Source organism: Cottoperca gobio, chromosome 4 (assembly GCF_900634415.1).
Source record: "Cottoperca gobio chromosome 4, fCotGob3.1, whole genome shotgun sequence".
NCBI classification, from domain to species: domain Eukaryota; kingdom Metazoa; phylum Chordata; class Actinopteri; order Perciformes; family Bovichtidae; genus Cottoperca; species Cottoperca gobio.
The window spans coordinates 20,711-92,799 of NC_041358.1; the positions used below are offsets into that span (position 1 = coordinate 20,711).

General features: G+C 43.5%; 2 protein-coding genes across 2 annotated transcripts; both read left to right on the plus strand.

The window, feature by feature from the left end:
* The first annotated feature begins 1,835 nt into the window (after positions 1–1,835).
* On the plus strand, positions 1,836–30,135 carry LOC115007432 (calcium homeostasis endoplasmic reticulum protein-like). Its single transcript, XM_029430298.1, is given in 23 exon segments — positions 1,836–2,017; positions 2,880–3,053; positions 3,931–3,969; positions 7,222–7,391; positions 12,967–13,104; positions 13,200–13,351; positions 15,595–15,706; positions 16,311–16,400; positions 21,934–22,141; positions 22,628–22,806; positions 23,409–23,429; positions 23,431–23,667; positions 23,846–24,041; positions 24,919–25,011; positions 25,014–25,159; positions 25,521–25,654; positions 25,976–26,062; positions 28,120–28,225; positions 28,228–28,271; positions 28,463–28,582; positions 28,678–28,772; positions 28,959–29,144; positions 29,481–30,135. Coding segments are annotated over 23 exon segments (2,790 nt in total). The 5' UTR covers positions 1,836–1,992; the 3' UTR covers positions 29,519–30,135.
* A 13,426-nt stretch (positions 30,136–43,561) lies between these two features.
* On the plus strand, positions 43,562–58,231 carry LOC115007474 (calcium homeostasis endoplasmic reticulum protein-like). Its single transcript, XM_029430366.1, is given in 16 exon segments — positions 43,562–43,791; positions 44,391–44,406; positions 44,409–44,432; positions 44,435–44,478; positions 50,008–50,215; positions 50,720–50,880; positions 51,498–51,755; positions 51,934–52,129; positions 53,006–53,247; positions 53,609–53,742; positions 54,062–54,148; positions 56,211–56,363; positions 56,559–56,678; positions 56,773–56,867; positions 57,055–57,240; positions 57,577–58,231. Coding segments are annotated over 16 exon segments (2,085 nt in total). The 5' UTR covers positions 43,562–43,668; the 3' UTR covers positions 57,615–58,231.
* The last annotated feature ends 13,858 nt before the right edge of the window (positions 58,232–72,089 follow it).

Below are 72,089 nucleotides of genomic sequence, written 5' to 3' on the forward strand. Positions count from 1 at the left end.
GCTTATAAATGTAAAATACACATGCTTATAAATGTGTAATACACGTGCTTATAAATGTGTAATACACGTGCTTATAAATGTGTAATACAGGTGCTTATAATGTATAATACACGTGCACATATAAATGTGTAATACACGTGCGCTTATAAATGTGTAATACACGTGTGCTTATAAATGTGTAATACACGTGCTTACAAATGTGTAATTCACGTGCTTAGAAATGTGTAATACACGTGCGCTTATAAATGTAAGTAAAATACACATGCTTATAAATGTGTAATACACGTGCTCTTATAAATGTGTAATACACGTGCTTATAAATATGTAATACACACCCTCATAAATGTGTAATACACGTGCTTATAAATGTGTAATACACGTGCTTATAAATGTGTAATACACGTGCTTATAAATGTGTAATACACGTGCTTATAAATGTGTAATACAGGTGCTTATAAATGTATAATACACGTGCACATATAAATGTGTAATACACGTGCGCTTATAAATGTGTAATACACGTGCTTACAAATGTGTAATACACGTGCTTACAAATGTGTAATTCACGTGCTTATAAATGTGTAATACACGTGCGCTTATAAATGTAAAATACACATGCTTATAAATGTGTAATACACGTGCTCTTATAAATGTGTAATACACGTGCTTATAAATGTGTAATACACACCCTCATAAATGTGTAATACACGTGCTTATAAATGTGTAATACACGTGCTTATAAATGTGTAATACACATGCGCTTATAAATGTGTAATATGTGTGTGCTTATAAATGTGTATCACAAGTGCTTATAAATGTGTAATACACGTGCTCATAAATGTGTAATTCACTTGCGCTTATAAATGTGTAATACACGTGCTTATAAATGTGTATGTCACTTGAGCTTATAAATGTGTAATACACGTGCTTATAAATGTGTAATACACATGCGCTTATAAATGTGTAATATGTGTGTGCTTATAAATGTGTATCACAAGTGCTTATAAATGTGTAATACACGTGCTCATAAATGTGTAATTCACTTGCGCTTATAAATGTGTAATACACGTGCTTATAAATGTGTAATACACATGCGCTTATAAATGTGTAATATGTGTGTGCTTATAAATGTGTATCACAAGTGCTTATAAATGTGTAATACACGTGCTCATAAATGTGTAATTCACTTGCGCTTATAAATGTGTAATACACGTGCTTATAAATGTGTAATACACATGCGCTTATAAATGTGTAATATGTGTGTGCTTATAAATGTGTATCACAAGTGCTTATAAATGTGTAATACACGTGCTCATAAATGTGTAATTCACTTGCGCTTATAAATGTGTAATACACGTGCTTATAAATGTGTATGTCACTTGAGCTTATAAATGTGTAATACACGTGCTTATAAATGTGTAATACACATGCGCTTATAAATGTGTAATATGTGTGTGCTTATAAATGTGTATCACAAGTGCTTATAAATGTGTAATACACGTGCTCATAAATGTGTAATTCACTTGCGCTTATAAATGTGTAATACACGTGCTTATAAATGTGTATGTCACTTGAGCTTATAAATGTGTAATACACGTGCACTTATAAATGTGTAATATACGTGCTTATAAAGTTGAGCCATGTGCCACTGAGCAACTTCCATAGTATTTAACAGGCCCTGCCCAACGACATTGTATCCAGTTTTCTTTATACATCCACACTTGGGCGCCGTCTCCTTTCTAAACTGTTCAGAAAAAGCATCTTTGCTATTGTTTCCAGCTCCACCACACCCCACGTGGCGCTGTAGACAAATCAGACGGCTATGTTTCGTGGCGCTGTTTTTGTGTAATAATACTTCCGGTGTACTTACAGGGGCAATGCGTGTTTTTGTTTTTGACAATTCTATAAACCTTTCAGTGAAACATTACAGAGTTGACTGATCTCTGGACTACCTGTTAAGGTTCAGCGGGTTAGCTGTAACTGAAGCCAGACATGGATATCCCCAACCCCCCTGAAGGTGAGCAGTTATGTTACGCTGCAACGTTGTATGATTGTCTTTGAACGTAAACTAGCACCCATGCTATCTAAAGCTACGTTACTGCTATTTAACACAATACATTACCGCTTCATTTAGCATTTCGGCCAACGTTAATAACGTCCGTAGTTTAGCGTAGCCTATCTAACACAGTTTAATGTGTGTGTCTTTAGCAGGAATTTCGGCGTTTAAGATTAAATCATAAGAGTAGCTGAGATGTATATCACTTGTTAAGACGTTGGTCAGAATTGGTTTGCTCTTCGGATTTTCTGAAAGATTAATATCAAGTAAGAAATCTTTGAAAACGATCGTTTAACTACACTTACTTTATTGAGTGTATGTCCAGGATTATCAACTCTTTTAACCTTCTGGATGAACAAATATTCAATCTGCTGAATAGTAACAGTTTCCCAAATTGCAACGTGTTTCCTAATCCAAACATAGATGATACTGTAACATCAAATTAGATATTACAAAGAAGCAAGGCGATGTTCCACTATTCCACTAAGGTGACTATTCAGGAGCCTTCTTCCCTTGTTAATATATTGCTGTAGATGGGTTGCTTCTTTCGTTCAGATTTGTAATAATGTTGTTAAACCAGCTCCTGTTTTCTTCAAAGATCACTGCATATTTATCTTTAAGAAAAAAATGCCTAGTTCTGGAATACAATGATAACAAGGCACAGACTGGCCAAGTTAGGTTAAATGCCAAAATGTGGAAAGCACAAGTTATGGTCACTTTCTTCCTATCTTTTCTGAGGCTATTTGTTTGTTAACACTTTTAGACAGATCATCAGCTGCCCCAGCTCTGACTGTTTCCTCCTTTTTCTTTTTTTCTGGTGCAGATCAAGAACTGAAGAATGTTATAGACAAGCTGGCCCAGTTTGTCGCTCGGAATGGGCCAGAGTTTGAAAAGATGACAATGGAGAAACAGAAGGACAACCCTAAGTTCTCCTTCCTCTTTGGGGGAGAATACTTCAGCTACTACAAGTGCAAGCTTGCTATGGAGCAACAGCAGCGTATGTAGTTTAAGGGAAAGTCAACAATATAACCAGAATTTGCACATAAATATTTGTATGATGTTGGAATGTTCAGTTAATTTGGTATTCAAGATAATATATTTCATATATTTTATATAAGATAAAGTCTTTCCCAGTACTATTGAGTCCTTAATGAAAATAATAGGCAGAATTTAATTGAAATGGAGCTTGTACAAGTCTAAAGGCAGATTCAAGGATAGTTTATTGTCATTCTGAAAACACAGGATTGCAGAACAAAATGTAGTTCTTTTTTTAGTCCATTTATGCAATACAGGAAAAACAACAAATCAAAACGTACATTCCTGTAATTCATTTGTTGAATTTGCATCAGTAGGAATGTACAATAGCAACGAAAACAATGATGAATTTACTGGACAGATAATATGGCTGGCATCTTTAACATTAACAGCTGGGTTAGCTTACCTCCCATCTTGGCCAGTCACTCCGCCCTCTGTGGCATTTGGTCCAGCAGGTCTGGCTGGAGGGTCTGAATATCGTCTCACGGTCACCTGCACTTAATCCAATTCCCGCGACAAAAAGACAACAAATTTAGCAAAGTTCATGGGAGCTACTGGCCACTGCCTCTACATGCGCCGCCATAGCCAATAAGTGATAAACATGAATTTGATTTGATCAAATTAACGCATGTCAACTTGTTTTTATGGGACATAACCCAATTGGAACACGTTGTGCATCTATACACACAAAGAAGAGAAACTGTTGATTGAATTCTCCAACATCATATTAATCAACAGTCTGGTAATAACAGCACAGTATTTTGTAGTGTTGCATGGAGTTCTTTTGTCAGTAATGTAATACCACTGAAATGCATTAAAGTTTGCTTTTCTCCACTTAGATCCCTCTACCCACGATGGGGAGGAGTATAAAGCTGAAGGTATTTATTTGGAACCAGATTTGTCACGCATTTCATTTGGGAAGTTCCATTTTGTTTTTGGCATATTATCATAATTATGGTTGAAAGCTTTTTGGTTTGTTTTCAGTTCCAATTTTGTTATGTTTTTATTCATTTTTGAGTTTGTGCTGTTGTTTTGTAGTTTGACTGGATATATCTTCAGTATATTTTCTTGATGGTGCTCATCAAAATTGGCTTAATCCTTAATTTTGAAGCTGTCAGGTTTGATTAGACAAACAGAAGGAGGTGACCTGGGCCCTGTATACAAAGCAGTATTTGGAGTTGGCCAGGTAACTTCAGGGTCATGCCTGGGTTTTCAGTCCTACAGCGGTGGTTCACTTCTAACCGGGTGAGAGAGAGAATCCTGCTCACACACAAAAATGGCTGAAGGAGAGGTTTGGTAAAAACAAATTTGGTTTGGTTTAATGGTCACGGTTTTAGCCTTTTCAGGCAAACAAAAACAATAAACTCCAAACGTTCTTTCTCACTGTCAGAACCAGGTTACCACCATGCTTATATTATGTGACCTGTTACCTAATTCTGTCCAGCTGTCTGATCTCCAGCTGAAACACTCACATCTCTCCACCAGCAGTCTGCCCTGTAACCACACCCTACTGCTATACTAGTTTAGATTGCCATGGTAATTTATGCTGCATGCCTCCAGAGTAGGTAATGTATGAAATAGGAGATTAACGTTTTTAAAAGCACATAAATTAACAGGTTTATATATATCACTGCCCCATCGGGCACGAGTAGATCTGACCATAATTACATTTGTGTATTCTGTTAAGTTAATGTGTTGTTTAGATGTACTCTTATCTAATAAGAATATAAGATACTAGAGTGGTGATGGCCTAGTGGTATAGGTCCAAATACAATACCAGATGGTTGTGGGTTCAATACCAGCGTGACCACCATTGAGTCCCTGAGCAAGGTACTTAACACTGAGTTGCTCCAGCGAGACTATCCCTGTTCCTGTAGTTAGTTACTGTAAGTCGCTCATGATAAGAGCGTCTGCTAAATTACATGTAATGTACTTGATTCATCCCCTTCAGGAACACATTTCCTGACACATTTTTTTGCCTTGTTCTTTCAGCTGCAACCACAGCGGTGTGAAATGGATTTGAGAGCAAATTAAAATAATATATACTTATACCATAAGTGTACATCTAATAAAAACCTTAATTTAATAGAATACACAAATGTAATCATAGATTGCTAAAGCATGGTAATTTACACATTCACACAGTAGGCGCTTTATTTTGCCAGCTGTCCTTCCTGCATTTGGCAGCTGCAACAGTGTTGCTTTTAGCCTGGATTATGGATCATGGTTATATGGATATATTATGGATAACTTCTTAGTATTTATCTAATATCATAGTTTACCCTTCATTTGTAAAATATGCTGCTCTGCTGACAGTGGACTTGTCCAAGTCGGCTTTGGGATTTGCTATATGCTGCAAACACCGCACATTTTATGTGAACGCTCATAGCCAGATTGAGTAACCCTTAATTTAATGAGTTGATAACCACCGTCGTAGGACCGTTTAGCATAATTCAAGTTGTTAGGGTTAGTGAGGCCTAGAATGCTTCTTCTCAGAATTCAGGGAAAAGTGTAGAACAAGTGTTGGGTTCACAGATTACTATCTGAATAATTATCTCAGTTCTTGGTAAAATTGTTTCCCGTTAAAGTTTTCACTACCACAGTGATGACATTTCAGGAATGACAACAGTGTTAATGCTGATTAAAATGTTGTTCACTCTTCTGCTTTTTACTTGAAATGTTTCATCTACTTGCTGTATGTACGGGTAAATCTCAATACATTTGAATATCGTGGAAAAGTTCATTTATTTCATTAATTCAATTCAAAAAGTGAAACTCACATATTATATGGATTCATTACACACAAAGTGAAATATTTCAAGTCTTTATTTGTTTTAATCTTGATGATTACGGCTTATAGCTAATGAAAACCTAAAAATCAGTATCTCAGAAAATTAGAATATTGTGAAAAAGTTCAATATTGTAGACTCATGGTGTCACATTCTAATCGGCTAATGAACTCAAAACACCTAGAAAGGTTTCCTGAGCCTTGATTGAGGTCTCTCAATCTGGTTCAGCAGGCTTCACAATCATGGGGAAGACTACTGACTTGATAGTTGTTCAGACGACAGTCATTGCCACTCTCCACAAGGAAGGGGAAGCCTCAAAAGGTCATTGCTAAAGAAGCTGGCTGTTCCCAGAGTGCTGTATCCAAACATATCCATAGAAAGTTGAGTGGAAGGAAAAAGTGTGGTAGGAAAAGGTGCACAAGCAACAGGATTACCGCAGCCTTGAGAGGATTGTCAAGCAAAAGCCATTTAAAAATTTGGAGGAGCTTCACAAGGACTGAGGCTGGAGTCAGTGAAGAGCCTCCACGCACAGACGTATCCAGGACATGGGCTACACCTGTCGCATTGTGTCAAGCCACTCCTGAACCAGAGACAACGTCCGAAGCGTCTTACCTGGGTTAAGGAGAAAGAGAACAGTGGTCCAAAGTCCTCTTTTCAGATGCAAGTAAATTTAGCCAAAAGTGGTCTAATGACCATGGAATCAATATGCTTGATTGGCCAGCAAACTTGCCTGACCTGAACCCTATAGAGAATCTCTGTCAAGAGGAAGACGAGCTGAAGGCCGCTATCGAAGCAACCTGGGCTTCCATAACACCTCAGCAGTGCCACAGGCTGATCGCCTCCATGCCACGCCGCATTGATGCAGTAATGCAAAAGCAGGCCCAACCAAGTACTGAGTGCAAACACATGAACATACTTTTCAGAAGGCCGACATTTCTGTATTAAAAATTGTTTATCTTATGTAATATTCTAATTTTCTGAGATACTGATTTTTGGGTTTTCATTAGCTGTAAGCCATAATCATCAAGATTAAAACAAATAAAGGCTTGAAATATTTCACTTTGTGTGTAATGAATCCATATAATATATGAGTTTCACTTTTTTGAATTGAATTAGTGAAATAAACTAACTTTTCCACGATATTCAAATTTATTGAGCTGTACCTGTAAACTGTTACATCGTATTTTACCTTTTGAGGTCACATTGATTTAAATACTTCTCTGTGGGCATCTGCATAACTTCAGCGGTCCCACAGCATCAACCCTTCCAGCCTCAGCCCCAAAAAAAGTTTAACCAAAAATGTTCTTATTCCCTGCTGTTTTCCCGCTGCTGTTATTGCAGAAATGTACAACCTGGGCGCCAAAGACGTGATTGATATCCCCCCTCCACCAATGCCGATGGTCGCTCCCCCTCCGATTCCTCCACCTACTGCGCCATGTATGGATGAGCTCATCCAACAGAGCCAATGGAATCTGCAACAGCAGGAGCAACATCTGCACACACTCAGACAGGTACAGAGCAAGAAAGAAATTAATCTGGCATTTTTCCCTCACTGATTATTTATTGATGCTTTCTTTCGTGATTTTTTTTGGCTACTAAAGAGCAATTAGTACCCAGATAAGGAGGGAACAATATGTGAGGTTAGGAAAGACTGTTGAAAAAAGGAGGAGGGTGGGGGGGGTGCTGGGTGAGTGAGGAGAACATGACTGATTACACATTATCTGATATCTGATAGTTCTTCTCACCATCTGATAGTCCTTCTCACCATCAACCTAGATTGTCAAAGTAGTATTCCAGTTCTGGCATTATCATGTTTATGATGATCTTGTCTGCTATTTGACATTTGCTTGAAGACACCCACTACCCTCAAATGTGTTTGGCTTTTATTTTTCATAGCGAACATTAACATACACTGACCAAAAATATAAACGGAACACTTTTGTTTTTACTCCCATTTTTCATGAGCTGAGATCTAAGACTTTTTCTATGTACATAAAAGGCCTATTTCTCTCAAATATTGTTCACAGATGTGTTTAAATCTGTGTTGGTGAGCACTTCTCCTTTGCCGAGATAATCCATCCACCTCACAGGTGTGGCATATCAAGATGCTGATTAGACAGCATGATTACAGCACAGATGTGCCTTAGGCTGGTCACAATAAAAGGCCACTCTAACATGTGCAGTTTTATCACACAGCACAATGCCACAGGGAGCGTGCAATTGGCATGCTGACTGCAGGAATGTCCAGCAGAGCTGTTGCCCGTGAATTCAATGTTAATTTCAACACAAGGCGTTTCTGAGAATTTGGCAACCGGCCTCACAACCGCAGACCACGTGTAACCACACCAGCCCAGGACCTGCACATCCGGCATCTTCACCTGTAAGATCGTCTGAGACTAGCCACCCGGACAGCTGATGCAACAATCGGTTTGCATAACCAAAGAATTTCTGCACAAACTGTCACAAACCGTCTCCGGGAAGCTCATCTGCATGCTCATCGTCCTCACCGTGGTCACCGTGGCCTGACTGCAGTTCGAGGTCAAGAGGTTGAGGAGAGGGTAGAGAGAGAGGTTGACTGATGGGGAGAGAGGGGGGGGGGAGAGAGAGAGAGAGAGAGGTTGACGGATGGGGGAGAGAGAGAGGTTGATGGATGGTGTGAGAGAGGTTGACGGATGGGGGAAGAGAGAGAGGTTGACGGATGGGGGGTGAGAGAGGTTGACGGATGGGGGGTGAGAGAGGTTGACGGATGGGGGTGAGAGAGGTTGACGGATGGGGGAGAGAGGTTGACGGATGGGGAGAGGGAGGTTGACGGATGGGGAGAGGGAGGTTGACGGATGGGGAGAGGGAGAGGGAGGTTGACGGATGGGGAGAGGGAGGTTGACGGATGGGGAGAGAGAGGTTGACGGATGGGGAGAGAGGGAAGAGAGAGGTTGACGGATGGGGAGGGGGAGGTTGACGGATGGGGGGTGAGAGAGGTTGACGGATGGGGGGTTGACAGAGGTTGACGGATGGGGGGGTGAGAGGTTGACGGATGGGGTGAGAGGTTGACGGATGGGGAGAGGGAGGTTGACGGATGAGGAGAGAGGGGGAGAGAGAGGTTGACGGATGGGGAGAGAGGGGAGATAGAGGTTGACGGATGGGGAGAGAGGGGAGAGAGAGGTTGACGGAGGGGGAGAGAGAGGTTGATGGATGGGGAGAGAGGTTGACGGATGGGGAGAGAGGGAAGAGAGAGGTTGACAGATGGGGAGAGAGGGAAGAGAGGTTGAAGGATGGGGAGGTTGACGGATGGGGAGAGGGAGGTTGATGGATGAGGAGAGAGGGGGAGAGAGAGGTTGACGGATGAGGAGAGAGGGAGAGAGAGGTTGACGGATGGGGAGAGAGAGGTTGACGGATGGGGAGAGAGAGGTTGACGGATGGGGAGAGAGGTTGATGGATGGGGAGAGAGGGAAGAGAGGTTGATGGATGGGGATGGGGAGGGGGGGAGGTTGACGGATGGGGAGAGGGAGGTTGACGGATGGGGAGAGAGAGGTTGACGGATGGGGAGAGGGAGGTTGACGGATGAGGAGAGAGGGGGAGAGAGAGGTTGACGGATGGGGAGAGAGGGGAGATAGAGGTTGACGGATGGGGAGAGAGGGGAGAGAGAGGTTGACGGAGGGGGAGAGAGAGGTTGATGGATGGGGAGAGAGGTTGACGGATGGGGAGAGAGGGAAGAGAGAGGTTGACAGATGGGGAGAGAGGGAAGAGAGGTTGAAGGATGGGGAGGTTGACGGATGGGGAGAGGGAGGTTGATGGATGAGGAGAGAGGGGGAGAGAGAGGTTGATGGATGAGGAGAGAGGGAGAGAGAGGTTGACGGATGGGGAGAGAGGTTGACGGAGGTTGACGGATGGGGAGAGAGGTTGATGGATGGGGAGAGAGGGAAGAGAGGTTGATGGATGGGGATGGGGAGGGGGGGAGGTTGACGAATGGGGAGAGGGAGAGGGAGGTTGACGGATGGGGAGAGGGAGGTTGACGGATGGGGAGAGGGAGGTTGACGGATGGGGAGAGAGAGGTTGACGGATGGGGAGAGAGGGAAGAGAGAGGTTGACGGATGGGGAGGGGGAGGTTGACGGATGGGGGGTGGGGGAGGTTGACGGATGGGGGGTGAGAGAGGTTGACGGATGGGGGGTTGACAGAGGTTGACGGATGGGGGGTGAGAGAGGTTGACGGATGGGGTGAGAGGTTGACGGATGGGGAGAGGGAGGTTGACGGATGAGGAGAGAGGGGGAGAGAGAGGTTGACGGATGAGGAGAGAGGGGGAGAGGAGAGAGAGGTTGACGGATGGGGAGAGAGGGGAGATAGAGGTTGACGGATGGGGAGAGAGGGGAGAGAGAGGTTGACGGAGGGGGAGAGAGAGGTTGATGGATGGGGAGAGAGGTTGACGGATGGAGAGAGAGAGAAGAGAGAGGTTGACAGATGGGGAGAGAGGGAAGAGAGGTTGAAGGATGGGGAGGTTGACGGATGGGGAGAGGGAGGTTGATGGATGAGGAGAGAGGGGGAGAGAGAGGTTGATGGATGAGGAGAGAGGGGGGAGAGAGAGGTTGACGGATGGGGAGAGAGGTTGACGGATGGGGAGAGAGAGGTTGACGGATGGGGAGAGAGGTTGATGGATGGGGAGAGAGAGGGAAGAGAGGTTGATGGATGGGGAGGGGGGGAGGTTGACGAATGGGGAGAGAGAGGTTGACGGATGGGGAGAGGGAGGTTGACGGATGGGGAGAGGGAGGTTGACGGATGGGGAGAGAGAGGTTGACGGATGGGGAGAGAGGGGAGAGAGAGGTTGACAGATGGGGGGGAGGGAGAGGTTGACAGATGGGGAGAGGGAGGTTGACGGATGGGGAGAGAGAGGTTGACGGATGGGGAGAGGGAGAGGGAGGTTGACGGATGGGGAGGAGAGGGAGGTTGACGGATGGGGAGAGAGAGGTTGACGGATGGGGAGAGGGAGAGGGAGGTTGACGGATGGGGAGAGGGAGGTTGACGGATGGGGAGAGGGAAGTTGACGGATGGGGAGAGAGAGGTTGACGGATGGGGAGAGAGGGAAGAGAGAGGTTGACGGATGGGGAGGGGGAGGTTGACGGATGGGGGGTGAGAGAGGTTGACGGATGGGGGGTTGACAGAGGTTGACGGATGGGGGGTGAGAGAGGTTGACGGATGGGGTGAGAGGTTGACGGATGGGGAGAGGGAGGTTGACGGATGAGGAGAGAGGGGGAGAGAGAGGTTGACGGATGGGGAGAGAGGGGAGATAGAGGTTGACGGATGGGGAGAGAGGGGAGAGAGAGAGGTTGATGGATGGGGAGAGAGGTTGACGGATGGGGAGAGAGGGAAGAGAGAGGTTGACAGATGGTGAGAGAGGGAAGAGAGGTTGAAGGATGGGGAGGTTGACGGATGGGGAGAGGGAGGTTGATAGATGAGGAGAGAGGGGGAGAGAGAGGTTGATGGATGAGGAGAGAGGGGGAGAGAGAGGTTGACGGATGGGGAGAGAGGTTGACGGATGGGGAGAGAGAGGTTGACGGATGGGGAGAGAGGTTGATGGATGGGGAGAGAGGGAAGAGAGGTTGATGGATGGGGATGGGGATGGGGAGGGGGGGGAGGTTGACGAATGGAGAGAGAGAGGTTGACGGATGGGGAGAGGGAGGTTGACGGATGGGGAGAGGGAGGTTGACGGATGGGGAGAGAGAGGTTGACGGATGGGGAGAGAGAGGTTGACGGATGGGGAGAGAGGGAAGAGAGAGGTTGACGGATGGGGAGGGGGAGGTTGACGGATGGGGGGTGAGAGAGGTTGACGGATGGGGAGAGAGAGGTTGACGGATGGGGAGAGAGAGGTTGACGGATGGGGAGAGAGAGGTTGACGGATGGGGAGGGGGAGGTTGACGGATGGGGGGAGAGAGAGGTTGACGGATGGGGAGAGAGAGGTTGACGGATGGGGAGAGAGAGGTTGACGGATGGGGAGAGAGAGGTTGACGGATGGGGAGAGAGAGGTTGACGGATGGGGGGTGAGAGAGGTTGACGGATGGGGAGAGAGAGGTTGACGGATGGGGGGTGAGAGAGGTTGACGGATGGGGAGAGAGAGGTTGACGAATGGAGAGAGAGAGGTTGACGGATGGGGAGAGGGAGGTTGACGGATGGGGAGAGGGAGGTTGACGGATGGGGAGAGAGAGGTTGACGGATGGGGAGAGAGAGGTTGACGGATGGGGAGAGAGGGAAGAGAGAGGTTGACGGATGGGGAGGGGGAGGTTGACGGATGGGGGGTGAGAGAGGTTGACGGATGGGGAGAGAGAGGTTGACGGATGGGGAGAGAGAGGTTGACGGATGGGGAGAGAGAGGTTGACGGATGGGGAGGGGAGAGGTTGACGGATGGGGGGAGAGAGAGGTTGACGGATGGGGAGAGAGAGGTTGACGGATGGGGAGAGAGGGAAGAGAGAGGTTGACGGATGGGGAGGGGGAGGTTGACGGATGGGGGGTGAGAGAGAGAGAGAGAGAGAGAGAGAGAGAGACTTTGAGAGGTTGACTGTTGAATGCAATGTTTCTGGAAAGTATTAATAATAATAATTTGAATGTCAATGTTTCAAATGTGTTTATGAATGAAGCTTCAAACTATTTGGCACAGCACTTGTCGACCACATTCCACGCAATGAGCCAGATAGGCTTTCACAATGCAATTCAACAACAAATGTTTTTTGTTCTTACCCATGCCCAAACCCATGAATTATATAAATGTATTTTTTACCTGCTACACATCTCTTTTGCGGGTTAACTATGGGTACCTGACCCTGTTCAGAGCTGCCTGCCCGTCGGGAGCAACTTGGGGGTTCAGTGTCACTTTAACATGCGCACAAGAGGAGCTAGGGATCAAACCGTCAACCTTGTCATTAACGGACCTGGTTCTTCCTCCCGAGCAACAGCCGCTGGTCTTCCCTGACGAGAACCGGCATCTTTTCTATTTTCTTTCCTTCCTGTTCACTCCTGTTACACTTCATAAGAGCAGTGGGAAGCTGAAGAAGAATGGTTGATAGCATTTTCTGATGCTTTTTTCTATGTCTTCTTCAATGTAGGAACAAGTGACTGCAGCCATAGCTCTGGCTATGGAGCAGCAGACCCAAAACCTGCTGCTCGAAACTCAGTTGGACATCACAGAGTTTGACAACCTGCTGCAGCCCATTATAGACACCTGCACCAAAGATGCCATCTCTGTAAGCCTGCCATAATGGAGACTTTTTTAGGGATATGCTTAAAATATTTTTTTAAATAATTTATATCTCACTCATGTATTTTGTCTTCCTGTCAGGCTGGTAAGAACTGGATGTTCAACAACGCCAAGACTCCACAGCACTGTGAACTGATGACATCACATCTTCGCAACCGCATCACTGCTGATGGAGCGCATTTTGAGCTCCGCCTACACCTCATCTATTTAACAAATGACGTTCTCCATCACTGGTACACAAACCCAAATCCATAAATGAAACGCATGTCGATTACTTTACTCCACTTCTTTCTAGGGAATGTTGTATAGCTCCGATAAGACTTTCATTAACATGAACTCTCACGATGTTACAAGTATTAAAACCACTTAATGTGTGTACAGTGGTATCATAAATTGAACAAGCATAAGTTTCGGGTACCCATTGCTGATTAATTACCTTTTGACTTTTAAATTTAATTGAATGTCCATCCCATCCATCCATCCATCGTCTACCGCTTATCCTTGGTCGGGTCGCGGGGGCAGCAGCTCCAGTAAGGAACCCCAAACTTCCCTTCTCCGGGTCACATCCGCCAGCTCCAACTGGGGCATCCCGAGGCGTTCCCAGGCCAGTGAGGAGATATAATCTCTCCACTTAGTCCTGGGTCTTCCCCGGTGTCTCTTCCCAGCTGGACGTCCCTGGAACACCTCCCTAGAGAGGCGGCCAGGTGGCATCCTTACTAGATGCCCGAACCACCTCAACTGGCTCCTTTCAACGCAAAGGAGCAACGGCTCTACTCCGAGTCTCTCACGGATGGCTGAGCTTCTCACCCTATCTCTAAGGGAGACGCCAGCCACCCGTCTGAGAAAACCCATTTCGGCCACTTGTACCCGCAATCTCGTTCTTTCGGTCATGACCCAGCCTTCATGACCATAGGTGAGGGTAGGAACGAAGATCGCCCGGAAGATCGAGAGCTTTGCCTTCTGCCTTCACGGTGCGGTAAAGCGAATGTAATACCGCCCCCGCTGCTCCGATTCTCCGGCCAATCTCTCGCTCCATCGTGCCCTCACTCGCGAACAAGACCCCGAGGTACTTGAACTCCTTCACTTGGGGTTAGGTCTCATTCCCTACTCGGCTGCGAACCGATCCAGTAACTGCTGATGGTCACAGATTGATGACGCCATCAGGACCACATCATCTGCAAAGAGCAGCGATGAGATCCTCAGGCCACCAAACTGCAACCCCTCTCCTCCACGACTATGCCTCGATATCCTGTCCATGAAAATTACAAACAGGATTGGTGATAAAGCGCAGCCCTGGCGGAGGCCAACATTCACTGGGAACGAGTCCGACTTACTGCAAGTATCCGGACACAACTCTTGCTTTGGGCCTACAGGGATTGGATGGCCCTCAGAAGTGACCCCCTCACCCCATACTCCCGCAGCACCTCCCACAGTATCACCCCGGGGACTCGGTCATACGCCTTCTCCAGATCCACAAAACGCATGTAGACTGGATGGGCGTACTCCCAGGCCCCCTCCAGGATCCTTCCGAGAGTGAAGAGTTGGTCCGTTGTTCCACGACCAGGACGGAATCCGCATTGCTCCTCTTTAATCAGAGGTTCGACTATTGGCCAAACCCTCCTTTCCAGCACCTTGGAGTAGACTTTACCAGGGAGGCTGAGAAGTGTGATACCCCTGTAGTTGGCACACACTCTCTGGTCCCCCTTTTTGAATAGGGGAACCACCACCCCGGTCTGCCACCCCCCCGGTCTGCCACCCCCTAGGCACTGTCCCAAACTTCCACGCAATATTGACGAGTGTCAACCAAGACAGCCCCTCAACACTCAAAGCCTTCAGCATTTCTGGACGGATCTCATCAACCCCTGCGGCTTTGCCACTGTGGAGTTGTTTGACTACCCCAGTGACTTCCAACAGGGAAATTGACCAAAAGTCCTTCTCCATAGCTTCTCCGAACTTCTCCCACACCCTCTGCTTTGCCTCTGCCACGGCAGAGGCTGCCGCCCTTCGAGTCCGTCGGTACCCTGCAACTGTTTCCAGAGTCCTCCCGGATAACATAACCCGGAAGGACTCCTTCTTCAGTCGAACGGCTTCCCTGACCACCGGGGTCCACCACGGTGTTCAAGGGTTACCGCCCCTTGAGGCACCTAAGACTTTGAGACCACAGCTCCTCACCGCAGCTTCAGATAGAGGTTTTGAACATCGCCCACATGTTCAATGCCTCCAACCTCCACAGGGATGTCTGAAAAGCTCCGCCAGAATTGAAATGTGTTTATTGAATGTATACAAGGTACAATAAAACTACATTGACCAAAAGATGAAAATAACCAATAGTTGCCATGGTCCAATTATGAAACGAAGCAAATCTAACGCCATGTTTAAAGAGGGTTATTAGGGCATTCAAACAGATTTGGTGAGAAGATTGTTGAGCATGGTTCAGTATATTTCTTTTTGTAACATGTGTTTGAATGTATCCTAGCCAGCGGAAGCAGCAGAAGGATTTGTTGGCAGCGCTGCAGAAAGTTGTGGTTCCCATCTACTGCACCAGCTTTCTGGCTGTGGAGGAAGAGAAGCAGCAGAAGATTACTAGGGTAAACACAAGGCTGGATTTTGTTTCCATTTTCAACATATAACTCGTAACTCTTTACAGATTGAAGGAGTATTTTATAGGCAGTAACATTAGCATTATGTGATACTATTCCTCCCTTTTTATTATAATAAAACATAATAATGTGGAATGGAATTAAGATGTAAAATGTCACAAAGATCACAAATGTAACTCAAATTAAGACGTGATCAGAATAATTTTCTTATTCTGATCACGTCTTAATTTGAGTTAGTTACATTTGTGGGCTTGCTATTGTCAGTTCATGTGGTAGTGGTATATAGTAGAATGAATACCAACATGTCAGTTGCACATACTGGAGTTTATCTAGTTTTTTTTAAAGGACTATGTCAACCACATGCTGTATATCAGCAAAGAAGTCTGCCGTCTAACTCTAATATTCATTCATAGAAATATATAAATAATTAATTATACAGCCTTGGTGAATAAAGGTTCCTCAGCACATAATTATCTTCATTTATTGAATTATTAGAAAGCTTAAAATAATCTGTACCTCTTTTTCGTTAAAAATGGTTTCCCTGAGTCCAAAGTTATTTTTCTCTGATTATTCTCATTCCCCTCCTTTCAAGTTGTTGCAACTGTGGGAGAAGAATAAGTACTTTGATGATGAGACCATTCAGCAGCTCCAGAATCCAGCACTCGGCCTCGGCCAGTACCAAGTGAGTGAAATAAGATTTAATGCTCTTCTGTCCTGCTGGTGCAAAGCCAGTCATAGGGAAAACACTGTTTTTAGTCCATGTTTAGTAACTTCCTGGCACAAAAAGAAACGTTTGCATCAAGATTGATATTTGTATCCAGTGTTTCCACTAGGTTTACTGCTTTGGGGGGGTGCTGACCGTGCGACGGGGGGGGGGGGGGGGGTGTTTTCAGTCTGTGACGGAAGGTGTGAAGACTGTCTACTGACCTGACATCAATGGCGAAGGTCGTTCCACCATTTTGGAGCCAGGATAGCAAACAGGCTACTGGTAGCTAGTGACGTGAGCGGAGAAGCGGTGTAGTGTGGGAAAACTTGGGTAGGTTGAAGACCAGTGGGGCTGCTGCATTCGGGACGAGCTCGGATGGCACATGTAGGCAGTCCAGCAAGGAGGGAGTTGCAGTAGTCAAGGAGTGAGATGATAAGAGCCTGGACAAGAACCTCTGTCGCCTTCTGAGTCAGTAGGGGACGTATCCTCCTGATGTTGTACAGAGTGTGTCTGCAGGAGCGGGTTGTTGCAGTGATCTTGGAACTGAAAAACAGTTGGTCGTCCAGTGTCGCACCCAGATTCCTTGCAGTCCGAGTCGGAGAAACAACAGTGGTGCCGATGTTGATGGTAAGGTCTTGGACGGGAGAGCCCTTCCCTGGAAGGAAAAGGAGCTTGGTCTTGTCGAATCAAATCAAATCAAATTTATCTGTATAGCCCAATATCACAAATTATACATTTGTCTCAGTGTGCTTTACAGACTGTACAGGTTACAACACCCTCTGTCCTTAGACCCTCGCATCGCACAAGGAAAAACCTCCTAAAAGAAACCCCATAATTAAAGGGGGAAAAATGGAAGAAACCTCAGGGAGAGCAACTGAGGAGGGATCCCTCTCCCAGGACGGACAGACGTGCAATAGATGTCGTGTGTACAGGATAAACAACATAGTACAAATACAACATTTGACAGAAACTATGTTGTGTTGAAAAAAGAGAAAGTTTGGATGAATCCAGGAAAATGTCAAAAAGGCTTCCCGGTATCCAGCAGGACCAGGGCAGCAGGCGCAGCCACGATTCCTGATCCTGACGTAAACTTTATCAGTGGCAACCTGCCACATGAGAGACAGAAACTCCGGGGATGATGCCCCGGATGATGAGTTAGTAACATACATTTACATAAATGCATACAGATAGAGAGGGAGAAGAAGAGAGGGAGGAGAGAGGAAGAGAAGGAAGAGAGCAGGGAGGTGTCCCCCGGCAGTCTAAGCCTATAGCAGCATAACTAGGGGCTGATCCAGGGCAAACCTGAGCCAGCCCTAACTATAAGCTTTATCAAAAAGGAAAGTTTTTAGCCTACTCTTAAATGTGGAGAGTGTGTCTGCCTCCCGAACACAAACTGGAAGCTGGTTCCACTGGAGAGGAGCTTGATAGCTGAAGGCTCTGGCTCCCATTGTACTCTTAGAGACTCTAGGAACCACAAGTAACCCTGCAGTCTGGGAGCGTAATCTAGTTTATAAGGTACTATGAGATCTTTAAGATATGCTGGAGCCTGACCATTAATTGCTTTGTAAGTCAGGAGATTTTGAATTCTATTCTGTATTTTACCGGGAGCCAGTGCAGAGCAGCTAATACAGGAGTAATATGATCCCGTTTCCTTGTTCTTGTCAATACACGTGCCGCTGCATTTTGGATCAACTGAAGAGTCTTAAGCAACTTTTTGGGACAACCTGATAACAATGAGTTGCAGTAATACAGCCTTGAAGTAACAAATGCATGGACTAGTTTTTCTGCATCATTTTGAGACAGGATGTGTCTTATTTTTGCAATGTTACGTAGATGAAAGAAGGCAGTCCTTGAGATTTGTTTTATGTGGGAGTTAAACGACAGATCTTGATCAAAGATGACGCCAAGATTCCTTACAGTGGTGCTGGAGGCCAAATTAATGCCATCCAGAGCTTCTATGTCATTAGAAAATGCGTTTCGGAGGCGTTTAGGGCCAAGTATAATAACTTCAGTTTTGTCTGTGTTTAACATCAAAAAGTTGCTAGACATCCAAGTTTTTATATCCTTAAGGCATGCTTGAAGTTTAGCCAATTGATTGGTTTCATCTGGTTTAATTGATAGATATAATTGGGTATCATCCGCATAACAATGAAAGTTTATAGAGTGGTTCCTTATAATATTGCCCAAAGGAAGCATATATAAGGTGAATAGAATCGGTCCAAGTACAGAACCCTGCGGAACTCCAAGACTGACTTTGGCTGACATGGAGGATTTATCGTTAACAAGTACAAATTGAGATCGCTCAGATAAATAGGACTTGAACCAGCTTAGTGCGGTTCCTTTTATGCCAACACAATGTTCCAGTCTCTGTAGTAGAATGTCATGATCAACAGTGTCAAAAGCAGCACTGAGGTCTAACAAGACGAGAACAGAGACAAGTCCTTTGTCTGATGCCAATAGAAGGTCATTGGTAACTTTCACCAGTGCCGTCTCTGTGCCATGATGAACTCTATATCCAGATTGAAAAACCTCAAATAGATTATTATGTAAAAAATCACATAGTCATTACCAATTGAGGTCAGGAGGAGATTAATTTTGTCTCTAATAATTATAATTTTATCGTTAAAGAAGCTCATGAAGTCGTCACTACTGAGAGATATAGGAATAGAAGGCTCTGTAGAGCTGTGACTCTCTATCAGCCTGGCTACAGTGCTGAAAAGAAACCTGGGGTTGTTCTTATTTTCTTCTATTAAGGAAGAGTAATAAGCTGCTCTGGCATTACGGAGAGCCTTCTTATACGTTTTAAGATGATCTAACCAGACTAAACGAGATTCTTCCAATTTAGTGGAACGCCATTTACTTTCAAGATCTCTCGACTTTTGTTTTAGTTTGCGGATTTGTAAATTAAGCCACGGAGCTTTCTTTTTCTGTTTTATGATCTTCTTCTTTAGAGGAGCAACAGAGTCGAGTGTTATTCTTTTGATCAATGTTTGATTTGATTTGACTTTGAGATAAACATCGAGCGTAGGATATTTTGCCTACTGGCTTGTAGTCCAGTAACAGGACTTCAAAAGTTATTAAAAAATGGTCTGATAAAAGAGGATTATGTGGACACACTGATAAACTTTCAATTCCAACACCATATCCCAGAACAAGGTCCAGAGTGTGGTTTAAACAGTGAGTTGGTTCATGTACATTTTGACTGAACCCAATTGAATCTAATATTGAGATAAATGCATTATTAAGGCTGTCACTATCAACATCCACATGAATATTAAAGTCACCTACAATAATTACTTTATCTGTTTTAAGGACTAAACTTGATAAAAATTCTGAGAATTCAGATAGAAATTCAGAATCCGGACCAGGAGTGCGGTACACAGTAACAAATAAAACTGGCTTTATTGCTTTCCATGTTGGGTTTGAGAGCGTAAGAACAAGGCTTTCAAAAGAGTTATAGTTTAGTTTAGGCTTAGGATTGATCAAGAGGTGTGAGTCAAATATGGCCGCAACTCCACCTCCTCGGCCAGTACCTGACATGCGGCTAAACATGTCATCATTCAAAAGATTTGGACCAGAGAAAACTACGGAGTCCGACATTGTTTTGGCAAATGTACACACCGACTCCACATTAACTTTAGTACACTCCGATTGACGCAATCGCGTGCCATTTCCGCCGACGTGAATAACAATCTTACTGTATTTACGTTTAGCCTTAGCCAGCAGTTTCAAATGTGCTTCTATGTCGCCCGCTCTGGCCCCCGGAATGCACGTGACTGTCGTCGCTGGTGTCTCAAAATGAACGTATCTCAAAATTGAGCTACCGATAACCAGAGTTGGCTTCTCAGCTGGTGTGTCACTGAGTGGGGAGAATCTGTTAGAAACAGCAAGCGGTTGGTGGTGAACACTTCTGATAACACTTCTTTCGGACAGTCACCCAGTCTCCCGGCTGCTCGGGTCCCGCCGGGGGACAGCTAACAGGAGATGCCACTGGTCGGCCCGCACCGGCTATAGGGGGCTTGCTAACAGCTACACTTGCTAACCGCTGACTAACCATGGTGCGGAGCCGCTCATCTAGCCCTCTAAAACTCGCCTCCAACCCTGCGTATAAACTACATTTAATACACGTACCATTATCACTAAAGAAGGCAGAGCAATAGCTAAACATGAGCACACCGAGCAGGAGAGAGCAGAAGAGGGAGATGCCATCGCTAGCTGCCGAGCTGCAGCAGCTAACGTTAGCAGAGCCGAACGGAGCATAAAGAATTGAGGATTTAGCGAGAGTCGCTAAGAGAAGGAGGATAAGGAGAGAGTTGTAAGTGCTTAGGAAGTACAAATGTAGGTTTAGATAGATGACAGGTAATTAGCCGATGTGATCAAGAATATAACAACATTAACTGGGTCAAGCTGGAGCTGCCGAAGTATGCTACCAGCGGCACAGAAACAACCGGAAATGACACGCTTACCGCATATCACAGCCTTCAGGGTAGTGAGATCTTGTCAAGGTAGAGTTTCAAGTCATATGCAGCCATCCACCGAGAGATATCAGCCAGACAGATCTGGGAAAAGACAGAATCTGTTGAGTGTCATCTGCGTAGCTGTGGTAGGAGAAGCCATGAGAGTGAATGACAGCCAATTGAGTTGGTGTACAGAGGGTCCGACAGAGCCCCTCTCCAAGTTACCCTATAGTTGAGGTCCTTTAGGTAGGATTTGATTAGGGAGAGAGCAGAGCCTGAGACTCCCAGTTCTTGGAGGGTGTAGAGGAGGATCAGAACGGTCCAGAAGGATGACAACAGAGAAGAAGGAGGTGGGGGACTGGGAGGAGGGTGGAGAAGATGGAGAAGAGTTTTCTGGGGTTGGAGAAAGAGGATTACATTTTTTGTTGGAGGAAAGTGCTTTCTGCCTCTGAAATAGAGAAAGAGGAGAGACGAGTTTGAAAGGCAAGGAGGTTGTCAGTGTGTTTTGATTTCAGTCATTTACTTTCAGCTCCCCGTAGGATGGTTCTGTTAGCACGCACAGAGTCATCCAACCAGGGAGCTGGAGGGGACTGGCGAACCTGTTGTAAGGTGAGAGGACAGAGAGAATCCATATTGGAACTCTTTTATGACATTCATTTTAGTGATGATTGGATCTTCAAGGCTTTAAAAGTGTCTATGAATGTCAACTGGGTTATGCAGAATGCAAAATGTTTCCTCAGAAAAAAAAGTGCCAGAGTTTCATTCCGTTGCGCTCCAACAGCAATACACCTATTAAAAAAACATTGTCTGTTTGTCTCAGTCTGTGACTGTACCACTGCTGTAAACCGCTGCATTCAGTCTCTCTTCCATGTTGTGCAAGCTGTGCCTTGTTGGTGCCAACGATTACAGGTTTACCAAAATTACAAAAATGTGCTGATAATGTACATTTATGTGCACGTGGACATTTTTGCTTAAAAAAACGTAGTGGTTTTCATTCACTGATAAACCTGTAATAATTTTAGATAATCTCAATCCCTTGCCATCTCTCTCAGGCGTCTCTGATAACAGAGTATGCTGCGGTGGTGCAACCGATCCAACTGGCCTTCCAACAGCAGATCCAGGCTTTGAAGGGCCAGCACGAAGAGTTTGTTGCCAGCCTAAAGCAGCAGCAGCAGCAGCACCAGCCACAACCTGCCTCTGTAGCACAGCTAGCTACCCCTGCTGAGCCTGAAAAGGCCCTACCTATGACTACAAAAGCAGGTAAGAAGACACAAACTTAACACAACCAAAGGCCCAGCCTGATCCATGAAGCCAGATTTATTGTTCACACGACAGAAAAACCAGAATACTGTCACATAAGCATGGAAGATTATTAAAAACGGGATTAAGAACTATCTGACCACTAATTGCACATGTCCTGTTACTGAAAACAGTTAGTTTCATTGTTTTATGTAAGTCGCTGTTTGTTTTATTGCTGTTTGTTTAATGTGAAATGTGTATGCTGTTTCTTTCAACTTCTTACTGTTTTGCTTGAAGTTTGTTGCTTGCTCTTTTATGCGAAACTTTTTATGCTGTTGTCTTGATCACAACTCCCTTGAAAAAAACATTCTGAATCGCAATGGGAAATACTCCTGGTTAAATAGAATAAAAAGAAAGCATTCTTCTTCAATAAAACTTCTGCTGTGTAAGTTTATGATCTGCTCCACAATGGGCAAGTACATGTATGTTTCTGCTGTAATGTGTCAGTGTGTGTGTTGTGTGAAGGGGATGTGAAGCCGCCCATGACGGGCCCTCCACCAGGGGAGTTTGATGGTGCTTCTTCCAGGCCACAGGACCCCAGCAACCCCAGTGCACCCTCAGATATCCCCTCTAACAAGGCTGCGTGGTATGACCAGCACATGGGCCCCTGGAACCCCAACCAGCCGGTAAAGGCGTGTGTGTGTGTGTGTGTGTGTGTGTGTGTGTGTGCGTGTGCGTGTGCGCGTGTGTGCGGCGCGTGCGTGCGCGTGTTAGTTATACTGTAAGAGCAAAGAATGATGGACATCCCAACATAAATAAACATTGCAAAGATAGTGATCCAGTTCTTATTAGATAGCCTAGAAGTTTCAAATCAGCCAGGTCGAGAGCCAGTATACCATGTGCCCTGCCCCCTGTGTTTACAGCATGCTCTAGCTACCCCCCTACCCTTGAAGAATGGGGTAGACATATTTGCTCCCGGATAGAAGTCGACTGGGGGGTTTCTTGACTGATGATTCAAATCATCAGCATTTAGGGAGCCGCCCCAATCCCTGTCCCCTTTGTGAGCAGCGGACTCCCCATCAGTGGTGAGTCCAGGCCCCAGCAGTGGTTCTGTCCCCGCTACTTGTATTTGCAGCAGGCTCGAGCCACAGCTGCATCCCAGTCCCACCCCCTTGTCTAAGGTCGTGCCCAGCCTTCACAATTCCCACTTTCCAGGTTTGTGCAGTGTATGTGTGACCTCAGGCTACATGGAATGCTCAGACTCTTTCTTACTCTTGTCCGTCTCCAGCCTCCTTTTGACCCAAACCAGCCCCCCCCCCCCCTGCCCTCCCTGGAACAGCCATGAGGGGATGTGGAACGAGCAGAGGGACCCAGGAAACTGGAGCGGAGGTCCACCCAGAGAAGGAGGCCCCTGGAGTGGTCCAGGTGGGTCTGACCCAGGCCCTCCATCTTGGAACTCATATGAGCAGCAGCCGCCGCCATGGGGGAACCAGCCTGAACAGCCTCCATGGGGCCAGAGGGAATCCCCATTTCCTCCACGCATGCAGGCATGTAGAAGATGATCATTGTGGTTGAAATGCCTTTGCTGTTATTTCTTTTACCAGTTCTTTTGCATTGTATTCTCTACATTTTCAATCTGTAATTACACTATATCCTAGTCTGATGGTTAAGATTTTGCTGCTCATTTACATGAATCACTGTATCCACTGTGTCCAAATTTTACAGAGACCTCCCCATTTCAGAGGGCCCTTCCCTCCGCACCAGCAACCACCTCCTTTCAACCAGCCCCCACCACCACCACACAGTTTCGGACGCTTTCCGCCACGCTTTATGCAGGACGACTTTCCTCCCAGACACCACTATGACAGGCCGCCGTACACCCCACACCGCTTTGACTACGCTCAAGGAGATTATCCCGGGGGTGAGTGTAGAGGAATGAAGCCAAACAAGAAACCCAGCCTAATGTTGCCAACTCTTTTCCAATGAAAGTAGCTAGCAGCACCAGTTCCAAAAGGTGCTAAATCTAGCGAGAAAGTTGGCAAATTTGCAACACTGACAACTCTTCTGGCCTCCCTCCAAAGCCACTTCACCAAAACTATTATTAATAATGTAAACGTATCAAAACAAACGCACACATTGACCACTGTTAGTACTTTATTACAGTTCTGCGACAGCTTTAAAAGCATCTGTAAAGTCCCCTGTTTTTTAACCTGTAATAAGGGATATCACAACAACTAATACTTAGGTATCAAGTCGATAATACATTGTGAATTACTGTGTTAAAATCTGCTGGAGGAGAGCCAGTTAACATTGGAACAACAAACAATGGAGCGAAAAGCTAAAATTAACAGAGCAAGGTTCCATTGAGTTGAATTGTGATGTGTTTATGTACTATTCCATAAAAATGAATATTGGGCAACGGTAAATTATGTGTCATAATGTGTTCAAATGTAATCTTGTGAAATGTAGTTTTTGGCAAGAAACTTGAATAAATATAGTTGTTTGAAGGAACGTTTAAAGAGCAATATAAAATAGATATTAGAGTGGGACTTATTACCTGTTTAACTTCCTAACAAAAAACAGTAAGCAAATGGTAATAAAGCAGTTTATGTTGAAGTAAATGGGACTGATTAATAATGTTTTATTTTTTACTGTTTTACCGAATTGGTATCCAGAATCGTGGAATTTCACTGTTGTTGGTATCGACTTCTCAATTTCTGGTATTAGGACATTCCTACCTGTAATTGTATTTATTTGCTTTTCTTGGTGTATTTTAACAATATCCACCCCTCTTGTAGACATGCCAGGTCCTCCTCCCCACCACCACCCCAATCAGAGGCTCCCTCCTCCAGGTATGGGGGCCGAACATCCTCCCTGGGGTGGAGGCCAGCACCGGATTTTGGCCCACCCCCACATGGCTTCAATGGCCATTCACCCCACATGCGTCATCGGCAGCATCCAGTGCAAGATGACCCCAGTCTGGTGCCTAACGTACCCTACTTTGACCTGCCAGCTGGTCTCATGGCTCCACTGGTCAAAGTAAGACACCTGCATCTTAATTAGGGACAAAGGCATGACATTAAATTAGAGTGTTATCAGCTGACAAATTAACTTTATGAGTTTATGAGCCATCATTGATTACTGCCAGAGAAGAATAGAAAAATAGTAGAGACTAATACAGCAATGACACAGTGGCTTATATAATAGACAGGATCCAAGACTGTGGAAGTAATTTACAGAACACTTTTTAAGACTTGGGAAACAGACGAGTAGAAATTTGCAAATAGATAATAATAATAGAAAAGACCAATATCCAATACCAGTACAGTTATGTATTGGCTCATTAGAATAATTTACCTACAAAATTCTCATGATCATCCTTGTAATGTCTATTGCTCAGCTTGAGGACAGTGATTATAAACCTCTGGACCCTAAAGACATCCGGCTGCCCCCTCCCATGCCACCTAGTGATCGCCTGCTAGCTGCTGTGGAAGCTTTCTACAGCCCTCCATCCCATGATCGGCCTAGGAACAGGTACACTCTCACTTTGACCATTGTCTCTTGTCCTCTTCAAGTATAGCAAAATTATAAGAACATTTTTTAATGACAGATTTGATCCAACATACAATGTTTTTATTAATTATGCTCAATTAGAATTAGGCTCTTTTTTTAGCTTTGTGTTTTTTTTTTTTGTTTAAGGATTTAAATATTAGTTTGAAAAATGTACAAACAACAATGTGTCAGTTGCTACATAGGGAGCACCATAACATCTTCACATTATTTTCACTGCTAGTTTCTTGTAGAAATTGCTGTAGGTCATAGTCTACAGCTGGCTGTTGTTTGTCCCTCTACTAGTGAAGGCTGGGAGCAGAACGGCCTATACGAATTCTTCAGGGCCAAGATGAGAGCCAGGAGGAAAAAGGGACATGAGAAACGTAACAGGTGAGCTTCTTCTTCATTTAGTGTTTTCTGTCTTCATGTTTCACAGACTTTAGCTTGGCACAAGTGCTTCGATATTGCTGCTTGCAGCTTTCTTGAGAACCGCTCATCCAAACAACTTTCCACTCGACACCACACTCCCTTTGGTCCTGAGCAATACACCTGCCATGACATAGTTGCCATCCCCTAGTAATGACTGCGTCATTTGGGTGAAAAAGCTAACCCGAACATCAACGGAGAGCGAGCTGTACCCAGCATGCCGTTCGGCAGTGTAACCGTTGATATTTTAGCAGGAAATTACCTTTTTTTTTTAAGAAGAACCTTACTCTGATTGGAGAATTTTTGTCCTTTATGTTGCTAGCTTCATGGTCCTGCCTAAGAAATCAAGTCGGTTAATAATTAACCTGTAAAGCAAAATTCAAAGCCTGCACAAATGTTCTTGTTGCACTGATTTCTGATGAGCTTACACAAACAGGGCAGTGAATAAATGACAGTTAAGGCTAAGTGTTCAAGTAGCGCATTTTATTTTTTGAGGAGAGAGCGTAATACGGCCCACCTAGAGAAAAAGCATTATACCTAGCGTCCTTTTTCAGAACACTCTTGACTTGCGGCGGGCTAGTTGTTGCTAAGTGCTTCTCGTTGAAAATCTCGGAACTTTTCAGAAAGGTGTTGGTCATGCGTTCCCCAGCGCTTTTCTGATGGAGTAAAACGCTATATGAAAACTCAGCCTTGATGTCTTTAGTGGTTGCTGTCTGATCAATTGATGTTGAAAATCAACATCAATTCATAAATTACATTTGAGAACTACCGTAATTTTCGGACTATAAGACGCACCTGAATATAAGCCGCAGAAGCTAAATTGACTGATGTGTACATATATAAGCAGCACTGGACTATAAGCCGCAGGTTTTTTAATATTTAATTACCATATGTAAGGGTTCGTGCACAGAGGGGATTCATTAATCCTCATCTTCGTCTTCTTCCTGCGTACTAAAACCACCAAAGTCCTCATCTTCAGTGTCGGAAACGACAGGCTCAGGGTGGCTTCGTCAGCCACTCTCCTCTCTCTTTTGATGTCCTCCTCAAAACCAACAAACTCCTCTTCGTCACTGTCGGAATCGAACAGCCTCTGAAAGCCTCAGCTGTGGCGGCGTCCTCCTCTTCATCACCCAGCATTCCAGCCTTTCGGAACCCGTTGGTGATCGTGGATGTTTTAACACTCCTCCACGCTGTCAGGATCCACTCGCAAACTTAAGCGAAAGTTGCTTTTCGCATGCGACCAGTTTTGGTGAATGAATCAAACGTTTTTTTTCCATAATGAGGTTGTCTCACAAACTGTCTCGCTCTCGTAATGTCAGTCTGTCTCTCGTACCACTCGCGGTTCCACTTTTACTTTTGCGTGCTCTTTTCCAGCATCCGGTGGACTATAACCTGTAAATCCATAGATTTAGGAATTCCCCTAGTGGCCGTTAGCTGTAAAAAATCCATAGATTAGCCGCACCGTTATATAAGCCGCAGGGTCGAAAAATGGGGAAAAAGTCACGGCTTATAGTCGGAATTACGGTAGACCAAAAACTGTGTGCAGTTGTGCAACCTGATCATATGGAGGGTGTAAGTGGAGGCTTCCTTCATCCTAATCATGACTGGTAAATTGATCAAAGTCACCTGCGGGGTCGGTGCTAATTTCCAACCTGTCGGCTGTGTAACAGTTAATAGGGATCCCCTCTGTAGTGTTACACACTGTACAATACGCACTACTAATAAATATGTCCCGTAGATTTTAAGAGCTCTCACTCAACACTGCTCTCTCTTGATCCTCAGCAAAACACCTTCCAAGGGCGAAGTCGATCGGATGAACGGTTGTCGAGAAAAGCAAAAGAAAAGCTTTCGATTGCACTGTGTGTTTATTGTGTCAAAGTTATTTTGGTTACTGATTCCAGAAGGCTTTCATATCCTTTGTGGAGAATATGTATTAAGATGTGTTGGTGAATTAAGGGCCCACCTGACCTACAAGTTTATTATGTACATTTAACCACCCGCCCTCTATCACGTCCTTCCAGTGGTCATGGAGGTAGTCGCTCCAGGAGTCACTCTCGCAGCAGAGGGCGATCTTCATCTGGCTCCAGCTCTCGCTCCTCAAAGTCCTCCAGGTCCCAGTCACGCTCATCTCGCTCCACTCCCACAGCCGCTCCCGCTCCTACTCACGATCCAGGTCTGCAAACGCACATATCACACAGACATTTGTTTGACATGCTGATGTGTAAATATATATAACTGTGTACACAAGGAGGGACTAACTATTCTTGCTGTTTGGTAGAAGGCAGTTGTTGGCCAGACAACAATATTGTTACTGACAAGTGGATATTGTATCAATTTTCTTATGGCTGTGCCTTACCTACCTAGGTCCAGGAGCAGATCCAGGTCATCTCGGAGTCGTTCTCGTTCTCGCTCCAGATCCAGATCCCGTTCACATTCACCTGCCAAGACACGCCGTGGCCCCAAATCCCAGAGCTCTTCCCCTCCGTAAGTTCCCTTTGGTGTTCTTTGAGTAGATGTTTTCATAAAAGACCCTTTTTATGCTTACTGTATTAAAGATCACCTCTCCCTGCTCTGTACAGCTCCACATCAGTGTTGGGTGCTCCTCCCTCCAAACTGTCTGCAGATAACAGGCTCGGGGAGGAGAACAAGGGCCATCAACTACTGATGAAGATGGGTAGGCTTTTTCTTTTTTCCTCAAGACATTGAGGAAATTTGTCATGATTTGAGGTGATTGTAATTGAATTCCATCCTGAAATGTACAGGCTGTTTGGGAACTTTATATCAAAGTAAAATGAAACACATGCTGCATACTGATTTCAAGCTTTTCTTCTTTGTTCTTGTTTTATCCTGTCTTCTGTAGGCTGGAGTGGTTCAGGTGGTTTGGGGGCCAAAGAACAGGGCATCCAGGACCCCATTAAAGGAGGAGACGTCAGGGATAAGTGGGACCAGTATAAAGGTGTTGGGGTGTCACTGGATGACCCTTATGAGAACTATCGCAGGAACAAGAGCTACAACTTTGTTGCACGTATGAAGGCACGAGAAGAAGGTACATACGCAGACTGTTATGTTGGGTTTGCAAAGGATTTCCATGCTGCTCACACAAGACCTTTTTTTTTCTCTGGATTAACATCTAGTTTGAGGTGATTGTAAGATGTTCAAAAACTATGCGTTTACATTTTAGCAAGAGTACACGATAAGTCAAAAATGGTGTTTTATTGTCTCGTAATTGTTAATGAAGCAACAACTGGAATATATTATTGGATTACACCTTGTGTTTATACTTTTGGAATTTATGTAATTTTTATGAAACGCAATTAGATTACCATACTCTTATAGATTGCAATAAATCTTAACTGACTTGTTTTTTTTATTATTGATTCAGTCAATCGGGAACCTCAGGAGGCCCCTTCAACTGACTGATGTCATCAAATATTGTCAAACAACTCCTCATCTTTCCCGTCGTGACCTCCATCAAGGATCTGAATTTTACTGTCAGTTTTCAATGGTTTTTGGATTCTACAATATTGTTTTCATTCTTCTCCCTGGAGTTGCTTGGTTAAAGGGTCAGTTAACCTATATCAAAAAAATAAAACAAAATCTCATTTGGTATCTCCATTATAATGCTTTCAGCTTTATTTGCATAGAATAATGAAAAGAATATATATTTTTGAAGAAATTCCTATTCATAAAAACTCAACAGCTCGTTGATGAAATGATGCCCACTCACTTATCCACATATCTTACTCCTGAATTAATAGTTCTTATGAAAACTGCTCACTGTGGGTGGTCTCATTGGTGGATACCTCAAAACTTCAAATAAAACTGTAGTATATATAGGAGTGATTGGAAACATGTTTGTGTTAACTGACCATTTAAGACAAAAAATAGATTAAGAGCATATAGCGGCTCTTTTCCATTTTGGCTTTTCACTGCTGATTATTGTCATACTTTTTCCAATAATTAGTTCTATGGAGATGTGAGTGTCATTTTGTTGTATTAAAATAAATCCCACAACCCAAAGTTATGAATATGAAATCTGTTGTATTTCTTTCTCCACAAAAACCCTGTAGAGACCTAACCTTAATAAATAGAACTATGACTCACAAATGTGTATTCTTTCATAAGAGTAAATATTAAAGAAAAGTGCGTCGATGAACAGTTCCTCTTCTGACATGCATCAGATAAAATAATTTGTCTTTTTCAGGCTGAATTTATGTTTAGCCACCATTAATGAGCCGTAATTTTGGAATGTACATTACTAGTGTCCTAGTTCATATCCACTTGTCATTTATTATCAGTAGTTTCCCACCATTTTCCTCAATTGAAAAAAAGTCAAGATGTGCATCTACTTAAGTATTTTGTGGTATAAACTAGATAGCATAGATTATTAGGTTTAGGTCACAATTTTGACTTTTAGAATGTTGATGTGGTACCTCCATAATTTGGATTCATATCTCATTTCAGAGGGCTTTCACTTTTTTTCTTCTTAAATCACTAAGGTATATGTTCATATTAGTCTTAAGAACATAAGTTTTTTTTTTTTTTTACTTGTACATTGTGAGTACGTTACATTACACTACATTTAGCTGTTGCTTTTGTCCAAAGCGACTTACAATAAGTGCAAACATTCATGAGGGTACAAACTCAGAACAGCAAGAATCTTGCAAGTACATTAGCTTCAAATAGGTAAAATCATTTAAGTGCAGAACAATAGCTTCAAATAAGCCAAACCAAGTGCAACATACAGAAACAATAGAATACAAATTCAATCATTAGCTACAAATAAGCCAAACCAATGTAAGTGCAACATACAAAGAACAATTCATTTGTATTTTATTTTTATATTCGTCGAAACAGATGAGTTTTCAATCTGCGACAGAAGGTGTGTAGATTGCTGAGGTCGTTCCACCATTTTGGAGCCAGGATAGCAGAGAGGCGGGTTTTGTTTGAGGTGAATCTGGGTCCCACTGAGGGAGTAGCAACCCGATGCAGAGCGAAGTGAACGCGCTGGGGTGTATGGTTTGACCATGGCCTGGATGTACGAAGGGGCTGATTCATTCACAGCACGGTAGGCCAGCACCAGAGTCTTGAAGCAGATTCGGGCTGCCACTGGTAGCCAGTGAATGGAGCGGTGTAGTGTGAAGTGTAGGTAGGTTGAAGACCAGTCGGGCTGCTGCATTCTGGATGAGCTGTAGCGGTTGCATGGCACCTGTAGGCAGTCCAGCAAGGAGGGAGATGACAAGAACCTGCGTTCCCTTCTGAGTCAGTAGGGGACGTATCCTGATGTTGTACAGAGTGTGTCTGCAGGAGCGGGCTGTTGCAGCGATGCTGGCACTGAAGGACAGTTGGTCGTCCAGTGTCACACCCAGATTCCTTGCAGTCCGAGTCGGAGAAACAACAGTGCCGATGTTGATGGTAAGGTCTTGGATGGGAGCCCTTTCCCGGAAGGAAAAGGAGCTCGGACCTGTTAAGGTTGAGTTTCAAGTGATGTGCAGCCATCCACTGAGATATATCAGCCAGACGAGCTGAGATCCATGTCTCCACTTGGGTTTCAGATCTGGGAAAAGACAGCGTCAGTTTAGTGTCATCTGCGTAGCTGTGGTAGGGAGCCAAGTGGCCTATAGAGCAAAACAGGGGCTGATCTCGGCCAACTGAGCAGACCTAACTATAAGCTTTATCCAAAAAGGAAAGTTTTAGCCTACTCTTAAATGTGGTATGAGTGTGTCGCCTCCCGCACAAAACGCGAAGCGGTTCCATGGAGACGGAGCTTTAGATAGTGAAGGCTCTGGCTCCCATTTTACTCTTGAGACTTATAGGAACCACAAGTGGAAACTGCACGCTTCTGGAGCGATAATCTAGTTTAAAGGTACTATGAGATCTTTAAGCATATGATGGGCCTTTGACCATTAATGATTGTGAAGTCACGGGGAGATTTGAATTTATTCTGTATTTTACCGGAGACCATTGCAGAGCAGCTAATTACAGGGGAATATGATCCCGTTCCTTGTTTGTGTGTCAATACACGTGCCGCTTGCCATTTTGGAATCAACTGAAGAGTTTAAGCAAACTTTTGGAACCTAGATAACAATGAGATTGCGTAATACGCTTTGAAAGTAACAAATGCTATGGACTAGTTTTTCTGTTTGCATCATTTGAGAAGGGTGTTCTGATTTTGAAGGTACGTAGAATGAAAGAAGCCGAAGTCCTTGAGATTGTTTTAGTGGGAGGGTTAAACGACAGATCTTGATCAAAGAGACGCGAAGATTCTACAGTGGTGCTGGAGGCCAAATTAATGCAATCCAGAGCTTCTAGTCATGTGAAAATGCGTTTTCGGAGGGTTTAGGGCCCAAGTATAATGAAACTCAGTTTGTCCTGTTTAACATCAAAAACGTTGCTAGACATCCAGTTTTTCAATCCTATAAGGCAATGCTGAGTGTAGCCATGATTGTTTCTTCTGGTTTAATTGGATTAGATATTAATTGGGTTATCATCCGCATAAACAATGAAAGGTTTATAGAGTGGGTTCTATAATATTAGCCCAAGGAAGCAATATATAGGTGAATGAATCGGTCCAAGTACAGAAACCCTGCGGCAAATCCAAGGACTGTGTGGCGACATGGAGGATTATCGAACAAGTACAAGTTGAGATCGACTACAGATAAGATCGGACTTGAACCAGCTTAGTGCGGTTCTTTTATGCCAACACAATTTCCAGTCTCTGTGTAGAAGTCATGACAACAGTGTCAAAAGCAGCACAGAGGTCTAAACAAGCGAGCAACAGAGACAAGTCATTTGTCTGATGCCAATAAGAAGTCATTGGTGTTAACTTTCACCAGTGCCGGTCTCTGTTGCAGTGATGAACTCCCATGATCCAGATTGAAACAACCTCAATAGATTATTATGTAAAAAATCAAATAGTCCTACCAATGAGTGTCAGGAGGAGATTAATTTGTTGTCTCTAATAATGTATAAATTTTATCGTAATTACCAAGAAGCTCAGAATGAAGTCGTCACGTACTGAGAGGTGATGGAATATAGAGGTCTTGTAGAGCTGTGATCTCTATCAGCTGGTAGTGCTGAAAGAAAACCTGGGGGTTGTCCTATTTCTTATTAAGGAAGAGTAATAAGCTGCTCTGGCATTAAGAGGCCTTCTTATAGTTTTAAGAGATCTAACCAGACTAACGAGATCTTATTCCAATTTAGTGGAACGACATTCTACTTTAAAGAATCTCTCGACATTTTGTTTTGTTTGAGGATTTGGCTCAAATAAGCCAAGGAGCTTTCTTTTTCTGTTTTATGATCTCTTCTTTAGAGGAGCAACAGAGTCGAGGTCTATTCGTTTGATCAATGTTTGATTGATTTGACTTGAGATAAAACCATCGAGACGTAGGAATTTTGCCTCTGCTTGTAGTCCAGTAACAGGACTTTCAAAAGTATTAAAAAATGTCTGTAAAAGAGATTATGGGACACACTGAAACTTCAATCCAAACCACCATATCCCAGAAACAAGGTCCGAGTGTGGTTTTTAAACAGTGAGTTGGTCAATGATCATTTGATGAAACCCAATTGAATCTCAATATTGAGATAAGTGCCAGTATTAAAGGCTGGTACTATCCAATTCCACATGAATTAATAAGTCACCTACAATAATTATTTAGGTTCTGTTTTAAGGACCAAACTTGCTAAAATTCTGAGAGTCAGATAGAAAATTCAGAATCCGGAAGGAGTTGCGGACACAGTAACACAATAAACTGGCCTTTATGCTTTCCAGTGGGTTGAGAGGCGTTAGAACAAGGCTCTTACAAAAGAGTTTATAGTTAGTTTAGGCCTTCAGGTTGATCAAGAACGGCTTGTGAGTCAAATATGGCGCAACTCACCTCCCGCAGTACCTGCATGACGGTCTAAAAAAATGTCATCATTCAAAAGATTTGGACCCAGAGAAAACTCCGGAGTCCGACATTGTTTGGCAAATGACACACCGACTCCACAGTAACTTAGTACACTCCGATTGACGCAAATTCGCGTGCCATTTCCGCGACGTGAATAACAATCTCTGTATTTACGTGTAGCGTAGCCAGCAGTTCAATGTGCTTCATGCGCCCCGCTCTGGCCCCGGAATGACAGTGACTGTCGTCCGCTAGGTTGTCTCAAAATGAACGATCTAAAAATTGAGATACCGAGTAACAGAGTTGGCTTCTCAGTGGTGTGTCACTGAGTGGGGAGAATTGTTGAAAACAGCAAAGCGGTGGTGGTGAACACTTCTGATACCACTTTTTCGGACAGTCACCCAGTCTCCCGGGCGCTCGGTCCCGCCGGGGGACAGCTAACAGAGAAGATGCAATGGTCGGGGCCCGCACGGTATAGGGGGCTGCTAAAGCTACACTTGCGTAACCGATGACTACCATGGTTGGGACCGACTCATCTACCTCATAAAACCGCCTCCAACCTGACGTATAAACTAATCGTAATACAAGCCTATCCATTATCAATAAAGCCCGAGAGCAAAGTAAACATGAGACACCGAGAAGGAGAGAGCAGAAGAGGGACGATGCCATCGCTAGCTGCGAGCGCAGCAGCTACGCGTAGCAGAGCCGAACGGAGCAATAAAGAAGAGGGATTTAGCGAGAGTCGCTAGAGAAGGAGGGATAAGGGAGAGTTGTATGGCTACGGAGTACAAATGTAGTTTGATAGAGACAGGTAATTAGCCGATGTGATCAAGAATATAACAAATTAACTGGGTCAAGCTGGAGCTGCCGAAAAGTATGCTACAGCGGACAGAAAACAACCGGAAACGACACGGCTACCGCTATCACAGCTTCCGGGTGTTGAGATCTGTTGTCAGGTAGCAGTTTCAAAAGTCATTATGAGCAGCATCCACCGAGAGATATCAGGCCAGGACAGATCTGGAAAAGACAGAATCTGTGAGTGTCATCTGCGTAGATGTGGTAGAGAGCAAAGCCATGAGAGTGAATGAAAGCCAATTTGGAGTTGGTGTACAGAGGGTCGACAGAGCCCCTCTCAAGTTACCTAAGTTGAGGTCCTTTAGGAGATTGTGACTTAGGGAGAGACGCAGAAGCCTGAGACTCCACAGTTCTTGGAGGGTATGTAGAGGAGAGAATCAGACGGTGCCAGAAGGATGCAACAGAGAAGAGGACGGTGGGGGACGGGAGGGTGGCTGGAGAGCTAGGAGAAGAGTTTTGGGGGTTGGAGAAGAGGATTACATTTTTGTGGAGGAAGGCTTTCTGCCTCTGAAAAGAGAAAGAGGAGGAGACGAGTTTGTGAAAGCAGGAGGGTTGTAGTCGTGTGTTTTGATTTCACGTATTACTTTCAGCCCCGTAGGATGGTTATGTTAGCACCACAGATCATCCAACCAGGGAGCTGGAGGGGCACTGGCGACCTGTTGTAAGGTGAGAGGAAGAGAGGAATACATATTGGAAATCTTTTATGACATTCATGTTTTAGTGATGATTGGATCTAACGGCTTTAAAAGTGCTATGAATGTCAACTGGGTTATGCAGACTGACAAATAGTTTCCTCAGAAGAAAAAAAGTGCCAGAGTTTCATTCCGTCCGCTCCACACAGACATACACTATAAAAAAAACAGTTGTCTGTTTTGTTGTCTCAGTCTGTGATGTACCATGCTGTAAAACGCTGCATTTCAGTCTCTCTTCCATGTTGTGCAAGCTGGCCTTGTTCTTGGTGCCAACGTTTACAGGTTACCAAATTACAAAAAATGTGCTGATAATGTCATTTATGGACGTGGACATTTGACTTAAAAAACGTATGGTTTATGCAATGTATAAACCGTACATAATTTGATAATCTCAATCCCCTTGCATCTCTCTCCAGGCGTCTCTGATAAAAGAGTATGCGTGCGGTGGTGTGCCCACAAACGATTACCAACTGGCTTCCAACAGCAGATCCAGGCTTGAAGGAGCACCAGCACGAAGAGTTTGTTGCCGCCTAAAGCAGCAGCAGCAGCAGCACCAGCCACAACCTGCCTCTGTAGCCAACAGCTTAGTCTAACCCTGATGAGCTGAAAAGCCCTACTAGATACAAAAGCAGGTAAGAAGACACAACTTAACACAACCAAAGGCCAGCCTGATCAATGAAGCAGATTTATTGTTCACCCGACAGAAAACCAGAATACTGTCACATAGCATGGAAGTTATAAAAACCGGGATAAGAACTATCTGCACACTACATTGCCACATTCCTGTTATGAAAACAGGTTGTTCATGTTTATGTAAGTCGTCTGTTTGTTTTATGCTGTTGTTTAATGTGAAATTGTGTATGCTTTGGTCATTTAACTTCTTACTGTTTTGCTTGAGTGTGTTGCTTGCGCTTCTTTATGCCGAAATTTTATGCTGTTGTCTTGATCAAACCTTGAAAAAAACTTCTGATGCAATGGAGAATACTCCTGTGTTAAATAGAATAAAAGAAAGCATTGCTTCGTCAATAAAACTTCTGCTGTGTAAGTCTATGATCTGCTCCACAATGGGGCAAGTACATGTATGTTTCTGCTGTAATGTGTGCAGGGTGTGTGTTGTGTGAAGGGGATGTGGAGCACCGCCCCATGACGGGCCCTCCACCAGGGGAGTGGTTGATGGGGCTTCTTCCAGGCCACGAGGACCCAGCAACCCAGTGCACCCTCAGATATCCCATCTAACAGGCTGGTGCGATTATGACAGCAATGGGCCCTGGAACCCCAACCAGCCGGTAAAGGCGTGTGTGGGTGTGTGTGTGCTGTGGTGTTGTGTGTGTGTGTGTGCGTGTGCGGTCGTGTGCGCGGTAGTGCGGCGGTGGTTTGTCTTGTTAGTTTATAGACTGATAGAGCAAAGAATGATGCGACATACCAACATAAACAAAAATTGCCAAAGATAGTGATTCCAGTTCTTATTGATGGCCTAGAAGTTTCAATCAGCCAGGTCGAGAGCCAGTAGACCATGTGCCCTGCCCCCGGGTTTACAGATGCTCTAGCTACCTCCCTACCTGGAAGAATGGGGTAGGCAATTTGTGATCCCGGGATAGAAGTCGAACGGGGGTTTTCTTTGACTGATGATTAAATCATCAGCATATTAGGGCGCGCCCCAATCAACTGTCCACTTTGTGAGCAGCGGACTCCCCATCAGTGGTGAGTCCAGGCCCCAGCAGGGTTCTGTACCCCCCTATTGTATTGCCGCAGCGGCTCGAGCCAAAGCTGCATTCCAGTCACACCCCCTGGCTAAGTGTCGTCGCCAGCCTTCAAAATTCCCACTTTCCAGGTGTGGTGCAGTGTATGTCGTGACTCAGGCTCATGGAATGCTAGGACTCTTTTACTCTGTCCGTTCTCCAGCCTCCTTGGACACCAACAAGCCCCCCCCCACCTGCCCTCCTATTGTAAACAGCATGAGGGGATGTGGAAACGAGAGGGGACAGAGGAAGAACTGAGAGCGGGAGTCACCCAGGAGAGGAGGCCCTGGAGTGGTTCAGGTGGGTCGACCCAGGCCAATCACTTGGAACTCATTGAGCAGAAGCCCGCCGCATGGGGGGGAACAAGCCTTGAACAAGCCTACCATGGGGTCCAGAGGGAAATCCCCATTTCCCTCAACGATGCAGGCATGTAGAGAGATCATTGTGGTTGAAATGCCTTGCGGTTATTCTTTTTACCGTTCTTTTGCATATGTATTCTGACAATTTCTCAATCGTAATTACACTTATCCTAGTCTGATGCGTCGATTTTTGCTGCTCATTTACATGACATCACTGTATCCCCTGTGGTCCAAATTTACTACAGAGACCTCCCATTTCAGGAGGGCCCTTCCCTCGCGCACCAGCAACCACCTCTTTCAAACCAGCCCCCCACCACACCACCACAGTTCGGACGCTTTCACGCCAAGCTTTATGCAGGACGACTTTCCTCCCAGACACCACATTGACAGGCCGCCGTACACCCAACACCGCTTGGAACTACGCTCAAGGAGATTGATCCCGGGGGTGAGTGTGAGACGAGGAAAGCAAACAAGAAAAACCCAGCCATGTTGCCAAACTCTTTTCAAGAAAGTAGCTAGCAGCACCAGTTCCAAAAGGTGCGAAATCTACGCGAGAAAGTTGGCAATTTGAACACTGACAAATCTTCTGAGCCTCCCTCCAAAGCCACTCACCAAAATATTATAATAATGTAAACGGATCAAAACAAACGCACACATGCCACTGTTAGTACCTTTTGACAGTCTGCGACAGCCTTTAAAGCACTGTAAAGTCCCCTGTTTTTAACCTGTAATAAAGGGAATATTCAAAACAACTAATACGTAGGTATCAAGTCGATAATCATTGTGAATTACTGTGTTAAAATCTTGCTGGAGGAGAGCCAGAAACACTTGAACAACAAAACAAGGAGCGAAAAGCTAAAAATTAAAGAGCAAGGTTCCATTGCAGTTGGAATTGTGATGTGTTTATGTACTATTCCATAAAAATAATATTGGGCACGGTAAATTATGTGTCATAATGTGGGTTCAATGTAATCTTGTGAAATGTAGTGTTTTGGCAAGAAACTGATATAAATAGAGTTGTTGTGAAGGAAACGTTTTTTAAAGGCAATATAAAATAAGATATTAGATGGGACGTTTACGCTGTTTAACTTCTCAACACAAAAAACAGTAAGCAAAATGGGAATAAAGCAGTTATGTGAAGTAAATGGGAACTGATAAGAATGTTTATTTTTTACGTTTTACGAATTGGTATCCAGAAGCGTTGGAATTTCATGTGTTTGGTATCGACTTCTCAATTTCTGGTATTAGGACATTCCTACTGTTAATCTGTATTTATTTGCTTTTCTTGGTTATTTAACAAGTATCAACACCCTTTGTAGGACATGCAGGTCCTCCTCCCCACCCCACCCCAATCAGGGCTCCCTCCTCCAGGGTATGGGGCGAAAATCCTCCCTGGGGTGGAGGCCAGCACCGGATTTTGGCCCACCCCAACCATGGCTTCAATGGCCATTCACCCCACATGCGTCTCGGCAGGCATCCAGTGCAAGTGACCCCAGTCTGGTGCCTAAAGTACCTACTTGAGACCTGCCAGTGGGTATCAGGCTTCACAATGGTCAAAGTAGAAACCTGCATCCTTAAAGTAGGGACAAAGCCATGACATTAAAATTAGAGTGTTATCAAGCTGACAAATTAACTTGTAGAGTCTTATAGAGCCATCATGATAGCTCAGAGAAGAATAGAAAAATCGAGAGACTAACTAACAGGCAAGACACGGGCTTATATAATAGACACGGATCCAAGGAACTGTGGAGTAATTTACAGAACACTTTAAGATTGGAAACAGACGAGTAGAATTTGCAAATAGATAATAATAATTAGAACAGACCAATATCAACTACAGTACAGTTATGTATTGGCTGCCATTGAATAATTTACTACCAAAATGCTCTGATCATCCTTGTAAGTCTATTGCTCAGCTTGAGGACAGTGATATAAACCTCTGGACCTAAAGAACATCCGCGTTGCCCCTCCCATGCCACCTAGTGATCGCTGCTAGATGACTGTGAGAGCTTTCACAGCCCTCCATCCCATTGATCGCTAGGAACGTCACTCTCACTTTGACCATTGTCTCTTGTCCTCTCAAGTATAGCAAACTAAATAGAACATTTTTATGACCAGATTTGATTCCAACATACAATGTTTTTATTAATTATGCCAATTAGAATTAGGCCTCCTTTTTTAGCTTGGGTTTTTGTTTGTTAGGGATTAAAGTATTAGTTTGAAAAATGACAAACAAAACAATGTGTCAAGTTGCTACATGGGAGGAGACCATACATCTTCACATATTTCACTGCTAGCTTCTTGTAGAAATTGCGGTAGGTCAGTATAGTCTACAGCTGGAGTGTGTTTGTCCCTATACAGTTGAAGGCTGGCGAGCAGAGAACGGCTAATAACGAATTTTTCAGGGCAAGATAGGAGCAGGAGGAAATAATGGGACAGATAGAAACGTACAAGGTGAGCTGTCTTCTTCATCTAGAGTGTTTCCTGTCTTCCCATTTTTTTTTTGTTTCACAGCTTTAGCTTGGACAAGTGCTTCGATATGCTCTTGCCAGCTTCTTGAGCCGCTCATCCAAAACAACTTTCACCGACACCACACTCTTTGGTCTGAGCACTACACCTGCAGGACCATTAGTGCATGCCCTAGTAATGGGAGCTGCGGTCATTGTGGTGAAAAAGCTAACCACGAACATAACGGAGAGCTGAGCTGTACCAGCAGCCGTTCGGCAGTGTAACCGTGATTTTTAGAGGAAATTACCTTTTTTTTTAAGAAGAACCTTATCTCTGATGGAGAATTTTTGTCCTTTGATGTTTGCTAGAGCTATGGTATCTGCTCGAAGAAATCAAAGTCAGCGTTAATAATATTAACCTGTAAAGCAAAATTCAAAGCCTGCAACAAATGTTCTTGTCACTGATTTCTGATGAGCTTACACAAACAGGGCAGGAATAAATGACAGTTAGGCTAAGTGTTAAGTAGCGCATTATTTTTGAGGAGAGGCGTAATACGGCCACTAGAGAAACAAGCATATACCTAGGTCCTTTCAGAACACTTTGACTTGCGGCGGCCTAGTTGTTGCTAAGTGCTTCTCGTTGAAAATCTCGGAACTTTTCAGAAAGGTGTTGGTCATGCGTTCCCACAGCGCTGTTTGATGGCAGTAAAACGCTATATGAAAAACTCAGACTTTGATGTCTTTAGTGGTTGCCTGTCTGATCAATTGATGTTGAAACAACAATCAATTCCATAAATTACCTTTGAGAATACCGTAATTTTCTGGGACTATAAGACGCACCTGAATATAGCCGCAGAAGTGCTAAATTGACTGATGTGTACATATATAAGCAGCCTGGACTATAGCCCGGCCGCAGGTTTTTAATATTTAATTACCATATGAGGGTTTGTGCACAGAGGGGATGCATTATCTCATTTCGTCTTCTTCCTGAGTTACTAAAACCACCAAAAGTCCTCATCTTCCAGTCAGGAAACGACAGGCTCGGGTGGCTCGTCAGCCACTCTCTCCTATTTTGGTCCACATCAAAAACCAAACAAACTCCCTTCGTCATGTCGGAATCGAAACAGCCTCTGAAAGCCTCAGGCTGTGGCGGCGGTCCTCCTCTTCATAAATCAAGCATTCCCAGCTTTCGGAACCGGTGGTGATCGTGGATTTTTAACACTCCTCCACGCGTCGGATCATCGCAAACTTAGCGAAAGTGCTTTTCGCATGAGACCAGTTTGGTGTGAAGAACAATCCGTTTTTTGTCCATAATGAGGTGTCTCACAAAATGTCTCGCTCTCGTAATGTCAGTCTGTCTTCTACCACTCGCCCCCCCCCCCCCCCCCCGGTTCCACTTAATATTTGCGTGCTCTTTTCCAGCATCCGGTGGACATAACCTGTAAAATCCATGATTTTAGGAATTCATAGTGGCCGTTAGCTGTAAAATAATCTATAGATTAGCCGGCACGTTATATAAGCGCAGGGTCGAAAAATGAAGGAAAAAAAAGTCACGGCTTATAGTCCGGAAATTACGGATTAGACCAAAAACTGTGGCAGTTGTTGAACACTGATATATGGAGGTGTGTAAGATGGAGGCTTCCGTTCATCCTAATCATGATGGTAAATGATTCAAAAGTCACCTGCGGCCAGGGTGCTATTTTCCAACCTGCGGCTGTGTAAACAGTTAATAGGGACTCCCTCTGTTAGGGTTCACACATGTACAATAAGCCACTACAATAAATATGTCCAGTAGATTTTAAGAGCTCTCATCAACCACTGCTCTTCGTTTGATACACAGCAAAACACCTTCCACAGGGCGAAGTCGATCGGATCGAACGTTGTCGAGGAAAAAGCAAAAGAAAAGCATTTCGATTGCACATGTGTGTTTATGTTGTCAAGTTTTTGGTTCTGATTCCAGAAGGCTTTCATATCCTGTTGGGAGAATATGTATAAGAGGTGTTGGTGAAGTAAGGGCCCACCGACGTACAAGTTTATTATGTACATTTTAAACCACCCGCCTCTATCATCGGTCCTCCAGTGGTCATGGAGGAGGTCGCTCCAGGAGTCCACTCCCGCAGCAGAGGGCGATCTTCATCTGGCTCCAGCTATCGATCCTCAAAGTCCTCCAGGTCCCAGCTACGTCTATCTCAGCTCCCAACTACCAACAGCCGCTCCCGGCTCTCCTAATCACGACCAGGTCTGCAAACGCCACATAATAACACAGACATTTGTTTGACCATGCTGATGTGTAAATATATATAACGGTACACAAGAGGGACTAACTATCTTGCGTTTGGTAGAAGGCAGTTGTGGCCAGACAAAAAATATGTTACCTGACAAGTGATATTGTTATCATTTTTTTATGGCTGTGCCCTTTACCTAACCTAGGTCCAGGAGCGATCCAGGTCATTCGGAGTCGTCTCTTCTGCTCAGATCCAGATCCAGTTCAACTTCCCTGCAAAGACACGCCGTGGCCCCAAAGTCCCAGAGGCTCTTCCCTCCGTTACAGTTCCCTTGGTGTTTTTGAGTAGATGGTTCATAAAAAGGACCCTTTTATGCTTACTGTATTAAAGGATCAACCTCTTCCAGGCCTCGGTACAGCATCCACTCAGTGTGTGGTGGTCTCCTCCTCCAACTGTCTGCAGATAACAGGCTCGGGGAGGGAACAAAGGGCCATCAAACTATGATGACAGATTGGGGTAGGCTTTTTCTTTTTTCTCAAGACATTGAGGAAATTGTCATGATTATGATGGTGCTGGTAATTGAATTCATCTGAAATGTACAGGACTGTCTGGAATTTATATAAAGTAAAATGAAACAACATGCTGCATACTGATTCTCAAGCTTTCTTCTTTTGTTATTGTTTATCCTGTCGTTCTGTGGCTGGAGTGTGTTCAGTGGGTTTGGGGGCCAAAGAACCAGGGCAACCAGGACCCCATATTAGAGGAGAGACGTCAGAGTAAGTGGGACAGTATATAAAGGTGTTGGGGTGGTGTACATGGATGACATTATGAGAAATATAGCAGGAAACAAGAGCTACCAAACTTGTTGCACGTATGAAGGCAACGAGAAGAAGGTACAATACGCAGGACTGTATGTTGGGTTTGCAAAAGATTTCCATGCTTGCTCACAACAAGCCTTTTTTTTTCGCGACTCCTTCTTCAGTCGAACGGCTTCCCTGACCACCGGGGTCCACCACGGTGTTCAAGGGTTACCGCCCCTTGAGGCACCTAAGACTTTGAGACCACAGCTCCTCACCGCAGCTTCAGATAGAGGTTTTGAACATCGCCCACATGTTCAATGCCTCCAACCTCCACAGGGATGTCTGAAAAGCTCCGCCAGAATTGAAATGTGTTTATTGAATGTATACAAGGTACAAAAAACTACATTGACCAAAAGATGAAAATAACCAATAGTTGCCATGGTCCAATTATGAAACGAAGCAAATCTAACGCCATGTTTAAAGAGGGTTATTAGGGCATTCAAACAGATTTGGTGAGAAGATTGTTGAGCATGGTTCAGTATATTTCTTTTTGTAACATGTGTTTGAATGTATCCTAGCCAGCGGAAGCAGCAGAAGGATTTGTTGGCAGCGCTGCAGAAAGTTGTGGTTCCCATCTACTGCACCAGCTTTCTGGCTGTGGAGGAAGAGAAGCAGCAGAAGATTACTAGGGTAAACACAAGGCTGGATTTTGTTTCCATTTTCAACATATAACTCGTAACTCTTTACAGATTGAAGGAGTATTTATAGGCAGTAACATTAGCATTATGTGATACTATTCCTCCCTTTTTATTATAATAAAACATAATAATGTGGAATGGAATTAAGATGTAAAATGTCACAAAGATCACAAATGTACTCAAATTAAGACGTGATCAGAATAATTTTCTATTCTGATCACGTCTTAATTTGAGTTAGTTACATTTGTGGGCTTGCTATTGTCAGTTCATGTGGTAGTGGTATATAGTAGAATGAATACCAACATGTCAGTTGCACATACTGGAGTTTATCTAGTTTTTTTTAAAGGACTATGTCAACCACATGCTGTATATCAGCAAAGAAGTCTGCCGTCTAACTCTAATATTCATTCATAGAAATATATAAATAATTAATTATACAGCCTTGGTGAATAAAGGTTCCTCAGCACATAATTATCTTCATTTATTGAATTATTAGAAAGCTTAAATAATCTGTACCTCTTTTTCGTTAAAAATGGTTTCCCTGAGTCCAAAGTTATTTTTCTCTGATATTCTCATTCCCCTCCTTTCAAGTTGTTGCAACTGTGGGAGAGAATAAGTACTTTGATGATGAGACCATCAGCAGCTCCAGAATCCAGCACTCGGCCTCGGCCAGTACCAAGTGAGTGAAATAAGATTTAATGCTCTTCTGTCCTGCTGGTGCAAAGCCAGTCATAGGGAAAACACTGTTTTTAGTCCATGTTTAGTAACTTCCTGGCACAAAAAGAAACGTTTGCATCAAGATTGATATTTGTATCCAGTGTTTCCACTAGGTTTACTGCTTTGGGGGGGTGCTGACCGTGCGACGGGGGGGGGGGGGGGTGTTTTCAGTCTGTGACGGAAGGTGTGAAGACTGTCTACTGACCCTGACATCAATGGCGAAGGTCGTTCCACCATTTTGGAGCCAGGATAGCAAACAGGCTACTGGTAGCTAGTGACGTGAGCGGAGAAGAAGCGGTGTAGTGTGGGAAAACTTGGGTAGGTTGAAGACCAGTGGGGCTGCTGCATTCGGGACGAGCTCGGATGGCACATGTAGGCAGTCCAGCAAGGAGGGAGTTGCAGTAGTCAAGGAGTGAGATGATAAGAGCCTGGACAAGAACCTCTGTCGCCTTCTGAGTCAGTAGGGGACGTATCCTCCTGATGTTGTACAGAGTGTGTCTGCAGGAGCGGGTTGTTGCAGTGATCTTGGAACTGAAAAACAGTTGGTCGTCCAGTGTCGCACCCAGATTCCTTGCAGTCCGAGTCGGAGAAACAACAGTGGTGCCGATGTGATGGTAAGGTCTTGGACGGGAGAGCCCTTCCCTGGAAGGAAAAGGAGCTTGGTCTTGTCGAATCAAATCAAATCAAATTTATCTGTATAGCCCAATATCACAAATTATACATTTGTCTCAGTGTGCTTTACAGACTGTACAGGTTACAACACCCTCTGTCCTTAGACCCTCGCATCGCACAAGGAAAAACCTCCTAAAGAAACCCCATAATTAAAGGGGGAAAATGGAAGAAACCTCAGGGAGAGCAACTGAGGAGGGATCCCTCTCCCAGGACGGACAGACGTGCAATAGATGTCGTGTGTACAGGATAAACAACATAGTACAAATACAACATTTGACAGAAACTATGTTGTGTTGAAAAAAGAGAAAGTTTGGATGAATCCAGGAAAATGTCAAAAAGGCTTCCCGGTATCCAGCAGGACCAGGCAGCAGGCGCAGCCACGATTCCTGATCCTGACGTAAACTTTATCAGTGGCAACCTGCCACATGAGAGACAGAAACTCCGGGGATGATGCCCCGGATGATGAGTTAGTAACATACATTTACATAAATGCATACAGATAGAGAGGGAGAAGAAGAGAGGGAGGAGAGAGGAAGAGAAGGAAGAGAGCAGGGAGGTGTCCCCCGGCAGTCTAAGCCTATAGCAGCATAACTAGGGGCTGATCCAGGGCAAACCTGAGCCAGCCCTAACTATAAGCTTTATCAAAAAGGAAAGTTTTAGCCTACTCTTAAATGTGGAGAGTGTGTCTGCCTCCCGAACACAAACTGGAAGCTGGTTCCACTGGAGAGGAGCTTGATAGCTGAAGGCTCTGGCTCCCATTGTACTCTTAGAGACTCTAGGAACCACAAGTAACCCTGCAGTCTGGGAGCGTAATCTAGTTTATAAGGTACTATGAGATCTTTAAGATATGCTGGAGCCTGACCATTAATTGCTTTGTAAGTCAGGAGATTTTGAATTCTATTCTGTATTTTACCGGGAGCCAGTGCAGAGCAGCTAATACAGGAGTAATATGATCCCGTTTCCTTGTTCTTGTCAATACACGTGCCGCTGCATTTTGGATCAACTGAAGAGTCTTAAGCAACTTTTTGGGACAACCTGATAACAATGAGTTGCAGTAATACAGCCTTGAAGTAACAAATGCATGGACTAGTTTTTCTGCATCATTTTGAGACAGGATGTGTCTTATTTTTGCAATGTTACGTAGATGAAAGAAGGCAGTCCTTGAGATTTGTTTTATGTGGGAGTTAAACGACAGATCTTGATCAAAGATGACGCCAAGATTCCTTACAGTGGTGCTGGAGGCCAAATTAATGCCATCCAGAGCTTCTATGTCATTAGAAAATGCGTTTCGGAGGCGTTTAGGGCCAAGTATAATAACTTCAGTTTTGTCTGTGTTTAACATCAAAAGTTGCTAGACATCCAAGTTTTTATATCCTTAAGGCATGCTTGAAGTTTAGCCAATTGATTGGTTTCATCTGGTTTAATTGATAGATATAATTGGGTATCATCCGCATAACAATGAAAGTTTATAGAGTGGTTCCTTATAATATTGCCCAAAGGAAGCATATATAAGGTGAATAGAATCGGTCCAAGTACAGAACCCTGCGGAACTCCAAGACTGACTTTGGCTGACATGGAGGATTTATCGTTAACAAGTACAAGTTGAGATCGCTCAGATAAATAGGACTTGAACCAGCTTAGTGCGGTTCCTTTTATGCCAACACAATGTTCCAGTCTCTGTAGTAGAATGTCATGATCAACAGTGTCAAAAGCAGCACTGAGGTCTAACAAGACGAGAACAGAGACAAGTCCTTTGTCTGATGCCAATAGAAGGTCATTGGTAACTTTCACCAGTGCCGTCTCTGTGCCATGATGAACTCTATATCCAGATTGAAAAACCTCAAATAGATTATTATGTAAAAAATCACATAGTCATTACCAATTGAGGTCAGGAGGAGATTAATTTTGTCTCTAATAATTATAATTTTATCGTTAAAGAAGCTCATGAAGTCGTCACTACTGAGAGATATAGGAATAGAAGGCTCTGTAGAGCTGTGACTCTCTATCAGCCTGGCTACAGTGCTGAAAAGAAACCTGGGGTTGTTCTTATTTTCTTCTATTAAGGAAGAGTAATAAGCTGCTCTGGCATTACGGAGAGCCTTCTTATACGTTTTAAGATGATCTAACCAGACTAAACGAGATTCTTCCAATTTAGTGGAACGCCATTTACTTTCAAGATCTCTCGACTTTTGTTTTAGTTTGCGGATTTGTAAATTAAGCCACGGAGCTTTCTTTTTCTGTTTTATGATCTTCTTCTTTAGAGGAGCAACAGAGTCGAGTGTTATTCTTTTGATCAATGTTTGATTTGATTTGACTTTGAGATAAACATCGAGCGTAGGATATTTTGCCTACTGGCTTGTAGTCCAGTAACAGGACTTCAAAAGTTATTAAAAAATGGTCTGATAAAAGAGGATTATGTGGACACACTGATAAACTTTCAATTCCAACACCATATCCCAGAACAAGGTCCAGAGTGTGGTTTAAACAGTGAGTTGGTTCATGTACATTTTGACTGAACCCAATTGAATCTAATATTGAGATAAATGCATTATTAAGGCTGTCACTATCAACATCCACATGAATATTAAAGTCACCTACAATAATTACTTTATCTGTTTTAAGGACTAAACTTGATAAAAATTCTGAGAATTCAGATAGAAATTCAGAATCCGGACCAGGAGTGCGGTACACAGTAACAAATAAAACTGGCTTTATTGCTTTCCATGTTGGGTTTGAGAGCGTAAGAACAAGGCTTTCAAAAGAGTTATAGTTTAGTTTAGGCTTAGGATTGATCAAGAGGTGTGAGTCAAATATGGCCGCAACTCCACCTCCTCGGCCAGTACCTGACATGCGGCTAAACATGTCATCATTCAAAAGATTTGGACCAGAGAAAACTACGGAGTCCGACATTGTTTTGGCAAATGTACACACCGACTCCACATTAACTTTAGTACACTCCGATTGACGCAATCGCGTGCCATTTCCGCCGACGTGAATAACAATCTTACTGTATTTACGTTTAGCCTTAGCCAGCAGTTTCAAATGTGCTTCTATGTCGCCCGCTCTGGCCCCCGGAATGCACGTGACTGTCGTCGCTGGTGTCTCAAAATGAACGTATCTCAAAATTGAGCTACCGATAACCAGAGTTGGCTTCTCAGCTGGTGTGTCACTGAGTGGGGAGAATCTGTTAGAAACAGCAAGCGGTTGGTGGTGAACACTTCTGATAACACTTCTTTCGGACAGTCACCCAGTCTCCCGGCTGCTCGGGTCCCGCCGGGGGACAGCTAACAGGAGATGCCACTGGTCGGCCCGCACCGGCTATAGGGGGCTTGCTAACAGCTACACTTGCTAACCGCTGACTAACCATGGTGCGGAGCCGCTCATCTAGCCCTCTAAAACTCGCCTCCAACCCTGCGTATAAACTACATTTAATACACGTACCATTATCACTAAAGAAGGCAGAGCAATAGCTAAACATGAGCACACCGAGCAGGAGAGAGCAGAAGAGGGAGATGCCATCGCTAGCTGCCGAGCTGCAGCAGCTAACGTTAGCAGAGCCGAACGGAGCATAAAGAATTGAGGATTTAGCGAGAGTCGCTAAGAGAAGGAGGATAAGGAGAGAGTTGTAAGTGCTTAGGAAGTACAAATGTAGGTTTAGATAGATGACAGGTAATTAGCCGATGTGATCAAGAATATAACAACATTAACTGGGTCAAGCTGGAGCTGCCGAAGTATGCTACCAGCGGCACAGAAACAACCGGAAATGACACGCTTACCGCATATCACAGCCTTCAGGGTAGTGAGATCTTGTCAAGGTAGAGTTTCAAGTCATATGCAGCCATCCACCGAGAGATATCAGCCAGACAGATCTGGGAAAAGACAGAATCTGTTGAGTGTCATCTGCGTAGCTGTGGTAGGAGAAGCCATGAGAGTGAATGACAGCCAATTGAGTTGGTGTACAGAGGGTCCGACAGAGCCCCTCTCCAAGTTACCCTATAGTTGAGGTCCTTTAGGTAGGATTTGATTAGGGAGAGAGCAGAGCCTGAGACTCCCAGTTCTTGGAGGGTGTAGAGGAGGATCAGAACGGTCCAGAAGGATGACAACAGAGAAGAAGGAGGTGGGGGACTGGGAGGAGGGTGGAGAAGATGGAGAAGAGTTTTCTGGGGTTGGAGAAAGAGGATTACATTTTTTGTTGGAGGAAAGTGCTTTCTGCCTCTGAAATAGAGAAAGAGGAGAGACGAGTTTGAAAGGCAAGGAGGTTGTCAGTGTGTTTTGATTTCAGTCATTTACTTTCAGCTCCCCGTAGGATGGTTCTGTTAGCACGCACAGAGTCATCCAACCAGGGAGCTGGAGGGGACTGGCGAACCTGTTGTAAGGTGAGAGGACAGAGAGAATCCATATTGGAACTCTTTTATGACATTCATTTTAGTGATGATTGGATCTTCAAGGCTTTAAAAGTGTCTATGAATGTCAACTGGGTTATGCAGAATGCAAAATGTTTCCTCAGAAAAAAAAGTGCCAGAGTTTCATTCCGTTGCGCTCCAACAGCAATACACCTATTAAAAAAACATTGTCTGTTTGTCTCAGTCTGTGACTGTACCACTGCTGTAAACCGCTGCATTCAGTCTCTCTTCCATGTTGTGCAAGCTGTGCCTTGTTGGTGCCAACGATTACAGGTTTACCAAAATTACAAAAATGTGCTGATAATGTACATTTATGTGCACGTGGACATTTTTGCTTAAAAAAACGTAGTGGTTTTCATTCACTGATAAACCTGTAATAATTTTAGATAATCTCAATCCCTTGCCATCTCTCTCAGGCGTCTCTGATAACAGAGTATGCTGCGGTGGTGCAACCGATCCAACTGGCCTTCCAACAGCAGATCCAGGCTTTGAAGGGCCAGCACGAAGAGTTTGTTGCCAGCCTAAAGCAGCAGCAGCAGCAGCACCAGCCACAACCTGCCTCTGTAGCACAGCTAGCTACCCCTGCTGAGCCTGAAAAGGCCCTACCTATGACTACAAAAGCAGGTAAGAAGACACAAACTTAACACAACCAAAGGCCCAGCCTGATCCATGAAGCCAGATTTATTGTTCACACGACAGAAAAACCAGAATACTGTCACATAAGCATGGAAGATTATTAAAAACGGGATTAAGAACTATCTGACCACTAATTGCACATGTCCTGTTACTGAAAACAGTTAGTTTCATTGTTTTATGTAAGTCGCTGTTTGTTTTATTGCTGTTTGTTTAATGTGAAATGTGTATGCTGTTTCTTTCAACTTCTTACTGTTTTGCTTGAAGTTTGTTGCTTGCTCTTTTATGCGAAACTTTTTATGCTGTTGTCTTGATCACAACTCCCTTGAAAAAAACATTCTGAATCGCAATGGGAAATACTCCTGGTTAAATAGAATAAAAAGAAAGCATTCTTCTTCAATAAAACTTCTGCTGTGTAAGTTTATGATCTGCTCCACAATGGGCAAGTACATGTATGTTTCTGCTGTAATGTGTCAGTGTGTGTGTTGTGTGAAGGGGATGTGAAGCCGCCCATGACGGGCCCTCCACCAGGGGAGTTTGATGGTGCTTCTTCCAGGCCACAGGACCCCAGCAACCCCAGTGCACCCTCAGATATCCCCTCTAACAAGGCTGCGTGGTATGACCAGCACATGGGCCCCTGGAACCCCAACCAGCCGGTAAAGGCGTGTGTGTGTGTGTGTGTGTGTGTGTGTGTGTGTGTGTGTGTGTGTGTGTGCGTGTGCGTGTGCGCGTGTGTGCGGCGCGTGCGTGCGCGTGTTAGTTATACTGTAAGAGCAAAGAATGATGGACATCCCAACATAAATAAACATTGCAAAGATAGTGATCCAGTTCTTATTAGATAGCCTAGAAGTTTCAAATCAGCCAGGTCGAGAGCCAGTATACCATGTGCCCTGCCCCCTGTGTTTACAGCATGCTCTAGCTACCCCCTACCCTTGAAGAATGGGGTAGACATATTTGCTCCCGGATAGAAGTCGACTGGGGGGTTTCTTGACTGATGATTCAAATCATCAGCATTTAGGGAGCCGCCCCAATCCCTGTCCCCTTTGTGAGCAGCGGACTCCCCATCAGTGGTGAGTCCAGGCCCCAGCAGTGGTTCTGTCCCCGCTACTTGTATTTGCAGCAGGCTCGAGCCACAGCTGCATCCCAGTCCCACCCCCTTGTCTAAGGTCGTGCCCAGCCTTCACAATTCCCACTTTCCAGGTTTGTGCAGTGTATGTGTGACCTCAGGCTACATGGAATGCTCAGACTCTTTCTTACTCTTGTCCGTCTCCAGCCTCCTTTTGACCCAAACCAGCCCCCCCCCCCCTGCCCTCCCTGGAACAGCCATGAGGGGATGTGGAACGAGCAGAGGGACCCAGGAAACTGGAGCGGAGGTCCACCCAGAGAAGGAGGCCCCTGGAGTGGTCCAGGTGGGTCTGACCCAGGCCCTCCATCTTGGAACTCATATGAGCAGCAGCCGCCGCCATGGGGGAACCAGCCTGAACAGCCTCCATGGGGCCAGAGGGAATCCCCATTTCCTCCACGCATGCAGGCATGTAGAAGATGATCATTGTGGTTGAAATGCCTTTGCTGTTATTTCTTTTACCAGTTCTTTTGCATTGTATTCTCTACATTTTCAATCTGTAATTACACTATATCCTAGTCTGATGGTTAAGATTTTGCTGCTCATTTACATGAATCACTGTATCCACTGTGTCCAAATTTTACAGAGACCTCCCCATTTCAGAGGGCCCTTCCCTCCGCACCAGCAACCACCTCCTTTCAACCAGCCCCCACCACCACCACACAGTTTCGGACGCTTTCCGCCACGCTTTATGCAGGACGACTTTCCTCCCAGACACCACTATGACAGGCCGCCGTACACCCCACACCGCTTTGACTACGCTCAAGGAGATTATCCCGGGGGTGAGTGTAGAGGAATGAAGCCAAACAAGAAACCCAGCCTAATGTTGCCAACTCTTTTCCAATGAAAGTAGCTAGCAGCACCAGTTCCAAAAGGTGCTAAATCTAGCGAGAAAGTTGCCAAATTTGCAACACTGACAACTCTTCTGGCCTCCCTCCAAAGCCACTTCACCAAAACTATTATTAATAATGTAAACGTATCAAAACAAACGCACACATTGACCACTGTTAGTACTTTATTACAGTTCTGCGACAGCTTTAAAAGCATCTGTAAAGTCCCCTGTTTTTTAACCTGTAATAAGGGATATCACAACAACTAATACTTAGGTATCAAGTCGATAATACATTGTGAATTACTGTGTTAAAATCTGCTGGAGGAGAGCCAGTTAACATTGGAACAACAAACAATGGAGCGAAAAGCTAAAATTAACAGAGCAAGGTTCCATTGAGTTGAATTGTGATGTGTTTATGTACTATTCCATAAAAATGAATATTGGGCAACGGTAAATTATGTGTCATAATGTGTTCAAATGTAATCTTGTGAAATGTAGTTTTTGGCAAGAAACTTGAATAAATATAGTTGTTTGAAGGAAACGTTTAAAGAGCAATATAAAATAGATATTAGAGTGGGACTTTACCTGTTTAACTTCCTAACAAAAAACAGTAAGCAAATGGTAATAAAGCAGTTTATGTTGAAGTAAATGGGACTGATTAATAATGTTTTATTTTTTACTGTTTTACCGAATTGGTATCCAGAATCGTGGAATTTCACTGTTGTTGGTATCGACTTCTCAATTTCTGGTATTAGGACATTCCTACCTGTAATTGTATTTATTTGCTTTTCTTGGTGTATTTTAACAATATCCACCCCTCTTGTAGACATGCCAGGTCCTCCTCCCCACCACCACCCCAATCAGAGGCTCCCTCCTCCAGGTATGGGGGCCGAACATCCTCCCTGGGGTGGAGGCCAGCACCCGGATTTTGGCCCACCCCCACATGGCTTCAATGGCCATTCACCCCACATGCGTCATCGGCAGCATCCAGTGCAAGATGACCCCAGTCTGGTGCCTAACGTACCCTACTTTGACCTGCCAGCTGGTCTCATGGCTCCACTGGTCAAAGTAAGACACCTGCATCTTAATTAGGGACAAAGGCATGACATTAAATTAGAGTGTTATCAGCTGACAAATTAACTTTATGAGTTTATGAGCCATCATTGATTACTGCCAGAGAAGAATAGAAAAATAGTAGAGACTAATACAGCAATGACACAGTGGCTTATATAATAGACAGGATCCAAGACTGTGGAAGTAATTTACAGAACACTTTTTAAGACTTGGGAAACAGACGAGTAGAAATTTGCAAATAGATAATAATAATAGAAAAGACCAATATCCAATACCAGTACAGTTATGTATTGGCTCATTAGAATAATTTACCTACAAAATTCTCATGATCATCCTTGTAATGTCTATTGCTCAGCTTGAGGACAGTGATTATAAACCTCTGGACCCTAAAGACATCCGGCTGCCCCCTCCCATGCCACCTAGTGATCGCCTGCTAGCTGCTGTGGAAGCTTTCTACAGCCCTCCATCCCATGATCGGCCTAGGAACAGGTACACTCTCACTTTGACCATTGTCTCTTGTCCTCTTCAAGTATAGCAAAATTATAAGAACATTTTTTAATGACAGATTTGATCCAACATACAATGTTTTTATTAATTATGCTCAATTAGAATTAGGCTCTTTTTTAGCTTTGTGTTTTTTTTTTTGTTTAAGGATTTAAATATTAGTTTGAAAAATGTACAAACAACAATGTGTCAGTTGCTACATAGGGAGCACCATAACATCTTCACATTATTTTCACTGCTAGTTTCTTGTAGAAATTGCTGTAGGTCATAGTCTACAGCTGGCTGTTGTTTGTCCCTCTACTAGTGAAGGCTGGGAGCAGAACGGCCTATACGAATTCTTCAGGGCCAAGATGAGAGCCAGGAGGAAAAAGGGACATGAGAAACGTAACAGGTGAGCTTCTTCTTCATTTAGTGTTTTCTGTCTTCATGTTTCACAGACTTTAGCTTGGCACAAGTGCTTCGATATTGCTGCTTGCAGCTTTCTTGAGAACCGCTCATCCAAACAACTTTCCACTCGACACCACACTCCCTTTGGTCCTGAGCAATACACCTGCCATGACATAGTTGCATCCCCTAGTAATGACTGCGTCATTTGGGTGAAAAAGCTAACCCGAACATCAACGGAGAGCGAGCTGTACCCAGCATGCCGTTCGGCAGTGTAACCGTTGATATTTTAGCAGGAAATTACCTTTTTTTTTTAAGAAGAACCTTACTCTGATTGGAGAATTTTTGTCCTTTTATGTTGCTAGCTTCATGGTCTGCCTAAGAAATCAAGTCGGTTAATAATTAACCTGTAAAGCAAAATTCAAAGCCTGCACAAATGTTCTTGTTGCACTGATTTCTGATGAGCTTACACAAAACAGGGCAGTGAATAAATGACAGTTAAGGCTAAGTGTTCAAGTAGCGCATTTTATTTTTGAGGAGAGAGCGTAATACGGCCACCTAGAGAAAAAGCATTATACCTAGCGTCCTTTTTCAGAACACTCTTGACTTGCGGCGGCTAGTTGTTGCTAAGTGCTTCTCGTTGAAAATCTCGGAACTTTTCAGAAAGGTGTTGGTCATGCGTTCCCCAGCGCTTTTCTGATGGAGTAAAACGCTATATGAAAACTCAGCCTTTGATGTCTTTAGTGGTTGCTGTCTGATCAATTGATGTTGAAAATCAACATCAATTCATAAATTACATTTGAGAACTACCGTAATTTTCGGACTATAAGACGCACCTGAATATAAGCCGCAGAAGCTAAATTGACTGATGTGTACATATATAAGCAGCACTGGACTATAAGCCGCAGGTTTTTTAATATTTAATTACCATATGTAAGGGTTCGTGCACAGAGGGGATTCATTAATCCTCATCTTCGTCTTCTTCCTGCGTACTAAAACCACCAAAGTCCTCATCTTCAGTGTCGGAAACGAACAGGCTCAGGGTGGCTTCGTCAGCCACTCTCCTCTCTCTTTTGATGTCCCTCTCAAAACCAACAAACTCCTCTTCGTCACTGTCGGAATCGAACAGCCTCTGAAAGGCCTCAGCTGTGGCGGCGTCCTCCTCTTCATCACCCAGCATTCCAGCCTTTCGGAACCCGTTGGTGATCGTGGATGTTTTAACACTCCTCCACGCTGTCAGGATCCACTCGCAAACTTAAGCGAAAGTTGCTTTTCGCATGCGACCAGTTTTGGTGAATGAATCAAACGTTTTTTTTCCATAATGAGGTTGTCTCACAAACTGTCTCGCTCTCGTAATGTCAGTCTGTCTCTCGTACCACTCGCGGTTCCACTTTTACTTTTGCGTGCTCTTTTCCAGCATCCGGTGGACTATAACCTGTAAAATCCATAGATTTAGGAATTCCCCTAGTGGCCGTTAGCTGTAAAAAATCCATAGATTAGCCGCACCGTTATATAAGCCGCAGGGTCGAAAAATGGGGAAAAAGTCACGGCTTATAGTCCGGAAATTACGGTAGACCAAAAACTGTGTGCAGTTGTGCAACCTGATCATATGGAGGGTGTAAGTGGAGGCTTCCTTCATCCTAATCATGACTGGTAAATTGATCAAAGTCACCTGCGGCGGGTGCTAATTTCCAACCCTGTCGGCTGTGTAACAGTTAATAGGGATCCCCTCTGTAGTGTTACACACTGTACAATACGCACTACTAATAAATATGTCCCGTAGATTTTAAGAGCTCTCACTCAACACTGCTCTCTCTTTGATCCTCAGCAAAACACCTTCCAAGGGCGAAGTCGATCGGATGAACGGTTGTCGAGAAAAGCAAAAGAAAAGCTTTCGATTGCACTGTGTGTTTATTGTTGTCAAAGTTATTTTGGTTACTGATTCCAGAAGGCTTTCATATCCTTTGTGGAGAATATGTATTAAGATGTGTTGGTGAATTAAGGGCCCACCTGACCTACAAGTTTATTATGTACATTTTAACCACCCGCCCTCTATCACGTCCTTCCAGTGGTCATGGAGGTAGTCGCTCCAGGAGTCACTCTCGCAGCAGAGGGCGATCTTCATCTGGCTCCAGCTCTCGCTCCTCAAAGTCCTCCAGGTCCCAGTCACGCTCATCTCGCTCCCACTCCCACAGCCGCTCCCGCTCCTACTCACGATCCAGGTCTGCAAACGCACATATCACACAGACATTTGTTTGACATGCTGATGTGTAAATATATATAACTGTGTACACAAGGAGGGACTAACTATTCTTGCTGTTTGGTAGAAGGCAGTTGTTGGCCAGACAACAAATATTGTTACTGACAAGTGGATATTGTTATCAATTTTTCTTATGGCTGTGCCTTTACCTACCTAGGTCCAGGAGCAGATCCAGGTCATCTCGGAGTCGTTCTCGTTCTCGCTCCAGATCCAGATCCCGTTCACATTCACCTGCCAAAACACGCCGTGGCCCCAAATCCCAGAGCTCTTCCCCTCCGTAAGTTCCCTTTGGTGTTCTTTGAGTAGATGTTTTCATAAAAGACCCTTTTTATGCTTACTGTATTAAAGATCACCTCTCCTGCTCTGTACAGCTCCACATCAGTGTTGGGTGCTCCTCCCTCCAAACTGTCTGCAGATAACAGGCTCGGGGAGGAGAACAAGGGCCATCAACTACTGATGAAGATGGGTAGGCTTTTTCTTTTTTCCTCAAGACATTGAGGAAATTTGTCATGATTTGAGGTGATTGTAATTGAATTCCATCCTGAAATGTACAGGCTGTTTGGGAACTTTATATCAAAGTAAAATGAAACACATGCTGCATACTGATTTCAAGCTTTTCTTCTTTTGTTCTTGTTTTATCCTGTCTTCTGTAGGCTGGAGTGGTTCAGGTGGTTTGGGGGCCAAAGAACAGGGCATCCAGGACCCCATTAAAGGAGGAGACGTCAGGGATAAGTGGGACCAGTATAAAGGTGTTGGGGTGTCACTGGATGACCCTTATGAGAACTATCGCAGGAACAAGAGCTACAACTTTGTTGCACGTATGAAGGCACGAGAAGAAGGTACATACGCAGACTGTTATGTTGGGTTTGCAAAGGATTTCCATGCTGCTCACACAAGACCTTTTTTTTTCTCTGGATTAACATCTAGTTTGAGGTGATTGTAAGATGTTCAAAAACTATGCGTTTACATTTTAGCAAGAGTACACGATAAGTCAAAAATGGTGTTTTATTGTCTCGTAATTGTTAATGAAGCAACAACTGGAATATATTATTGGATTACACCTTGTGTTTATACTTTTGGAATTTATGTAATTTTTATGAAACGCAATTAGATTACCATACTCTTATAGATTGCAATAAATCTTAACTGACTTGTTTTTTTTATTATTGATTCAGTCAATCGGGAACCTCAGGAGGCCCCTTCAACTGACTGATGTCATCAAATATTGTCAAACAACTCCTCATCTTTCCCGTCGTGACCTCCATCAAGGATCTGAATTTTACTGTCAGTTTTCAATGGTTTTTGGATTCTACAATATTGTTTTCATTCTTCTCCCTGGAGTTGCTTGGTTAAAGGGTCAGTTAACCTATATCAAAAAAATAAAACAAAATCTCATTTGGTATCTCCATTATAATGCTTTCAGCTTTATTTGCATAGAATAATGAAAAGAATATATATTTTTGAAGAAATTCCTATTCATAAAAACTCAACAGCTCGTTGATGAAATGATGCCCACTCACTTATCCACATATCTTACTCCTGAATTAATAGTTCTTATGAAAACTGCTCACTGTGGGTGGTCTCATTGGTGGATACCTCAAAACTTCAAATAAAACTGTAGTATATATAGGAGTGATTGGAAACATGTTTGTGTTAACTGACCATTTAAGACAAAAAATAGATTAAGAGCATATAGCGGCTCTTTTCCATTTTGGCTTTTCACTGCTGATTATTGTCATACTTTTTCCAATAATTAGTTCTATGGAGATGTGAGTGTCATTTTGTTGTATTAAAATAAATCCCACAACCCAAAGTTATGAATATGAAATCTGTTGTATTTCTTTCTCCACAAAAACCCTGTAGAGACCTAACCTTAATAAATAGAACTATGACTCACAAATGTGTATTCTTTCATAAGAGTAAATATTAAAGAAAAGTGCGTCGATGAACAGTTCCTCTTCTGACATGCATCAGATAAAATAATTTGTCTTTTTCAGCTGAATTTATGTTTAGCCACCATTAATGAGCCGTAATTTTGGAATGTACATTACTAGTGTCCTAGTTCATATCCACTTGTCATTTATTATCAGTAGTTTCCCACCATTTTCCTCAATTGAAAAAAAGTCAAGATGTGCATCTACTTAAGTATTTTGTGGTATAAACTAGATAGCATAGATTATTAGGTTTAGGTCACAATTTTGACTTTTAGAATGTTGATGTGGTACCTCCATAATTTGGATTCATATCTCATTTCAGAGGGCTTTCACTTTTTTTCTTCTTAAATCACTAAGGTATATGTTCATATTAGTCTTAAGAACATAAGTTTTTTTTTTTTTTACTTGTACATTGTGAGTACGTTACATTACACTACATTTAGCTGTTGCTTTTGTCCAAAGCGACTTACAATAAGTGCAAACATTCATGAGGGTACAAACTCAGAACAGCAAGAATCTTGCAAGTACATTAGCTTCAAATAGGTAAAATCATTTAAGTGCAGAACAATAGCTTCAAATAAGCCAAACCAAGTGCAACATACAGAAACAATAGAATACAAATTCAATCATTAGCTACAAATAAGCCAAACCAATGTAAGTGCAACATACAAAGAACAATTCATTTGTATTTTATTTTTATATTCGTCGAAACAGATGAGTTTTCAATCTGCGACAGAAGGTGTGTAGATTGCTGAGGTCGTTCCACCATTTTGGAGCCAGGATAGCAGAGAGGCGGGTTTTGTTTGAGGTGAATCTGGGTCCCACTGAGGGAGTAGCAACCCGATGCAGAGCGAAGTGAACGCGCTGGGGTGTATGGTTTGACCATGGCCTGGATGTACGAAGGGGCTGATTCATTCACAGCACGGTAGGCCAGCACCAGAGTCTTGAAGCAGATTCGGGCTGCCACTGGTAGCCAGTGAATGGAGCGGTGTAGTGTGAAGTAGGTTGAAGACCAGTCGGGCTGCTGCATTCTGGATGAGCTGTAGCGGTTGCATGGCACCTGTAGGCAGTCCAGCAAGGAGGGAGATGACAAGAACCTGCGTTCCCTTCTGAGTCAGTAGGGGACGTATCCTGATGTTGTACAGAGTGTGTCTGCAGGAGCGGGCTGTTGCAGCGATGCTGGCACTGAAGGACAGTTGGTCGTCCAGTGTCACACCCAGATTCCTTGCAGTCCGAGTCGGAGAAACAACAGTGCCGATGTTGATGGTAAGGTCTTGGATGGGAGAGCCCTTTCCCGGAAGGAAAAGGAGCTCGGACCTGTTAAGGTTGAGTTTCAAGTGATGTGCAGCCATCCACTGAGATATATCAGCCAGACGAGCTGAGATCCATGTCTCCACTTGGGTTTCAGATCTGGGAAAAGACAGCGTCAGTTTAGTGTCATCTGCGTAGCTGTGGTAGGGAGCCAAGTGAGTTGATGTACAGAGAAAAGAGGATGAGACCCAGGACGGAGCCATGAGGAAGCCCAGTGGTGAGTTGACAAAGGGTCCGACAAAGACCCTCTCCAAGTTACCCTGTAGGTGCGGGTGTAGGATTCGAGCAGAGAGAGAGCAGAGCCTGAGACTCCCAGTTCTTGGAGGGTGTAGAGGAGGATCTGGTGTCGAACACAACTGAAAGGTCCAGAAGGATGACAACAGAGTAGAGGGAGGCTCCTCTAGCAGTGTTTTGATTTCCACCATTTATTTTCTTCAACCCGTAGCATGGTTCTGTCAGCACTGAAGTCATCCAACCAGGGAGCTGCTGTGAAGTGAAAATTCAGAGAGAAGGACAGAGGAGTGGTCTGTGGCAGAGTTGGCAAGCATGTGTGAGAAAGAGTCAGATGAAGGAAGGGCTAGGAGGGCAGCTGAGGCAAGAGAGGAGCAAAGGTTATGGCGGACAACCATTTTCAGTCGTTAAGCACAAGAACCTATTCAAAGCAAGTACACTTAACTAGTAAAGGTTTGAGTAGAGGTTTTAATGTAATATAATAAATAGCACCTATTGGGGCGGCTGTGGCTCAGGAGGTAGAGTTGTCGTCCACCAGTTGGAGGGTAAGTGGTTTGATCCCCAGCCTTTAGTCAACATGTTGAGGTGTCCTTGAACCCCAAAATACTCCCAATGGTATGGCTGTGTGTGTGACTCTGTATGAATGTTTGAATGCTGACATGTGTTGTAAAGAGATTTCAGAGATCGCAAAGATTGGAAAAGCAATACATAAATGTAGTCCATTTACCACCTGTCAAACACAGAGTACTATTCAATAAAAAACAGAACACATTTAAAACACAAAGAGAATTAAATAAAAAAGCCATTAAATAAACAAATTGTAATGAAACATAAATAAAATCAGCTAAAGCAATTTTAAGAAAGTGGGTTTTTAGACCAGACAGAGTTTGCAGCCCTGATCTCCTCAGGCAGGTTGTTCCAAAGTCCAAGATTCCTGACTGCATGTTGGGATCCTGACAGTATGGAGATTGAGCTATTGGACTTTCTGCTCCGCTCGCGCATACAGTCACAGGACCGCGCACACATTCACATTTATTTTCTCTTCCACAGACACACACACTGTCACATTTGTGTACATATTCCCTTTTGATTGCTTAGTATTAGATATTGTGTGTTTTGGCACTTATCTTATGCTTTTTGGAATATACATATTGGTTTGTGTAATGTTGTACAAGAGTGAGTATTGCCAACCTCTACTATCAAATAATTCCAAAGTCTTTCAACCTTTACTAGCTATTGATATGGTCATGAGACTACATCATACATATGTTTACTCTGTTAGAGTTGGTGCCCGTAGAGGTGACTTGGTGTCACACTAATTAATATAATTAATTATTATATTAAATATTATTATTATTTTGATAATTATTTATTCCTTCTGATAGCCATTTTAATGTATTTTTGAGCTAATGCACCAACTTTATTTAGTGCCAGTTATTATCAACCCCTATTTATGATTTTATGAATATTAATAGTTTTATTAATATTAATAATAATAAGCTTTATTTGTATAGCACTTTTCATACAAGAATTGCAGCCCAAAGTGCTTCACAGCAAAAACATAACAATTAGTACAGATTACACAGAATAAGAGCATTTACAGTACAATAATCACAGTGTTGATGTAAATGAGTCTAAAGTACCATTATAAAAATAGCAGATAAAATAGTAGAATTAAAATAGTATAAAATAACATTGGAAATTATGCCTAGTTTCCCTATCTGTGCCGTACTACGACCATACTGCCGGAAAATTACATTCATCACACCATTCTTGTAAATGTTTTAAACTATCAGAGCCATATTTTGAAAGCATGAAATCAACAATGGGCCCCTCTGGCCTTTCAACAGGTTTACTCCCTTCGGTTAAAGCCAGTTTCTCTCCAATACACATTTATCAGAGAAACTTCCTCTTTTTCCGGTCTATTTGACTCAGGTTTTTCAAAAATACACACTCTGAAAGTTACATTTACACATTCAATGTTAAACCAGGTATAGCAAACATTTATGAAATCATTTAAATGAGTTTAAAGTAGCACCATTAAACGGCTAAGATAAAATTATATAAAAGATCACCATTAAAAGGCTAAAGTAAAGAGATATAAAATATCACTATTAAAAGGTTAAAGTAAAAAGATATGTTTTTAGCTTACTTTTGAAAATATTGAGCGAACTTGCCTCCCTAATGTCTGCATGTAAAGTGTTCCATAGCTTTGATGCATAATTGCAAAAGGCTGCATCCCCAATTATCTTTTGGATGTTTCTGGGAACATTTCATAAACCAGTAGTGGATGATGGTAATGTTCTTGGGGGCACATAGTTTATTAGAGAGTTGGCAGTGTAACTTGGTATTTACTAAGTATTATTAATATTTGTTAATATCCAGACATGCTCAGAACACCAACACAATGGTGACTCTGGCGTGAGGCGCACCAGTGTTCCAACATGTATGTATCTAGGCCTTGGGATGACCAGGACCGACGCATCTGAGGATCTCAGTTTTGAATTTGAGCGCCTCAACACTTTATAACTGCTCTAAACAATGCACAATTTGTGGGGTGTTGTCGTAGTAGTATGCGTTGTTGCTGTTGAGTTGTTGGTGTTGCGTTTGTATTGGATCATTATGGAGCCAGCCAACTAGCGAAACCATTTTTATGCACGCCAGCATCATCTGTTCCTTGTGCGCAAGTAAAGAAACCAGATCTAAATCTGTTGAAAGAATAATGTACATCCCACATAAAGTGTACAGCTCGTAGAGCAGGCGTTCCCTCAATTAATGGCTTGCCACAGAAGCCCGGGGTCCGAATCCGACCAGTGTCCATCTGTTGCGTTTCATTTTCCTTATCTCTATCCAATATTAAACTGCACTATCATTTAAAGCCTAACAAGCCCACATTTTTCCCCCAGCACTCTCTTCTCAATAACACATACACATACACACAATCATCAATCTTTATTTTTAAATAGAACATGATATTCAGTCTTAGATGTGTGCGTCAAAGAATTTTCAAGGCAAAGATACTTTAAATCCACTGTAGCCTTGCACTTCGCCAGTAGAGGTCACTGTACCTGAAGCTTTGTGTGTGGTGTGAGGTTGTGGATTTAGGTAAGTTGGCGTACACTGTACATTTTTCATCCATGTAGAGACTTCTTTGTTAGAAACACTAGTTTAGCAGGTTGTTGCCACCTCTATATGTGTTTTACATCACTTCTTATTAGATCAGTTAGTGAGGGCTTTTTTTGTGTTTTGTTTGCAAGGACAGTAGTAGCCAGGCCTTGTTTTGTTATATTTATTTTGTTTGGCTCAACCATTTGGTCCCTTCCTCACCCTTACTTTTGAGAGTTAATTGGAACCAGTTCATTTTTGCAATAAACAATTATACATGTTCACTCCTACTCGCTCAATCATTGGTTGTTGTGTTATTGTCCCCCTCTTCCCCTAGCTTGGGGACGTAACAAGTGTTAAATAAATGCAACGGTAAGAAGTTTGAGATTCAAACTTTAATCGGTGTCATAGACTGCAGCCAATCAGAAACGGGTAAGACATTCAAACTTTAATTGGTGTTAAACACAGCCTCAAAAATGTGGAACAATTTGCATTCTTAAGTGTTCCAACGGAAAACGAGCAGCCAACAAAGGAACAAGTCTGACAATGGAACCCCGTGTTTAAAAAAAAAAAAAAAATCATATAAAGCGTCAAAGCACAACTCACTTTTCACATTGAACAGGTGCTCTTTAATTTAATAAACTAAACGCTTTCACATTCTCTCCTCCGCTCTGTTTGCTCCACGCAGGTACGCACGCACGCACGCACGCAGCTAACCCTAACCCTAACCCTTTTTTTTTTCAAGCAGCACATTATTGCTCAGCAAAATAAAAATAAATAAAAGCCAAAAAACACAAAGTTGTCTGACCACGGGTCAGAATCAATTCAGAATTTGGTTTATTGCCAAGTAAATTTACAAATACAAGGACTTTGCCTCACTCGTTTTTCAAATCTCAGATTTAACAACATAGCAGAGCCTATAATATAGGGGGGAACCTTTTTCCTATGAAGGGCCATTTCAGTTTTTACAAAATCCTTCGAGGGCCATACTAATTATTGAACTCATAACCTTTAAGACACTCAGTTAATTTCACTTTTACATCCATGTATCTTTCTGTTTTATCTTTGCATGTTTTTATGTTACGCTGTTGGGCACCCAAACTCGGCCGAAGAGCGTTAACTTTATCCAAATGCACTCGTCCTTTCAGCTCGTCCAGTTTGCCATGTTTTGTGCTGTAATGACGCTCAAGAGCCTTTTACATCACCACACAAACTAGGCACACTGGCCTTTTACCTCCACAAAGAAATCATTGTTTGACAGTCGCCATTTTTTTTAAATGACGTTACCACGTGATGACATGTTCCGCTCGTGTTGTGTTCAAGGACCCTGATCTCCACCAGGAAAAACAATCAGTCGCCCGTTTTATTCCATTACTGACTAGACAGCAAATCCCCTCTGCAAACTTCACAACAGTCAGTGAATCAGTGGATTTCTACAATAGAACACTGAGCAATATCCTGGATCTCCCAACACCGGTGAAAACTCGGACAGTCACCTTCTCATGCTCAGCCCCCTGGTTCACTTCAGAGCTACGGAACATGAAGACAGCTGGGCGTGTACTGCAGAGGCGTTTCACAAAATATGGACTCAGTCTTCTGAACACCAAAAAACCTACTCAGAGTCACTCAGAAACGCACGGACACAGTTCTACTCCAATATCATCAATAAAAACCCTGGAAACTCCAAGCATACTCCATAAATCATCTCCTCAGGCCACAAACTATTTCATACACCAATACCCTGTGGTATTGGTGTATGAATACTCTTCTTCTGTAAGAGCAGTGAAATGGCTTTATTACCTTCTTCAAAACTAAAGTCTACACTACACCATCCGCTCTTTTCTCTCCAGCTCCTCCGCTCAGTCTGTCCCTGCTGTCAACCCACAGCCTGGGATTTTCCCGGCTCTTCGTGTCTTCTTGGAGATCTCTCAGCAAGAGGTTGAGGACGTCATCCGCAGGATGAAACCTTCCACCTGCGCCCTGGACCCTTTTCCCACAGCCCTGGTAAAATCCAACATTTGTGCTCTAAGCCCCCTGATCAGACCACTTCTCAAAAAACCCACCTTAGACCCGGATGTCCTCACCAACTACAGGCCCATCTCCAACCTGCCATTTTTATCAAAAGTATTGGAAAAAGTTGTTGCAGCCCAGCTTCAGGACCATCTCAAAACCTACTGCCTCTTTGAGAAATTCCAGTCTGGATTCCGTTCCGCCCACAGCACCGAAACAGCTCTGGTCAAGGTCACAAACAACCTGCTGATGGCGGCTGACGCTGGTTCCCCATCTCTACTCATCCTCCTGGATCTGACTGCAGCGTTCGACACGGTCGATCATCAGATCCTCCTTCAGCGCCTCCACTACACCATTGGACTCTCTGATTCCGCCCTGAGCTGGTTCCAGTCCTACCTCTCTGGAAGAACAGAATATGTATCCTTGGGAAGTGCAAGTTCCCAGATACACCCAGTAACCTGTGGTGTCCCTGAAGGGTCGGTTCTCGCCCCCACTCTGTTCACCCTCTACACTCTGCCCCTTGGCCGTGTCATCAGCCAGCATGGAATACCATATATATATATATATATATATATATATATATATATATATATATATAAAAACCAACCCGATGCCACATGCAGCCCCATTGTCGACATCTTCATCATCATCACTATCATCATTGAACACCTGCCTTGAGGAGATAAAGGCTTGGATGAAAGAGAATTTCCTTCTACTAAATAGCTCAAAAACAGAGGCTATTTTAGTTGGCACACCAGGTCCAGACTTCCCCCATAACCCACATTACTTTTTCTGGCCATCACCATCAGCCACCAACCTAGGTGTAAGATTTGACCCTCATCTGACCTTTGATATCCACATCAAACAGCTGTGCAAGACCTCCTTCTATCACCTCAGGAACATTGCAAAATCCGCCCCACACTCTCCCTGTCAGATGCTGAACAACTCGTCCATGCCTTTGTCTCCTCAAGGTTGGACTACTGCAACGTTCTCCTCATCGGGATTCCAAGTGGGAGCCTTTAAAAGCTCCAATATATCCAAAACAGCGCCGCTGGGATCCTGATGAGGGTGCAAAAATATAACCCATTCTCCACTCCCTCCACTGGCTTCCTGTCTCATTCAGGGTTGAGTACCCTACTCATCCATCAATGCATACATGGAAATGCTCCTCCGTACCTCAAGGAACTCCTCCCTCAACAAACCTCTGCATGCAACCTCCACTCCACCCCCCCAGGACCAAGCTCCGCACCATGGGCAATCGGGCCTTCTGCTCAGCTGTTCCTTACCTGTGGAATTCCCTCCCAGAACACCTGAGGGCTCCACCGGCCACCGACTCCTTCAAGAAGGAACTAAAAACCTTTATTTTCAAAAAAGCCTTTCCGTAACCTCTTATGTCTGTTGTTTTTGTTGTTGTTGTTGTTGTTGTTTTTTTGTTGTCCTGCATTTTAGCGCCTTGAGATTGCTTTTAGCTTTGAAAGGCTCTTTACAAATACAATTTATTATTATTATTAGCATATCTTAAAGATATCATAGTACCTTATAAACCAACTAGAGCATTGTGCTCCCAGACTGGAGGATTACTTGTAGTTCCTAGAGTCTCTAAGAGTACAATGGGAGCCAGAGCCTTCAGCTATCAAGCTCCTCTTCAGTGGAACTAGCTTCCAGTTTGTGTTCAGGAGGCAGACACCCTCTCCACATTTAAGAGCAGGCTAAAGACTTTCCTTTTTGATAAAGCTTATAGTTAGGGCTGGCTCAGGTTTGCCTTGGATCAGCCTCTAGTTATGCTGCTATAGGCTTAGACTGCCGGGGGACACCTCCCTACTCTCCTTCTCTTCCTCTCTCCTCCCCTCCCTCTATCTGTATGCATTTATGTAAATGTATGTTACTAACTCATCATCCGGGGTATCATCCCCGGATCTCTCATGTGGCAGGTTGCCACCGATAAAATTTTGTGGATTCAAATTTCAGGAATCGTGGCTACGCCTGCTGCCCTGGTCCTGCTGGACACCGGGAAGCCTTTTTGACATTTTCCTGGATTCATCCATACTTTCTCTTTTTCAACAAAACATAATTTCTGTCAAATGTTGTATTTGTATTGTTTATCCTGTACACACAACATCTATTGCACGTCTGTCCGTCCTGGGAGAGGGATCCCTCCTTAGTTGCTCTCCCTGAGGTTTCTTCCATTTTTCCCCCTTTAATTATGGGGTTTCTTTTAGGAAGTTTTTCCTTGTGCGATGCGAGGGTCTAAGGATAGAGGGTGTCGTAACCTGTACAGTCTGTAAAGCACACTGGGACAAATGCATAATTTGTGATATTGGGCTATATAAATAAATTAGATTTGAAAATAGTTATTTTCTTTCGCTTTACTGCCATGTTTAGCGTAAAAAACGCACCTAGCGCCCCATCGTAGCTGCTCCCGCTAGCTTGTCTCAGTGAAAAGGGAGATGGAGATTTAGCTTGCGCGTGGAATTGAACTCTTCCCCCAGACAGGGCCCGAGTGCATATATACATAAAACATTTTTGTTTTTTAAATTCTACATTCAATATTGTCATTTTAAAATAAAGAATAATTCAAGTGTTATTGATTAAAAAAAATAACAGCAAAACAATTAAATACAAATTTTAGACGGAGCTTCATGGTGACTAGTGCTACTTTTAGAACCAATGCCATGGTACAATAATGTTAACCATAACCTATAATGATTATTATAATATATATATAATATATAATTATTTATATCGCAAATACTTAAAATAAAATAACTTATTTTTAAAGTACACAAATCTTTGTTGTTAAATCAAGGGTAAATGTAATTTGTTACTCCCACCAGTAAGAGGTGGGAAAACGCTGGGATCAAAGAGCCAATGTCTCATGTTCAATCGCTCTCCTGATGGAAAAGACACAGGCTACCAGTGTTTATAGGTTATAATACTGCTGTGGAAGCTCTGACCTACCTACCAAGCTATCAGTAGCAGCATACACCTGTTACAACTGCTCAGGAATGTGTTTGTTTTTACTGTTCTTCAGGCCCACTGAATATATAAGCAGCGCTGGGAAAACAACACTGATACTTGTAGCTTTTTACCTGTGACTCCTTGTGTAAAATGGTAATATACTGCTCAACACAAGTTGCATGATACTATAGCTCACAAAAATGATGTAATCAGTTACAAAAGAGAAGCAGGAGATTTGCTCATAGAGGCAAAGTATATCAGCATTATTAACCAATTACTTTAACCTTCGGACAACACGTGTCACTAAAATAACTCAGTTCCAGTGTAGAATAGTCAAATGTAAAAATAATTTAAGCAGATATTAAAGACAGAAATTCCATATGTGAACATTGTAATTAACTTGTAAATTGTATATCTTAAACTAAATACAACTATTTTATTATTATTTTACAATTACTGTTGCGAGGAAACACATACACATACACACAATACCACAAAAAAAACAAAATTCCATGGGTAAAAATTAAAATAATATAATGTATACACAAGGTAGCAATAAACATTGTTTGGATGTTTGTGTGTGTGTGTGTGTGTGTGTTATATTAAATCATATAACAATTGTTATTCATCCATATTTTCAGATATTTAGATTGCCTCAAAATGGCACAGAGCACTTATTGTATTGTAAGGAGAGGCCTGCCATGTGAGTACATTATTCTTTTTTATGCAATTGACTATATTATAATCTAACTGGTTGTCTGCTTTTATAACATTCTAAGATGAAATCAGGCTGCAATACTTCAGTGTGCTATAAACTCTTAAATTCATACCTAATCTCTCTCTCTCTGTCTCTGATCACTAAGATTTAGGAAAAAATGTTGTGTAGGTCTTTTTTCATTGTTCAAATTTGTTTTGATTTTATTCACAGTTTTTCATATTGTGAGACATTTCTTGTTGCTTACAATACATGTAACATCAGAGGAATAAGAGACCACATTGAAAAGTACATAGATATACATAAAATAAATATTACATAAAATAAATAGAATAAATAAGATTAAGATACATATACATCAAACACCATCAAACAGCTTTATATGAGTGAACAATAGAATACAAGAGTAGGTCACCAATTTGGCAGTCTTTTTGGAAATATATCACCTTGACTTTCTTAGTAATGCTATTATCAATATGTCCCTTATGCTATTTAATTTATTAATTGTATTAAGAGAAACCCCTTTGGTTTTAAAATCTCCATCTGTCATGTGGCTATAAATGCACAGACCCTTATGATTTATTATGAGTCTATGACACAGCTGGTGAACATTCCCAGACAGCAGGTGGAGTTGAGAGAGAGGGGCGACAGAAAACAAATTTCAAGCATCAAGATTGTTTAATAAAATCAGAAAATAATCAGGTGGGGACCTCCATCATAAACCAGTCAGTGTCTTTCTATCTTAACTAAATATCTTTCTTTCTCTGCCCTTCCTGTCCTTCTCCCCAATCTGCAGTCTGAGAAGCTTTTTCTCAGATTCAACAGTAGAGCTGATCTAGATCAGTGGTTCTTAACTTTTTTGAGTTGCGACCCCCCAGAATAAGCAGGTTAGTGAATCCACAAATGTGGTGTATCGCAAGGGTAAATACTTGTTCCCATCCTGTTTTCTGTGTACAGTACATGCTGTATTGATAAAGTTACCATTAATCCTTCCTTAATTCTATCTAACCTCTCTTACTTTGCCTCCCCTGATACCACAACGTCACCTAGTCAGACCACTGATACCGGATTCCTTTTTTAGTCTTTGAAGACTGCTGAGACAATATTATTCCTCTAACATGTGCTAATAGGTCAATTAAAGTCAATATTCTCCATGTTGCCACTGTAATACACTGTGGAAACAGAACCCCTAATTGCTCCATCAGTTGAGGCTGGGTCCCCAGAATTAGTGGTAAGCTAAACATGTTTCTACCTTATTTGAGCGTGAAATGACAGGGGCCTGTAAAACAGATTACATTAGTTTATTCTATTCTGTTCTTTTGTGTCTGCTGTTCAGGTGAGCTCCATGTTTAGGATTCCTGAGTTCTTCCGCATAGCCACATTCCATCAGTAGTAGATTCCCATGAGGCGCAGCATAGTTCTCTCACAGAGCTCTCTCGTAGACTCCAGCAGCTAACACCGACAGGACAAAGCCGGTAGATAAATCAACTGCTGTCTGCATAGCAAGCGTACCTGTGGCTTAGCCAGTAATGTTCTCAGTGTGTCTGTCACTGAGACCATTACGCTTTATAAATGTCACCAGCTTATTGTGTGCACTCCACCATGTAAACAACCAGGATGTGCTCTTGTAACAGAGTTATTTAAGGTTAAGAGCAGGTGGTGAGGAGTTCTGATTAATGCTGTAGTTTTCTGAACAGTGCTCTATTTGTCAAATTATCATTACCAATACATTAATGAAAATATAAACATAAAAGAATCACCTCTCCTTTGTGGTTATTACCTCCAAAATATGACTGGACTGGATATTATAATAAGCAGATACCATGATTCAAAGTAAAACCTGACTGCCAGGCCAAGTGGCAAAGTTTTTTGTGAAACTGCAAAAATTACACTGGAGAACTAAAATCCTCACGTGTCATTTATATAGCTCATGGAGGACCCCTCCTTTTTTAATCACTCCATGTCACTTTTGAGAAAACAGGTGCGCTATTTGGTGAAAGAATGCACACAGAGACGTCTCAGAGTTAGCGGACGTGGCCGCGCTGTTGTGTGGATGTTGATGCGCGTCAATAGCGCATGCGCTAACCAAAGTGAGGTTTTAGCAGTTATCTACAGAATCACTGAGCCATATAACTTCACGTGGAGCACTACACTCCCTCGGGTCGAGCAACTCAGAGGAGGCAGGGAGACCTGTGGTGTGAAACAAGAGACACTGCGTCATAGCCCTGTGCTGATCAACTGAATAGAGGTGTAAATGTGTAGCCTATATCCATTTGAATAGAGAGGCAAGACAGGTTTTTTTCAAAGGTTTACTGAAAGTGCAAACTATGTTTCACCATGTCTGATTTCATCATTACCCATTTTTTTTCAGAAGAAATACAGAATCCATCCATCGTCTACCGCTTATCCGGGGTCGGATTGCGGGGGCAGCAGCTCCAGTAAGGAACCCCAACCTTCCCTTCTCCGGGCCACATCCGCCAGCTAAAACTGGGGGATCCCGAAGCGTTCCCAGGCCAGTGAGGAGATATAATCTCTCCACCGAGTCCTGGGTCTTCCCCGGGGTCTCTTCCCAACTGGACGTGCCTGGAACACCTCCCTAGGGAGGCGGCCAGGTGGCATCCTTACTAGATGCCCGAACCACCTCAACTGGCTCCTTTCAACGCAAAGGAGCAACGGCTCTACTCCGAGTCTCTCACGGATGGCTGAGCTTCTCACCCTATCTCTAAGGGAGACGCCAGCCACCCGTCTGAGAAAACCCATTTCGGCCGATTGTACCCGTGATCTCGTTCTTTCGGTCATGACGCAATCTTCATGACCATAGGTGAGGGTATGAACGAAGATCGCCCGGAAGATCGAGAGCTTTGCCTTCTGGCTCAGCTCTCTTTTCGTCACAACGGTGCGGTAAAGCGAATGTAATACCGCCCCCGCTGCTCCGATTCTCCGGCCAATCTCTCGCTCCATCGTGTCCTCACTAGAAAAAGAGACCCCGAGGTACTTGAACTCCTTCACTTGGGCTAAGGGCTCATTCCCTACCCGGAGTAGGCAGTCCACCGGTTTCCTGCTGAGAGCCATGGCCTCAGATTTTGAGGTGCTGATCCTCATCCTAACCGCTTCACACTCGGCTGTGAACCAATCCAGTGACTGCTGAAGGTCACAGACCGAAGACGCCATCAGTACCACATCATCTGCAAAGAGCAGCGATGAGATCCTCAGGCCACCGAACTGCAACCCCTCTCCTCCACAACTACGCCTCGATATCCTGTCCATAAAAATTACAAACAGGATTGGTGATAAAGCGCAGCCCTGGCAGAGGCCAACATTCACTGGGAACGAGTCCGACTTACTGCGAGTATCCGGACACAACTCTTGCTTTGGGCCTACAGGGATTGGATGGCCCTCAGAAGTGACCCCCTCACCCCATACT